We start from the raw sequence: 72,089 nt of genomic DNA, 5'->3' as shown, positions 1-72,089 counted from the left end.
GGGGTGACTTGAACCCACGCCAAGGGCGCGGCGTGGGGAAATATTAGAGTTCCTCTGACACTGGTCTATTTTACTTCATAAGCCAGATGCATATATCATCACTCTGACTGGAACTCTTACTCAGTGCTATCTTCTGTATCTGATTTTCTCATATTAGAGTACGACAATTGTAGAGAAGGGATAACTATATTTCATTATCTACTCATATAGCAACATTGGACATATACCTATTTTTGTATATTCAATCATCTTAATAGATGGTTATTATCGGCTATCAAGTATTCAATATAGATAAGAATATTTACGAAGAGATCTCTAGTTTATGATATCAGTATGCATCTTTTAAGTATGCCGCATAAATATGTGCATAATATTATACAAATTATGCGTGAAACGTACATATTAAATTACAATGTACATTTTATATTACATATTTTACATGTCGTAATACTTCAGTCATTGCAATACACTTGTACAGTAGTTGGTATTGTTATTGACTTACAATTTACGATATTGTGGTCGTGTTTTACTATTTTTTCAACGATAAAAGAACACACGGTTGAAGTGTGTGCAGCTAGAATATATGGTTAAATTATGGAGAATGCTTTTTGTTCTCCATCTTCTAATATATAAAATTCCCGTGTCACGATGTTAGTTACCGTACTCCTCCGAAACGGTTCGACCGATTCTTATGAAATTTTGTATACATATTGGATAGGTCTGAGAATAGGACAGCATCTATTTTTCATACCCCAAAGTGACAAGGGTTGCCCACACTAAAATTTATTTTTTATTTTTTGGACGAATATTTTTGTTTTTATTTTTTTAATAATGTGGCCTTAAAAATACATACAAGTAGAAATAATGTATTAATCAAAACAACGTTTGCTGGTTCAGCCAGTAATCTATATAATTACACATCAAAAAGTAGAGTAAGATAGTGAAATATTTACGAATCAATGGAAAAACAAAGGAAGTGTGTTACGGTAAAAGGTAGTCCAGGATCCCGATAATTACCTTCCGAGAACCTATAAAAAAACGTTCCTTTCTTTTACAGTAGCGAAATGCGGTTCATTTTAGATAATTTTTCGTAGTATTTTCACTTACATTTTATACCATTTAAAAGGATGATTGGGATTTGGTTCAAACACTTATCTTCACGTTATTCATGCTATCTACTACTTGAAATCCTAACCCATTTTAATATTGTTATAACTGTTATAACTTACAGCTCAGTGCTGGACTAATTTAATTTATCAAATTACATGATCAACATAACAGCACTAAATCTACCACCAAAATTATACAAAAAAAAACTAAGAAAATGGTCTACCAACTGGATTATACTGTAGGATTTAATTCCACAGATTGACAGGCTAAAAAAGATCTCAACCTTGCTACGTAAACAGTTATTTCAGAGATGCAGAAATACATGTTCAAGTACACAACAAATTACAATTCAACCCATTTTCGCCCTTGAAAACGTGACCTTGAAAGCGGTATAGGAAACAAAACGGCATATCTATTCTGAATGAAGGCGGTCCGTTGGTCGTGTTGTAACACGAACGCTAGGCCAAGGCCGTGTGACATAACGCCTTACGTGTCGCGCCGTTAGCTGCGCACGCGCACCGCTACACCACCGCGCCGCTGACGGCTGCTTTAACGACGATCCGCGCTTTTTATGCGATTGCAGTTTTCTGCTTTTATGTTTTTCCGTTTAGAATTATATTTAAGGTTGGTTTTTCTACCGTGATAAGAAACACACAACGATTGGAAAATCGGCTCTTAAATCTAAATACAATAGAGGTTTCACAAATTACATCTACTTAAAATAATAGAACGCTGATTCTGAATAGCGAAAGGTCTAATAACTAATATATTTGATAGCTTTTGGGAATATGTACGTCCTTAGTAAATTTTCGAAACGTACTTAAGTTAGATAACGATTAAAAACCTTATCTTTTTAAAGAAGCCATAAAGATACGATAATCTTAGTGTTATCTGTTAATTAACGAGTAACTATAAATAAGACTCGTTTGTAACTGTTTATGGATCTGTTTCGTAAGATTACACGGAAGTTTCTAGTTTGAATGAATCCGTAATTATGCGTCATCCAGCCATACAGATATTGGCATGCAATATTTTCCGCTATGCTAATCATTTCATCACATAAACTGTGATTGGAACATAATTATGTCACTTTTTATTATTTTATTACCTCAATTAATGTTGATTTTTTAATGTTCTTTTGTGCATATTTTTAAGGCATGTTATTCTTTTGCTGTCGGGGCTGTCAAAGTTATCGATAAATAAATAAATAAAAAACTTTCGCGTCAGTAAAAATAAAAATAATATCACATTCTAGATAACGTGATGATTCTAAATATTAATTTTTAATTACTTGCTGGTTGTGTTTTAGATGTGAATATCCAAACTTTTATCACATTCTTGGACCGAATATGCCAATGCGATTAATATTAATATTCTTCCCGTTTCTGTAATATCTTTAATTCTAATTCATAACCTTTAAAGTATTAACAGCTTTTTAATACTTTATATACCAGGAAAATTGGGTCAGTATGCAATAAACGCTTAACACATTTATACAAGATTGCTAACATAAACATAAAATGACGCAAATAGCATAAATACGTTGTATTTACCGCTTACCCCGTAAGAGGAAAACTCGGCGATTAATACCTACACTTTAACGGTAAAAATGTAAAGTAAATAATTACGTTACAAGTGTATCATTACACTGTTCCGTCAGTAGACATAAGAACTGGTAATTAGTGATGATACCGCAACATGATATAACATACTCGCACACTTTTACTATTAAAGCATTTATTTATTTCAATAATACTACCTAGTGAGGAAATACTAGGTAAATTAATAATACGCTACCCAGTACAAATACTAGGTAGTATTTATAAATATAAGATACTAGGTAGTATATTTACCTTAAAATTTCCTTGATTAAAAAACAAATGACCGGCGAATAAACTATGCTAAATATATCCGATTTAAATAAGTTTACGGTTTAATTTAAAATGATAATATATCCGCTGGAATAAATAAATATGTCGACTGTTACTAAGTTGTTTAGGTTAAGATGTATATGTAGTTAAGTTAGTAACTATTTAAATATTACAATGAAAAAGGAACTGTATTCTGGAATCTGAAGTCACAAACTTGCGAGTGTAATAGATACTCGTCCTTCCTTAATATGGGAAAATACTTTTTCCTAGAAATACAGAGTTGATAGTACTAGCCTGAAGCTATTTTACTGCAAAACTAAGATCTGATAGCAGACATTTACAGCAACCGGTAGCAAGAAAATTCAGCTTCTAGGTATAATTATAACTGGACATCTCTATTACTCGAGTGCGCAATAAAGAACATTCCAGCTATTAACATTTTATTTACATCCCACAACAACTACACAAATGTAAAACATCTTTAAAATTAAAACTCGTCTTTAGAGTAAGTAACTACGTAGTAAGGCATAAAAAAGCTGTGGGAACGAATTACTGGAGTCAGTAGCACTAGTGCTAATAAATCTTCGTTATAAACCGCAAACACACATTAGGCTGCGTTTCCACCAGAGAAGTGTGATGGAAATGTGTCGTGTGAGGATGTCCGCTGAGCTATTTCCACCAGTGATGTGTTGAAGGAGACGAGGTATATGAAATGACTCCATTGGTTCTTGTTTTCTTTACAAACATCCCTCGCTACGCATCCTCGCACATCTCTTGTGGAAACGCAGCCTTACGTTGTCGTTACGTCTCCGCGAGGTGTCGTACTGAGTCGCGACGGGATCCAACGGGACCGCCAATCAGAGATTACGCGGAAAATAGCGTATCTTCAACATCACAAATAGAGAAAAAGTACGCAAACGTATCACACATACAAATGAACAAGAAAATGTAACGTTTCATCTAACGAAAATGTTACTTCTTGGTTTAGACTGCTGTTAAACTAAAGTAAAACTCGTATATTTTTTCGTCTTTATTGTAATACGTTAAGGTTGATATTTTTTTCATTATTTTTTACTTCTGACCTTCTGTTCTTAGTCGGTACAATCAGCATCAAAAGTCCATGAACAAAACCAAATTAACAAAAGAAAAAACGCAATATGTAATGACTATTTGAGTATCCTTTTAATAGACCTATTCCGATATTTGACTGAAGACATTGCTTTTATCTACTTCACTGAACTATAAAAGTAATAAGATAGTAACTACTAGGATATAAAATAGGTTTCATACCTAAGCTCGCTAAATATCATTGTTCGAAAAGTCTGTTTATCTAATTCCATCTACTTTTGTCCTTATCTGTACTAATTCAATGCTAAGACAATTTAGCGAGTAGGAATTTGTAAACGGTATTGTTTGCCAGAATTCGCTATTATATATTCCAGTTATCTAACTGAGGATCTGTTTTACAACAATGTTAGCAGAACGGTTAGAGAGCCGCTTCCTTTTAATGTTATTGTGTCTTTCCGTGGAAATACAATTCTACATTGAGAAAGAAGAAATAATTAGCTTTGTCTGAACAAGTTTTTTAATTTTTACCGCGTACCTTTAAAAGTATTTTTTCATACACACATATATCACACCAAATACCATGTGTCATATGTTTTTACTTACTCGGTAGATTTTTTTGGTTCCTGCCAGAATACTGAATTTAAGGTTGTCTTATAAGTTTAACACATCCATTGACATCATTAGCTAGTCTCAGTCCACTTCTGGACGTATTCCTCACCCATTTAACGCCAAGTTTACTTAATTACATAAAATCTAATCATATATTTAATTCCTTTGTTCCTTCCTCATATTTATCACACCTTCGCAGTCACGAACTGACTGATCGCATTAATGTTCTCATTTCGCACCAACCTTGTAACAATGGTTTATATCATATAATCGCGTGGGCCGTGTGAGTAATGCTTATGGCTTTATTATGGTCCCTCCTTGAAGGCCTTTTAAAGTACCACTTACAGTAACCTTGCTGTAACACTTAACTACGTTAAATTACATCAAGATCGAAATGGTAATTTTGTACGTAGATTAAGTTGCCAATGTGGTTAATTTGAGTTGAGATTAATAGTACTGTTTGTGATCGGAATAAATTGCAAATGTATTAGCAACAGGTCTCGATGAAGGAGAGAATAAAGAAGTCTTAGTTCAGGTCAGAACCGGGACTCTATTTGAAGTGAGGCTGTTATATTTCATGGTATAAAGCGGTAGAAATGTTTTTCCTTTCAGGGCTGGTGGTAGGTTTCTATTAGAGTCCAGGAAGAATATTCGCATTCCTTTGGACAGAAGAAGTATAAAAGGTATTTCAGAGGACAGAGAGACTCAGTAGTAAGAAATTCTAGTAGTAAGAAAGTACGTAGTTGTATTCATCTCCGTCGAATAAACGCTTTGTCAAGACTTTATTATTTCAACTGTAAATATATGTATTATAAATATATCAATAAATTAAGCTACTGCAAACTGCATACTAAAACAGTACCTTTAGAAATTAATGTTAAGAATAAAAATTAACACACATAAGTATTATAAATCAATATATTTAGATTCTTGACAAGTCAGTAAAATGCATTCTATGTATTTATAACATTTTGACGAAACAAGAAAATTATTATCGGCATTAAACAACAGTTAGTCTTCACAACTTGTGACTCAATACAACCAATTAGAATTAATGAATGTCTTTTCGTATTTAAACGTGAGTTTCATTGAAAAACATTTACAACATTCAAATTACAGGGGATTTATCTGCTGATGTGAATATAAAATTACGTTATCAATCTAAGCTGCCGCGGTTGCTAGCTGCACGCTAGTCTAGACTAAGTCTAGAACAAACGGTACATTCGATACCATATGGTGGTTAAAAGGAGGCTTACAATTCACTATTACAGTATAAGAATATTTATCAGTATTTTGTTTTCATTCATTGAAACGAGAGACAATTACATATAAGTAACACAGCAATAACCACGCTAGAACTATTTTCGTTAATTTATTAAGTTCTTAATTCCACTATGATATGATCTATTTCTGTATCTTGAGGTGTAGCACGTGTGAAGAGATTAGCCGCGTAGAAGATGCACGAAAGTTCCTTTTACTACTGCCAAGACAGCAAGAGGAGGCTACGCCTTCATCGTGCGTTGAAATCTTTAGCTCACGACACGAAAAAAGAGAGTGTTTTGCAGCTAATTTTTTGAGAAATGTGACGGCAGGTATCGAAATAAGAGAAACTGGGTTTTTAAATAATGCAATTTGCTTTAAGCCCGATGTTGCCTATACAATGTAATAATGATACGAATAAGAATTCATCTCAAATGATATTTCCTGTAAAGATAACGTTCATTATCCGGGTGGCACTCCTAATAGCACTCGACATCCAGAATGGTGAAGCCGGTTATCCGTCCGGTCAAACCTGTAATCTTTCCGGTAAAACAAGAGCTATTCCTTTATCCGTTCTTTGAAGAGATTAGAATCTCAATTACCTTTTTATTTATTTAAAGATAAAAAGTAAAAATATTGAAGTTATTCGTTGCAGTTATACTACTTCGCATGCATTTTAATTCGTATGACGTCATCAGGTTTTTTGTTTCTCGAGTGAGTATGAGTCGTCATACGAAATTAGGTATACGTTTGTTCAATGTGACGTATTGGAATTTTTATGCATTTTTCAAACAGAATATAAAATGAAGTCAGCGTGTTTTTGAATTGTCCAAACCATTGCATTCATATGTTATAGAAAAACCAAATTAATGGAAAAAAAAACAGTTTCATCTCGCATCTACAAATCGTATAACTTTAAGTCACGCCTACGCATTGATTATTTAGTGTAACATGACACCAAGAAGTCCTAATAACTAAGGGTTTACGGTAGCCGCATCTACTGCTATGAAGACTAATGTAACCGAGATAGAAGCACTGATATAGATGAAGCAGGCCTTGTATTACAAAATCTTGGAGTAAATTGTTAGAATCGTAGAAAGGAGACACCATGCTATAGAATGTAGAGCGCCATCTCGCTTGTACCACGGCATCGGACAGGTAAAAAAATCCTAGTACAGGTGGAGATGTCTTGAGATTGCTGCAATACAGTCCATTACGCGTTGTTTTATTAACTCGCATAGTCGCTACTAACTAAACAGTTAATTTGTGACCGCTTTACTTGATGTGCATTCGCAACTAAATGTTTGCAGCGCGCAATGAATATGCATTTTCTAAGGTTATTCTAAAGTCTGTTATGTGGAGACGAGTCTAGAATATTCAGATTTATTATGTGTCATGATTACTTGATAGAACGATCTTGTCAACATGTTTCGCCGTTAGTCAGATTTTATCAAATTCGGACCGTTTCATGACTTTTAATTTAATAGTGAAGTACACAGGAAAAAATGACGTTGATTCAACTTGGACAGTAAAGATTGTGGTTTTGACCCTCGTTTGGGAAAACCTCAAATTGCTACTTAGATACACTGCAAACACTACTTACATACTAAAACAACATTATTGCTGTTTAAATGTCAATATGAAAAAGTCTAGATTACTTCATAATGAACTGAATCCAATGTCAGTTAATATTATCATGAACAGGCATGAAAATATCTATTAACGTAAGCTTTGCACATAATCTGATCTAAAGATAAAGTACTATTTGACATGCGACAGTCGTCAAAATCATGTAAACAACAAACAAATAGATAATTAAGTCTCCTCCAGGCACTTAGAACGCACTTGTGGTTTCTGAAGACGACTGGCCGAAGGTAAATGTGTAGTCATTAGCCCCGTTTAGCGCCAGAATACGACTTTGTAAACAGTTCTAGCTACCGCAAGATGTTTGTTGAGTCTACTCTGGAAATAGGCTGATCATATACACTTTATTCAGGTCTATTACCTTAGGAACTTTATTAATAGAACAACATATATTAAAAAAAAAACTTCAAAGTCTTGCTTCATTTGTTTCTTTTTCCATATTGTGTGTGTAAATTTCTTCCTTGAAATTGACCTTAACGATAGTCACTTGTCCCCAAAAGGCGTTTGTCCTTGTGGTTTCAGTCACGGTAGCAACTGGGTTGATATTTGGCGATAAGAACAGTTACTTATCGATTCGGCATTGTCTCGTCCTGGCATTCGAAGGCACCACGCCGTGCGTGCTTCGAATTTCGTTGCATCAGTCGTGAGAACCGCCAGTGAAGTAACGCGTGCAATGGTAATGAGAATCTGAACGTAGTTTGGTACGATCGACCATAACTCACGCTATTATGTTTAAATTACTGTATAAACCTTACACTTTCGACACTCACTCCATTTGAAGTTACTAAAATTTTAATCAAAGAAAAAAAAAACAATTTTCCGAGAAAAAACTTATACCGTTACAAATTAATAAATCAGTATGTTAAAATATATTCTTTATTGCTTACATAATTTAAACGAATAATGTATACAATTTCCATTCATACATAGTCTAAAATTAAAATGAGAATTAAGAATGCTAGTCTGCTCTAGATTCAGATAGCGTCAGAATACCGCCTCCAAGGTCCTGTCCTAAAAATTTACGCTATGGAATAAATGAATAAAACAAACTAACCAAGGATTATCGTACACGTGTAATGGCATCAAGAGCCGCATCCACCTCAACGTGACCATTCACGCGTCTAGAATGCTGAAGAAATCCTCCTTTAAGTCTCTGACCTATTTAATTAATCACAATAGTAATAATTAATTTATCGATGCAACAGATCCTTTAGTTATTTAGATCATTGAAGGGTTTACTGTCAGACGATTGTCGTAACTTGAAAGTCACATGCAGTCGAAACTGATGTAAGGTAGCACGGAAATTATGGAAGAATGTTTAATGTGATCATAATTTTAAGTAAAAGTAGGTATGCCCTAGTCATTAGTACTTTATAAGGGATTTTGTTTTTTATTGTACGTGGCATTGCAAATTTGGCTACTGAACTTCACACACTAGGTGTTGTACGGAAACTGCGATCAGATCCAGTACGCACCTTTGTTCCAACCTATTCACAGTTCAAACTTTTTTATGTGAATACAATACACAACCTATTGTTACAATACTATCGCTTTTGAAGGTCACTTCAAATGTTCAGTGTTATGTTAGTATTTGTAACAATGGAAAAACACAATATCACGTACGAAATAATGCCATCATTTATTTTAATTCATTCATTGACATTGGCAATGATACAATCTTATCACATAACTGTTGCAGGTTTTATGGCCACATACAGGATATGGTGCTATTTATTTTTTAGGGTTCCGCAACCAAAGTGTTAAAGAGGAAACCTAGTTAGCCAAGCCTTAATAGCAGGGTCCCACCTCCACCTTTAACTCCCGCCAAACGGTAAAAACCTTTGGTTTACGAAACAATATTATTTAGGCTCCGCTTTCTGCGCGTCTTTCTATCCATGCCGTAATAGCTAGCCAGTTCAGATGAAATGTTTCTGCTGCTGGCACAACACAAAAATAGCAACAAAGTTACAGTAAAAATAGTGATAATTGGCTGTAAAAATAATATATTTATTTATGCTACATTAATTCGATAATGACTAATTTGTTATTTTTTTTTCGTTTCATGAGGCTATTAATACGGGCCCCACAGTATCGCAAATATGAATCGCACTTGACTGGCTTTTATTTTAGTCGTGTTTCATGTAACACAACTTCCCTATTTAAATGTTGGTAAATTTAAATAAAACCTTCGGGTTCCAGTGACTTTTATCGGTATATTTGTTTTGTTGTTTCAGAAATTGTGTGTACATATAATTGAATTGCTTGGTCTTTCGTTAAGACGTCTCGTGTCGCATAAGATTGTGTGCAAAGCTCTTTATATGAACCGGAAACAGCAGAAACGACGCTCAAAATAAGAGGCTCTTTCCAAAAAATATCGTCTTCTTATTGAGGTTTGTTGAAATGTCCCAAAAAAGAGCTTTTAGATAACTATTTTTGCTTTGGAATCGAAGATTTAAAAAACAATTCTATTAAAACGAACCTTAACACGATGGCGTTTTTAAATAGCGGAGCACCTATGGTCACCGTGCATATTATGCTGACAAAAAATTCAGCTCAATCGAAAACCGGGAAGTGGATTTTTTTTTGCAAAATTTATTACAGACAAACAAAGGGACTGGCAAAACTAAATAAAATCTTGAAATAAGAGAATTCCAGTGCGTAAAATAAGCAGTTTATAATGTTATCTACATTTAAGTGTCTTCAAAACGGTAACAAGTAGCACAAAACAAAAATTTCAATTTACGAAAATCTAAAACCATAATAAAACTACCTAATAAATTCCTATTCATTTGTTAACTGACGAAAGTAAGAACCCTTCGGAGATTTATGCAAACATTCTCTAAATTACTGCAATTTCGTGCAACGTTCTTTTGTAATACGTTAACGAACGGTAGGCCCGTTTCGGTTTCAACGTATTGTCCAACTAACTCCATTTGTCCCTTTAAACAAAAGGGTGGAGGAAAAGAAATACTTTTGCTTTAACTTTCTATTTCTCTTCATAATATTTTATTGCGTCTGAACTGTTACAAATGCTGACAAAAGTGGTGCATTTGTGTTTACATTCACTAGTTAACAGAACGATGCTTTATTGTCATGTCAGAGAAATTCGTACCGGTTGAATTGTTTCAAAAATAAAAGGTTTAAAACTGTATTGGATAACAAGGTTGCTTGTTTAATGGTATTTATACTTTCCCTGTTTTTTTTTTTGTGGCCCCTAAATAATTTTATGGATAGCATACAATTACCACAATTTTTTTTGGTTCTGATATCTTCAAGAAGGGTTCTTTGTTACTTGTTATTATAAAATATCTATGCCTTCATACTGTTAGGCTAAGCCTACCCTCACTACCTAGATCTGTTAAAACAGCGCTATGGCTTCATTTGTTTTAGTGTAACAGTCAAGATTGTAGTATCATATCTCATTACTTGTTAAAGCTGAACAGAACAAGATGGCTACAATCGGAAGAGAAGAAGAATTTTCTGCAAAAAACATCACACTTACGGAAGTAACCCTATTTTTATGGAGACCAACGATTATGTTTATTAGAACTGCATTTTACTTTAAAATATAAAATTCTGCTTCATATACATAACTTTACATAATGCAATCAGTTCGTGCCTTGTATACTCGATAACTGAACGACGGGACCGCGTTGTAGTTTATAGATTACAAAAATTAGTGAAGATAAACATCTTCCAAGCCTTGTACGATACACCCACGCAGGGAAACAAGCAAAACTTAAATCTTTCGCAGACATTTCAACTTATACATGAATAGCTTCAAGATTCAAGAGGCCCAGTAGGTATCATCACGTACATAAGTCTACAAGGGAATATCTTGAAAATAGCCAGTGGTAAGTCATCTCTGTCACACCCACGGCACTCTCTATGGGTGAAAGAAGATAGGTGATAGAACCGGCTCTCACATAAGTTGGCCAAAGTGAAATGACCGCTGCTGACCATTTTGGAGGTTGCGTCATCCATCGAGGTTTGAATTCAAAGTTTTTTATTACAATACATGACACGAATAAAGAAGAGATTAGATGAAAAGCAAATTATGGGTTCTAATGGATAATGTATAAAACGTGTTTTTGAATTGGTGAAAAGATTTCTATGCAGCAATAGCAATTAGATAAATAAGAAGCAAAATATTGTTTGTTGATTCACACATGATGCACACGTATTCACTTCAGTGCAATATAATAAAAAAACTCATAAGAGTGACACCAAAGAATATCTACAATGTTAAAATATTTAATCTTGGTAGCTGACAATGGCCACATTTGAATTATTTGCCATAAAAACCGTGTTTAGCTACGAATACGTTCAAGTTCAACAGCAAACGCGCTCTAGACGCGGTTAAGGAAGGATGAAGCCGACCTACTTGTGGTTCCCTGACCTCCGCCGCAGCCTAGCACAGCGTGCGCTCTCGCTCACACTAACATCCGGACAGATGTATCCATCTCTGTCACTCCCGGAATATTTTCGCAAACGCATTTGGAAAATGGCGCAGCGCAGAAGCGCGGAGGCAAGTTGACGAGCTGCGTGACAATGAGATTTTATGGGTTAAAGCTACGACTGTTTTGTATTCGAAATGGACTCGTGTTATTTTATTTATCAAGATAACAAATACTTTGGAACGATTGAGTCATAAATTATTCAGACCAAAGAAATATGTCAAAGCTGAAAATGTTGTAACAGATTTTGCCAAGCTTGTCTGAAAAAAAGATAACCAAGGTTAAATTGTAAATAAAAATTCGCAAACAAGTTTGGATGATGTAATTTTTAAAGTCCCGTTTTTAGCTTTCATTCTAACTTGCAATCAAAATGATGAGTAAGATGATTATTATGAGGCGTTTAAATCTTTTTTACATTCTTGGTTCTGAACCCTAGACTTGGAAACAGAACTGAGATTTTTCTTGGAGACTTTAGTATACGTCTGCAGATCAGACTGTCAGATTTATTTTCAACTATACATGTGGAACAATACTGAGATGTTCATTATTTCCTTTTGCAGAACCTGACCTACCGGCCATGGAAACTGGAAAAGAAGAAGAATTTAACGGCAAGATAAGTAATTCCTCATACTCCTTTAAAGGGACAAGTGGTATAAGTGGAATTGGAAGAAGAGAGCTGAAGATCGACCTCGGTACCCGTTATGCCTTAGCTGTGGATTGAGATGAGCTGATGATGATGATGATGATGATGACGATGTGGAAAAAGGTGTGGTGTCTATAGATACAAATGGTAAACGTTCTCAGTTAAATGGACTCAACAATAGAAATGAAAAAAGTCGATGTTATAAGTAATATCATCAACAAAATGAGATCAAAATACCAATGAATTCTAGACTAATAAAACCAGTTCTAACAGCTCCGAACAACATTAGAACAGGTGTCTATAAAATATCGAGATTGAATTCCAATAAAACAGATAAATACCTTGTTAAATCACTTTTAAGGTGAATGACTCTTCTAGTTCAAGAGCTCGTGATTTGCGAATTGCCTGCTGTCTGTATTAACTAATAAGACAGCCTACATCCGGCAGTGTTTTGAATGAAATGTATTAATATCGGAAATCAATGTATAAACATTTCGATTTGAATAACAAAATCGATTAAATTGCGAGCCGAGTGTTCTCTCCTGAATATCATAGTGTCACGGTCATGTAATATTTATCGAAATGCAATTTAATTATATTTATTCTATAATAATTCGTTCCAGATTTTACTCATGTTTGCGCTTCCTTTTGAGTCTCGTAAGTAGGTACCTTCCCATTTTCTTTATACATAATATATTCCATTTTGCAATTCTAACCACATTTTACCATACTGTGGCCAAAAACTCATACGTCTGCAATATTACGTATTGTGTAACTTGAGGTCAAACTGAATGTTGCAAATTCAGTATCGGCGTTAGGATACATATATTTAAGTTTACGCAGAACAGTGTTATTTCTTTACAGCTTGCTAAGTAAATAGTATTTCAGCTATCTAAGGTTCCAAGGTTTCAAATGTTTAAGCCTGGTGTTAATTTAAAATATATATTTTTTTAATTATTTGGTCCTTGCTATTATTCTCCAAAAGCCGTTGTAAATTGGTTTTTGCGGAAATTGTACCTATACATCCAATAGTGAAGTAAAGAGAGGCAAAAAAGGAAACTACATTTTTTTCGCTTCCACATAATAAAGTCACGTCAAATAAAACCTTTTTCAATTATTTATTGTATACCATCATGTTCTGAAGATCTGCACATCATTCTTCATTACTTTACAAAAACCAGTTTCTAAAGAAGGCATAAGAAATGGCTTGCGAATTTATTCGACGTGTTTTCAATCAAACCTCTTAAGATTAAGGTGACGCAAACGTCTTACGCCTACTTCAGCCTAACCGCAAACGGGGCAAAGGCTAAAAGAACATAACTTGGCCATATAAAGAAGTACACGAGCGCACTGAATTTCATTTTCTAAAACCCGATTACACGGGCGAGGTGACGCAAGGCAGCAGAGGTCGGCCGCGACACAACACTCGAAAACGAAAGGTGTTCGAAACTGAAATCGAAGGGAGTGATCCCGTTATCCTGTGCCGGACCGCGGAGATGGAAAGCTCCCGTTAAGGCGTTAACGTCATGCGATGCAATCATGCAACAATGACTCACGCCTCATGGTGCACTCGTACCGCCCGGGTCCCACCGCTCTCTGCTAGGCACTCCTCAACTCTTAAGATAACTGTACTCCCTTACGTCACTCTCAAGGACGTTTTGACTTAGCCCACATAACATGTGGGCTGTTATTAAGTGAAATTGTAGGAACAATATCATTTTCTGACACTTACGTATTTCCGATTGTAACGGTAGTCTCGTCGTAAGTTGTTTTTGTGTTGGGATTAGTCATAGTTAGAGGGAAATTATTGTTTTGAAAGGAAAATGTACGAAAAAAATAGTTGCCAAATACTTTGTAGGCATCTCATTGTAAAATAGGTAGTTTATAATTTATTTTAAGTAAAACGTTTCTCACTTTGAATGGACATGTTGCACTTATCTTAACTGGCCGTTATTACGAATAATAAATTGACTAAAGAAGAAATAACACTTACAATACGATAAATAGTTTTTATCGAGTACTTTTGAGATAAGCGACTGGTATCTGCGGCATAATGATACTTTATTTGAAGGCTACAGTTGATGTTAAAACCAAAATCAGAAAAAAAATGAGACAGGATTAACTTGTACACTATGAATGTCATTCATTACTTGGCTCTCGTATAAAGATCAAGAAGTGCTAATAACACAATGAAAACGATGTTTGGGAGATATTATTACGCAGAAAATTTAATTAAATATCTGTATAATTAGTTTCTTCTTCACTAACAATTACCGAAGTTTACCGATAGTGTGTTGAAGAAATTCGCATAATAAGTAAACTGTTATGGGCAAAATACATGTCCTTGAATTTCAGACCTTGAATGTAATGTTTTATAGCCCCAAACGTTAACCTTAAATGACTCTCAATGAAATAACCTTAAGAATAAATTTATGACCAAAACTAGAAGAACGCTAAAACATCAAACCATAGATTGGGTAATATATGAAAACAATAAATTCCTTCATTTTATTGAAGATAAAATTCAAAGATTTATTTCGCACAGTTCCACCATTACCTGAGCACGCGTTACTCAATCGTTACTTCAAGTTAAAACGTGTATACAATAGTATGATTCACATACGCATAACACGTAAACTGTCCATTCTTGTAACATCTAAACAGCCGAATAGATTTGCGTTGTCCACACAATTCTTTCTCGACACCAATGGCATTGAGTCGTGTGTCCCACTTAAATGTAACGGTACTCGGCAAGTCCTGACCAAAACACACCGACGCAGCCGAACGCGAATATATCCGCTAATTAACCTGTTTCACACTCGGAAACTCATTACGAGGGCTTTAACCTTCATAGTTTTTCACATAATAAGTAATTAAATCGTGTAACAAACCGGCCGGCGTCTAGTCTGTTATTATATTCAAGTGCCTTGGAGGTGAACAATGAGGAGTTCTAGGTTATGCGGTGGTTGTGTGACGCGGGGTTTTAGGGTTACCTAATAAATTATCGATTCCATTTTTTTTTGTGTTCGTTAAAGCTCACAAAATTATGATTAAACGTGTTCGTTTCATTACTTACAATAAGTTTTCTGAATGTGTTCAAGTCCATCCAGTTTTGTGTCTGATGGTCGATACACAATCGAGAAAATATATAATGTTTGAGTTTAATCAGATAGATGGAAAGGTACTCGTAATACATAGCATCAATATTGATCCGTCACACAGTTTACATAAATAACTCTTTCGTTGGACATTCACCTGTCCCTAAAAGGGGCGTAATGTCCGAAACCACGTAGACCAAGGTCATTGACCAGAGACTCAGTGACGCGGTGACGTAGAATGGTTTTCCCGGCAATTTGTAGCTGTCAATAGAGGGTGAAAACTGAATATTAAGTACTTTAGATTCGAGAATGATCCGTATTAGGTGAATTACTTAGGATTATTCATTATGTTTTATCATGAGTGACATAAATTGTTTTGAAAAATAAATTTAAAAAATTTAATCATTCATTATTCGACAGTCTAGGTAAATGACTACATTACTTGAGCTACGATTAAAAACTCCTCATTCCAAAGATTAAACTTTTTAGTACTCTCTGAATGGTTATCTATTTACATAGGTATTATTCCTTCATATAAATAATAGCGTGCACTTCCGTTTAAAAAAAAAATATTTCGGATTTTGATTTCAACCTTTTGAAACGAGTCTAAGCAGATAAGCTAGTACCTAGATAAGGTTTTGTATTATTCTTATAAAGAAATACCTGACCTTAAATTATTTATACTCGTCAGATATGTAATTTGCTCATACTATTTTATCAGGCGCAACCGATCTTGGTTCGAAGTAGTCTACAGGTCTTTCTTATATGCAAAATTGGTTCCAACGTGTTGAGAAATATTTTATGACTGATTTTCTTTTGCTTAGCGCTCAGACACAATAGGCTAGAAGCAAAAAAGCTAACGCTATGTGGTGGTTTGACACCTCCTCTCAGCGCCATCTACAATTTCAGTCTAACACTAACGGATATAGCTCTGTACTAGAATGGCTTCAGTCACCTCTAACATTCTGTACAGTGTACTGCACATGTAGTATCTGTATTTAACGATAGATGTCGTTGCTATGTATCCATTTATAAGTCTGATTTGACATCACATTACACAGCGAGCCAGATTTAAAGTTGTTATTTGACCCATCAGCATCATTTATTTAATTTTGTTCGTATTTTTAGTACAGTTTCTGCTTACTGCTCTAGATCTGCTGACAATTTATTAACATTGACAATGAATTTACCTCAAATCCAAATCGTATGACCATCTCCTTGATCTCAAACAGTAAAAGTTTGTATTCAATATCAGGGTTCAGTGCGGACAATACAAAATCGACCGGGGGCCTACCATCAGATCTCAAGTAAACCTTGCATGGTTGAGGTCACCAAGCCAAACCCGCTGCGCGCGTCGTGTCGCGGGTTCGATCCCCACGTAGATCAAACATGTATAATGTTTGTGAAACCCCTCACGACACAAGGATTAAATTCCACTCAAAACGAGTTAGTAGTAGCCCCCGTACACTCCTCGAGAACTCTCGCACGAGAATATAATAAAGACATATCTCCTTATCGATACATATTTAGTAATTTTCCAGTACCAAGTAATATGCATATAGAACTGCGTTTAAATCGCACGCGTGTTATACAGGTTTTTCTAGATGGAAACGATGGAATATAAAGGCTGAGATAAACAGATTCCACGTACTACAACGTATTTGGAATTATTGGATTCTTGGTTTTATGTTTAAACAATAAAAGGTTCTTTGCTCGACAGATGAATGTCTCTTCCCTACCTTTAAACCGACTCTACCTAACAAGGCTTGTAGAGTTACGACCCTCGCGAAGAAACAGCATTTGTGTGATCCATGAATGCTTGATCTGAGTCTGGGTGTCTTTGCGTACCGTTTGTGAAAACGGAGTCAATGAATGGATGAAAAAATAAGAAAGTATGATTACAATTATAAAAACATATCTATTTAAGCTAATAGAATTTTAGTATTGAGTAAAGTACCTATTGCCTCTTTTTTAATATTCGCAGGTAAACTAATGAATGGAATGATTAAAGACTGTCGACTCTATAGACGTCGACTATATCTAAATAACTGGCAAAAAGTCGATAGTTTTACTTAGGAAAATTTATTACATATTTGTGAGACAAGGCATAAAAACAAACAAGTACTGTAGTTAATACTTAATTATAAACATTTAAACTTCAATTCTCTACCTACTTAGTTATTTAATTCCCAAACATTTAATATTTAGGAAATACCAAGTGACTTAATTACATCCTAAATTCTAGACTACATATAAATATCGGCTGACAGAACGGAACTACAAATTATATTATGTTATTTAAGTTATGTAAGTATAGATTTCGGCTCGGTATTTGGCACAAATTAGGGTTCAAGTGAAAAGCTGTTATGAAATCTTCAAGGTGAACAGCATGCAGTCATTAAATTACTTGGAACTTGTTTAATTTGTTTATGTACAATGCTACATAAGGTTTATTGACTATAGGAAAAATATGGCACAGAAATCTCCGTTAATTAATTATATTATTATCTCCAATACACCCGTAGTATCTGCTGACATAATACACTATTAATCTGTTTGTATATTAAGATCTTTCCGATCATTATTTCCCAAAACAAATCTAAGTTATTGACAAAACAGTAATTATCTTAATATATATTTGTTAACTATGCGGTTTTACGTCATCACAGCTTTAAAAAAGTCATTTAATGAGGATGTTATCCAAGATAAAGCATCGAGATTATAAGCTAAGGAACACTTTTCATTTACGTATCTATACTTACGAAAAGAAACAGTAAGACAGGAAACAAGTAGCAGATGATAGTTTACTCCATTCATTTGATTCCTAGAAGGGTATAAATAAGCAATAAACGTAACTCTTATTTACAGCGGAACTGAAATTCATTAACATCACTTTTATATCCAATTGTCCATACCTAATGATATTACAACAACATATTATGTACATCATTAAGTATAAACCTATCTATTAAATACAAACGTTTTGCAGAAGTTCAATTGACCCAGCTTTTATGATGAGCGTTTTGCAAGATGCTGGCAGGCACCCGGTAATAGAGGGGCTCCTTACACCCACTCTTCAAGAAGGAGACCAAAAGGACTCAAGCTTATCAGAATCGTAGATCATGAGTGAGCGATCGCGTGACTCTGGCTAACACCATAGAATTACAGCAGTCATCCTTAGAAAATACAGTGTAAGGGTGCAAAGGCTGTCTTGTGGCTAATAGCGATATCTTCCAGAGAACGAACCTTTGGATGGACCGGAATTATATATATGTACCTACAGAGCGACTGGTTTGTTATGGTTTTTAGTCATCAAGAGTTCGACATGTCCCCACGCCGTGGATTGAAATCATAAGCTTTTCAACCCAGAACAAAAAAGGCCCCCTTTATCATGTAAGGACAAACCCATATTAAAGACTTAATACATTTTTAATGTCAAATCAGCAATAAAGGTATATCTTTAAATACCCATTTATAATGTCTACTTAAAGGGTTTTTAATAAACCACGCGTGTCATGGAAAGATTATTAATAACAAAAGTTGTTTTGAGGCAATGACGTGGACAGTCTATAAACCAACAATCTCGAGAACTGCATTTTATTCAATTCTACTAAGTTTGACCGATTAATAGCAACGGCCTTTGTGGCTATGAGTTATTACTATCAAAGGTATATGAGTAGAGTGACGTTTGTTTTCTAGGATTGCGATAATATTAATGTAAGAGAATCTATCCGCTCTAGGTTGACCTTTTCGACAGGTTTACAAATTGTACATGATGTGACGGGAAGCAAGCTTTTGATTTGATCAAAAGTGAAGTTTGTTTTAATGCTGAAACATTTTTCACTCGATTAAAAGAATAACAATCACAATACAATTTTCATTGATTTTGATAATAAAGCTTTAAAACCATATTAGGTATTAACATCAGTGGACACATCACAAAACTGATTTTATAATTTTTTAGAAGACAACAATTTTCACACGATATTCTGATGTTTAAAATAAGATATAATATATTATACTGAATTAAAAAAAAACATTGTTTAATTGAAAATAAAAAAGCACGAAATTCGTATGATGATAACGATGTACCATCTTTTAATTAAGGAACCCTTAAATTCAGTCAGTCAAAATCGAATAACTTAAGTTAAAAAAAGCTAAAAAAGTACTATCGGATAATTCAAATCGTGGTTTAGGGACATAGATGACATATTATTACATTGTTTCATTAATTAAATGAAAATTTCATTACACTATTCAAAGAGTTCAAGAAAATTCCCAAGATAATAAAGTAATAGATTTAAGAGAGATATTTGCATAGCCGAACGTTTTCAGCATTCTTGTTAGCACTCAGACATGTCTAAATCTTTTTTATTGCGGTCCGCAGGCGTTATCCTGAAACTGTCAGGACGAAAATTGACTGTACATTAGACAAGGATTATCAAACCTTTATAATAAAAGATATACGAAGATATAGAACCTTTATAATAAGAGAAAGACACCATATTGTGGGTAAGTCCGTCTCTCAGTCCTCTTCCAGGCTGTATTTCATGAATCGCGATTGCTATACATTTGAAAGCTTAACAGGCTGCCGCTATAACAACGAATACCTACAAAAACTAGATCATTTCATCAAGGTTAAGCAACACTGGTCACGGTCATAAATTGATCACACAACCGACATGCTCATGTTTAAGTTATTAGCACTAAACCCTCGTCTCGAGTTCAATACGCACTTAACCGATTTCTTTTTTATATCGATAAAAAATCGATACATGAGGATAAACACATGTTTATATAAAGAACACATCAAAGTTATGTGTATTATGCTCTTCAATCGCCTAATAAGCCGCTAAGTAAGGTCCATGCCTTATTTGAGGACAAAGATAAATTACGGTTATAATTATCTTACTCAGAATATATATTACCAGTAAGTAATATGACGTCAATCGGAATATCACCTTTTCCTGCGTCACACGCAACGCGCACGTAGGACTACTTAATACAACTTCTTTATTTTTGATCTTATTTTTTTTATGCAAGTTCCTTTAGTACTTTGTAAATTTCTGTTCCACCAGAATTGATTGTTGTTAATTTCAGATGGTTTTTTTTTAATAAATTTTAATTTCTGTGCTTCATTTGTTTTTGCTTGACGCCCTTATTTAGATAGTTATTTTGCCGCATAATATATAGTTGTAATTATTGTTGTACTTATTATGGAGCAGAAAATCGTTATGTGTATCTTTTGAGAAAAACTTTTCTATAAGTTTAAATTGTTACTAATCATGCTTAATTGTAGAAACAAGGTATTGTATTGCAAAATGAACTTTATTTATTGTCAAACTACCTACTATTTAAGATGGCTCTAATATTTTCAATAAAACTACACCTTGAACTGGATGCCGTTAATGGAATTCTGACGACGACATCGAAACGTGGAATATTTCCCGACAAACTTCGAGCTCGTAGACCCATTGTCTTCTTTGGTGTGAAATTACAAGACGAGTTATGTCCGAAATTTATTACTTATAATTGAACTATCCGTCTTTTTGGCGTACTAAAGATAGGATTTTAACAGTATTTGTCCTTTGACCAAAATCAGGGGACCTTCAACCTTTTCAAACAGTTGTGGAAGGGCGACGCCGATTCATCCGTGTATTATGATTTCTCGCTTTCATGCCTGAAATAGTACTGCTTAAAAGCAGGTACTCAGACTTCCTAGGCTAAAAAATTCCAAAGTGTAGAAACTGAAAGTTAAAATCGTTAAAAATTACCGTTTCTAACAATTTTCATGAACGACCTTCAGAAAGTAAAAACTTCTAACATCTCGCCACGTTTCAAATAATTACATTCAAAATGAATAATAATCAAATTAGCATGACAATTTGTCATAATGTATATTTTAGTTAATTTTACGAAGACGTCAGGGTTAATTGAAGACTCACGTTTTCACATCTTCAACATAGAATGTACGGTTTTGCATTACTATTAAGAAAGTTACTTAAATATTAAGGGTCGTTTCCATGAGAGATGCGCTACGAAACATGTACTTTCTAAAACAAATTGCTTCATTTATATCGTCGTACACAAACTTCTTTTGATGAAACGGTTCTATTGGTTTAAAGAACACATTCCTAAAGTCTAGACAGCTGATTATGCACGGGAATTACCCATTTAATACTGAACTCGCGAAACACGAAATGGGAGAAGTCAAATTACTTGCAACGAAATTTTGAAATTGTTGGAATTATAACATAGTTTCACGTCTTTATTATTGTTTGTTTTTGGAGGTAACCGAAGGTTAAGTTCTTAACTCTATCACTAAGGCTCCGGTGTCTATCTGTTTGTCCGTGTGTCAACAGACTGTATCACAAGGTGCATTGCAACGCATTGCCATACACCGACACAAAAACGTGGATGACATTGCACCGACGGTTCAGGTTTAGTCAGTAAGAATCTGACACTACCCATTTCCTCACCCAAAAAAAACCACAAAATTCGAAATTTCACGAAAGTCGTAATTTTCACAGATGACTTTATTATTTTTGCCGTTATAGTACTACTTAATAAATATGTAGATCAAAGTTAAGTTAGCTAATACGGTCATAAATTACATGATTATATTTTTTTTTGTTTTTCTTAAACCTATTGCACGGAACCTTCACAGTCGTGGTTCATTTTTTTTCACATCAGAACTAAAAACTTTTATATGAAAACTAGTTTTGCCAAATTATTTTTCTTGTGGCATGTATTTTTAATGCTACATTATAAAAAAATAAAACCAAACAATTTCGTCCAAAAAATATTTTTTTTTTAGTGTGAGCAACGCTTATCACTTCGGGGTATGAAAAATAGATGTTGTTCTATTCTCAGACCTACCCAATATGTAAACAAAATTTCATAAAAATCGCTCGAACGGTTTCGGAGGAGTACGGTTACTAACACGGGAATTTTATATATTAGAAGATGTGATCCAAAAGTAAGATATTAAAAATCTGATTAATGAGTGTGTTGTCACGTATCTTATTAGCGATGCTTTAATTTTAACATAAACAAGCAAATGTTGACAACAATTAATAGACGTTGATTTTAATTGTTGATGTTCAAATTCTAAAGTGCAAAGTAGTGCTTCGTATGACCTGACAAGTAGTTTGTAACGGTTTTGCAAGTAATTATTATAAATAGGTTATTTGACTAAGGCCCGATTTTTCAATCGTCAGATAACTTTGTTTGAGGAATAAATATGACCGTTTGACATATGTATTTTCTATACAAAGGCTGTCATCAATGAATAAAAGTATCTGGCGTTTGAAAAATCAGCCCTTAGGGCTGATTTGATGATTCCCTGACGGCCATATTTATTCCTCAGATAAAAGTTATCTGACGATTAAAAAAATCGGGCCTAAGTCGTATAATATAAATCGGTTTGGTCCGTCCGACAGATTTCCAAAAAACATTGAATACGTACGTATTTTTTATTCATCACATCATTAAAAAGTAAGGAATATTAAAAGCGCTTAGATAAGTGCTTGCTAGATACGTCACTGGCTAGTAAAAAGCGTACTGGTAAGTGACGTCACACGAGATTTATCACAGTTTACTCTTAATTTTTTGTTTACAAAATAAAAAAAGTTTTTTTTTGTCAAATACCGATACTTAAATACTATTCAAAAAATGCTAAACGAAATTATATTTTTTGTAATATCGACTTTATTTGTCACGGGCTATTCACAATATACTGATACATTGACCTAACTGGTGAAATAAAACAATTGTAGACACTTTCTAAACCAGAATTAGAATTCCATATCATAGAAATATTACACAAGAGATTTTCAAATCAATTAAAATGGTAATCGAATCTTTTGAGCATCAATATTTAACTCAATTTCACATATTTGATAACAGGGTGTTGATGTTTTTCTGGAGGCTACGAATATCATTTTTGCATTTGTAGGTGGTTTTTCATTCACATCGTCGTACACAAATGTTAGGTTGAAAGATAAACCCGGGGGAACTCTCTTACACCGCGATAGGGACAAGTTCGTAAACCTAATTTGTTCCAAATCAGGAATGAGTTTGAACAGTCTTATGTAAACAGGCTCCAAGGTGATGTTATTGAATTTCAAATGCTCCGTTGTCATAACCCCCCGTTTGTACTCAATCCTGAATACAGTCGGGTACGAGACAAGGCGATTCTCGCATATGTACGATGCAGTTTTGCGGAGTGGGCTTGAAAAGTACTTTGATATCTCTATGAACCTTTCAACTTCAGATTTGAAGGCTTCACTGGTCTCATACCGTTCTGGGGAGTCTTCCACAAGTTCCGCCTTCGTTTCTTCCTTGACGGGCTGCAGGTTAGCGATGACCGACTCAGATGGGATGAGCGTCTGTAACGCTTGCAGAGGACGCCCTTTTCTATACGGCGGAGACTTTACTTTCCTCCTTTGCTTTTGACTCATTGCAATTTCAACGACGGCGAATTTATTTAGCCAATGTTACACGAAAATTTTGTTCAAGGCACGGCGACATTAATTTTGGTTTTTGATGAAATGAATGTCTGTCGTAAAACGTCAGACAATATTGGCTTCGAAAAGAGGTGTTTACATTTCAGTTTATTTATCTATGATATTTTTTGTACACCTCGCTAAAGCGCTTTGACGTGACTTTTTGTCATGAGTAACCACAGACATAATATAGTAACGCTATAAAGAAAACTTATTCATTTTTAATTTCCTATTTTATATGTGCCAGATGCTTATTTAAAAGTTTTCAATACTTAAATCTCTATACCTATTTTATTTTCATTTAGGTTCTGATTCTTATTCCAAGATTGTTCACCCTTTTTTTGTATACCTTTTTGTCAAGAAACTTATTTCAATAAAATCAAAAGAACAATAAAGTTTATCATTACATAAGTTTACAGTATAATAAGACAAGAAGATTTCGAATCTTTATCATAAGATTTTTCACCCTTTTGAAGTCCGCTAAACAAATATATTATCAGTATCGGTTGTTAACCACTCAATACATAATTTTCACTACACAATGTATTAAGTTCTCAAAAATTTTTGTTTACTTTTTGTATATTGCTGACTTAGGTATATGTTAGAAAAATATTCTAACACAAGTAACTTAAAACCACAGCTCCACCAAAGAAGATCCACACTATCTAAATTATATTTATATCTCCGCGCACAAACAGTATATATTCAATTATTTTTCCTTGAGTATATCTGGGTCTTGACTGCTATTATCAAACTAATTTGTATGTATATAAGATTCAAACCTAATTACAATACCTGTAGGCATGTTGTTCTTAGTTCCAGTGTATAGAATTTAATTTTACACGTGTCCAGTTTACCTTAGGCAAAATGTAGAGGTAATGATGATTAATTAAGTAGCTGATATTAAGATATTATTAGATCTTACTCTGATAACATGTCCGAATGCTTACGATGTGATATAGTATAAAAACCAATGCTTTGCTATTATATTGATACGTTTTTACATGACGATGTCCCGAAGAAAATTGTTTGGTATGTAGCTAATCGCTTTGGGAATTTCTTTGACTATCAGAATGGAATAAGTAGCTTGTCCTTAGAGCATTTAACCAGCATTCTGTACCCACTACTAAATATACATAAGAGAAACAATCAAAGAACCAAAAAACTTTGCATAGATATTTCCCAACTCCTTTTACTTGCTTGTTAAAATGTTAACTGGTCTCCATTGAAAAAGGGCGTTAATTTTATTACGTGTTTTTCACTCATAATTGCGTTGCGTTATATTTTTGGAGCTAGCCCGGTTCTAATATATCCTTGTCAAATCTATGGTAAACATATCCTGTAGGCAAGTTAAATGCTACATTTGTCTAGATTTTAATCAAGAAAATTTAATCCTTGGTCCTATTTCCGTGTCCGGTTTAAAATACAATGACCTCCAAGCTTCTGCCCCAAATCAGAAGGGCCATATGTTTAGTTCAGAAACTTCGTTACGTATGCGAGCCTCGTTTTAGGAGGTTGTATACATAATATGTCAGTAGCATTAAAAATAACTTAGGATACTCTTAAATTTTATGGTCCCGAAAAAAAATTATAAGAATGCTTTTTTTCTAAGGCGTCATCATCATCGATTCCGACTTTTTTTGGCAAGAAATGTACCAGATCGGTATTCAATATAAATGCAATATATCATTAAAGATGTGATTTTTGATTGACATTTGATTTCAGATTTTAAAAGCGAGTGCCCACTACGTTTTTAAGTTAGTTGTCCTGACGAGAGACTCAGAATACAGAGAAACGTGCAAGAAAATAAAGCTAGATTTTAGCTAAGAAGATGATAATATTACTGGAAATGAGCAGGTTCCAACACCAACATGTTTGATACTTATTCATAAAATAATACAATATAAATTATCACGATTTAAGACATGACATAACTGTGTGAAACTTGATGTAAATAATTCGACATTAATTTTACAACTAATTGGAAACACTCCAGCCAAAGCCTTTGGCTTTAACGGATATGACAATTTGATTCCTTGTAAATATTTGTATTATTCAACAGCTCAGTCATAAGATGTTAATTACCTAGCCCAGTATCAATCTGCAATGCTAATTCTTGGTAAAACGTCTAGTTGTATTCTTTATAGATATGAAATAAACATATATTATTTCGTTTTTGTCACTTCTTTATATTCAAATTCAAAGTGTTTTATTTTCTATATTATAAATCATCTTAATGATACAATATTTTATATTAAATAAGCTAGGATTAAATATAATATACTGTAAAAATGTGTTAAACCCAATTGAAAAAAATTTTTGCAAATTACCTAAATATTTCAAAAAATTCAAATTTTTAAACGTGCTAGATTTGAGTTTGAAACTGCACCTTTGCATACAAAATTATGCATAGAACCGCAAATCCAATACCACATGGTATTCTTCTTTTGGAGAGTATTTAATAATTGTGACTCTCATTCAAATTTTGATCAGCAGACGACAGTTTTCTTGTGTTTTTTTCTGAAGATAGTTTATAACCATGGACAAACGGTTCACATGATGGCAAAGAGGTATGTTAAAACACGAATCATCATCGGCCTATACCTTTTCCAAACTATTTTGGGGTCGGCTACCAGTCCAACCGGTTTCAGCTAAGTGCCAGTGTTTTACAAGGAGCGACTGCCTATCTGACCTCCTCAACCCAGTCACCTGGGCAACACGACACCCCTTGGTTAGACTGGCTGTCAGACTTTTCAAGCTTCTGACTACGTGTAACGACTGTCAAAGATGTAGGAATAACAGCCGGGACCCACAATTTAACGTGCCTTCCGAAACACGGAGGAATTCGCTATGAGAAAGATGGTCACCCATCTACGGACCAACCGCGTCAAGCATAGCTTAACCTGTGATCGAACCACTTATGCGGTTATAGCTTAGCCACTAGCTATGTTAAAACACGAATGCTATAGTATAAGGCTACGCATTGTAATATCAAAGCCAAGTACTTGAACAAACTAGAATTGAACACAATAAATCATTCCGCCTCTAACATATGGGCTCATAATTTACTTTCGAACCGCACTGCGGTGCGAACCTGCCTACATATTTTAACAGGTGATATTATCGATTTTGAACTCAACAAGTGAAAACTTCTGACTAATAAGTAACTATTACTTCCTTTACCAGATATACTAGATGCAGAGGTGTATTCGAATATAATGGATGTCGTCAAACATAAAATGACTAAGCACAGTGAATTTTCAATTTACTCATCTTAAATGTTGTGTGCAAAAATTGCCCAGTGGGATGTTCGGCGATAAATAAAGAAATAATGGTAGGTATTAATTTCAATCGTTACATAACAATACTTGTTAGTGCTTTATACGGAGGGCTACACGTGCAATTTCCAAATCCAATCAATATTAGTCTCTTGCGACTTACAAAATCGAAATTAAAGATTTAAAATTCAAACAATAAAGCGGAAGCTGTCATATGTATAAAATTTATTATTTAACTCTCTAAAAGTCTGTGCGTGGCTTGGATCGAACTTGAGAACTTTGAATTGACAGTCCAACGCTCCTAGTGTTCCAAGAACTCTCTCACAGCTGCCAGAGCTCTTCGAAGAGCTTAACAAAGTATATAAACTAGAAGATTCCGTTCATACAATGTACCGATTAAATCGTTAAACAGATCTTTAATACATAAACATGAGTATATGGACAAACAGTCATTAGCCACCATGAAATACCTACCAGTCCAGCCATAAATAAAGAGGTTATGCCAGTCATAACTAGATTCATGTATTCATGTTCTAGTGGTGTGATGTATTCAATTATAAAGGCTACTATGAAGAATAGTGACGTCACTGGTCACAGAAAGAGAAATACACGAACTCATACTACCTTCTCTTTCTAAAATAGTGATAATTGCCTTTTTTATAGTTCAATGACTAGATTCGTATATACTGTAGTTTAAATAAAGTAAACGTGACTTCTACGTGTACCTGCTTAATTATTTTGAAACGCTAGTAATTTATAATTCGTGGAAAAAAACTTTAGTCAAACACCTAGAGTTAAAATTAAAATTTGAAAGATGTAATTGAAAGTAATATTATTGCAGCTGGTGAAGAAGGTATTACAGAACACTACTCAGTAAAGAGTCGCTTTTCCACAATTGCATTAATACTTCGTTGGGAAGTGGTGACATTCATTGTATTGACAGTGAGTGTTCCGCCCCGTAGTGAATTTCCAATTATTGAGTTCTCAAAATGCTTAAGAGAGTACGAATAGTGCCAATGAAAAAAAAAACAATCATTAAGCATCTATATTACATACCAGAATCGGGTCCCAAGACCCGGGCATGGGTCTTTATACCCGATTAGCGGTAGTAGTGAGACTTTTACGGGATACTACTCTCTGGTAAACCCAGGTGAAAATGGTACTTTATTGATAATTTGAACTTCTGTTTTAAAAGATGAATGACCAATTACTTAATCATTTTCGTTAAGTCTTACGCAATCATTAAATGCCCTCAGTAATGGGGTTCTATTTTTGACATTTTCTTACGGAAACCCCAAAATAGAACCCAGTGAGGCTTTGCTGTTTGTTCGTCTGTTCGTCCGTTTCCCTCCACCGGGGTCATAGGTATCATGTAATTAGGGTTAAGGCACTTTTACCAATTTAAACAAAATAATTGACGCATTACTTGTGAATAATACATACATTTATTCATATAAATCTAAATATAGAGTGATTTATTTTAAAAAACATGTTTACGAGCGTATTTGACCTGCTATGTCACACTATTGCTGTTTACTTAGGTTTACCTTTAAAATCGGATGAAAAGTTTTAATAGAAATAAGATTTGGGATATTGCAAAACAAAAATAAGTTTCTAATCGTACTATTCGTTGTTTTCTGGGTATACTGCAGGCACATGATGATTTACTCCTCACTGTTGTACGACCAAATAAAGTCCAAAAAGTACCGTTCAATTTCATGTATTCCTGATTTATTGGTCCTTTAGAATGATGACATAGAAAGAATGATGAAACTCAATTCGGCGAAATAAGGACACAATAATATAAAAAGATGGGTACACATTTAAACTTTAAATTTTCTGTAGCAAAAAAATAAAATTTAACTTATTTTAAATCTTAATCTGAACTATTTCTTAAACAATACATTCGATATTAAAAACACACGATTTAGGACTCGGTAAAATTTTGTTTAATTTCAGTATTAACTAACTGTAGAGATTTAAGCTGAACTTAAATACACTTGGGAATCTACCATGAATTTCATGCACGTAAAATGTGAAATCCTAAAAAGTGTAAGGAAAATCGCTAAGTACATGAATTTTAATGAACGAATACCTTTACACTAAGTCCAGAGATGTCAGGCTGAATACAAGAACAGTATTTTCATTACAGACTTTAGGAGCCAGTTGCAAACCACCATACCGAACCGAACATACCAAACCCGATTTATTATTATAATAGCTTAAACTAGACAATATTCCGTTAAACATTTAAATCACTGTCTGGTTCATTAATTGTTAATGTCTTTCAAAACAAAAAAACGGTCAAGTGCGAGTCGCATTGAAACTCTGAGGGTTAGGTACAGATAGGATAAATAAAATCAATTTTCCATAAACTGCTATAACTGCATAAACTGCTGCCTGCTTGCTACCCTTTCAAGTTTGGGTCAGTACTAACCATTGCTGAAACTATTTTCGCTAATTTTTGTTGTATCAGCAACAGAAATACTTACATCATCTCTTCAAATACAACTGTGTATCCAGCATGGTTCATCAGATGCAGCCAGGGCCCCAATTCTGCTATTCTCAATGGCCGATGAATGAATGAAAATTGGCTTAAAATGGCACTTTTTATATTGTCTTAAGCATTTTTCCTACACAATAATTGGAAATTCAGTTCGGGACAGTACACTCAAGGTCCAAACAATGAATTTCCAATTATTGTGTTGGAAAAATGCTTAAGAGAATAGGAATATTTTCAACTTTATTCCAATTGCCATTTATTCATCGGCCATTTTAAATCGCAGAATTGGGGCCCTGGAGTGGAAGCAAGCGGATCAACAGACATACTTCCGTATATACGTTAGACGGTTAGACGAATAGAGTTCCGCTTTCACCCCTAGAATACGGATCCCTAACAGTTTTATTTTTTCCTTACGTACACGGTTGGTAGGTATCCAATATGTTTTCATTGTATGATAAAATCAGTTCAATGGAAGCAAATGAGTTAATTAAAAATATTTACGTAAATTTAAATGTTACTAATGTTTTTAATTAATCAAATACACAAATAAATAACATTAAGCAAACTGAAATTGGACTTAGCTCCTAGTATTCAAAAATTTTAACAAGTTAATTATTTTATTTCTTCATTTCGCCGTTACTGTTCCATTGCAGTGGAATTCCTGAACATTCAAAATTTCCCTTCAATTTTTCCACTCTATTCGGCCTATAGCTCCTTTTGCTTTTTTAACGATTTCCGCATTATACATTCAATTCAAATTATCCACTGTTTATTAAAAAGAATTCATCAGTCTAAAAAAGTAAAATGTTATAAATGTAATTCAATTCCATTTCCAATTATGAAAAATGATACAAAATTTTATTCATCTTTTTTTATTTTTACCAAAGCGAGCTGAATTCTAAATACAATTTAATAGGACATTCAATTTGTGGAACATTGAGAATATTAAATGAACGTTATTCAGAACTGGCGAAGAGAGTATTTCAGTTACCTCAAATGACACCGCGCGATGGTTTTCGACAGAAATCAATCATGTCTATGCAAAGTGCGTACCCGAATTAAATGTGTAATGCACGTGTTATGTCTCACGTACGAACACACGCGATACTGACACGTTTTGTGCGCTAATATTGACTTTGGTTTACGCCTAGCATTTACAAATTAGTATTTATCATCATTATCATCAGCCTTGAATTATAATCCACTGCCGGGCATAGTTCTCCTTTTCTTTATGTCTTTCTAATGTGTCTCTTGCACTTCACATCTTACTTAGCATTAACATTATCCCAATCTATTTAAACCAGCCTTAATCCCATTGCAATGCACAGGGATATTTTTTTTGTGTGATTAAACCTAAACCGCCATGTGACTACTCCCGCGGTTTGATCAACCGGCCTGGTTTCTTGGTTAGGTGGGCGAATCCAGATGAACACCCAATCCCTTGGGGTAGGGAATGGATTCAAATATTTGGAAATCCAGGTTTCTTCACGAAGTTTTCCTTTACCTTTGCTCAATAAAAAAGTAACTTTATCTTAAATAAGTTCGTTGCATAAAAATCCATAAATAGAACTGTTAGGCTACCACGGTATTAATGTCAAAATGTAATTAACAAAAACTTTGAAGATCACACATGTTGTCCCTTTCATAACGAGGTAATAGACAAGGTGACACACAACTTGACTTCTAGTATTACAATTGTAAATAGGTACTAAACTGTTGTGTAAGTAACTTCCAAATGTTCAAACCGAAGTTAAAATACCTAAGCCATTTTAAAGTAATTTTTTTTTCAAAATCTTACACAAAACCATTTGGAAACATGATGCATTATTGTTTATAACGAGACGACACGCTAAAAGCATACTCCATTAACTGTACGTCCGTCCTAATTGATCACATTTTAATTTAGCAGGGATGAAATGAAAGAGTCTGGGGCCCTCCGCTGACCCTATAAATCATGAATGATGCAATTGCGTGAGAAAGCGCTTTACGCTTTATCGAGCGCCATTTCTTTTTCTCACCTGAAAATAAGTCTTATTTAAAGTCGGTGGGATTCCATCAAGCGAGAACCATCGCAGCTTTAAATTTATTACGTAAATATTGAATATCTTCTTCTTCTTCTTCTTATATATAAAAATGAATTGCTGTTCGTTAGTTCGATTTGGCTCTTATTAGTCTTGAAATATTCGTAGCACTCCAAGGAAGGTTTAAACGGGTTTAAAATATAAAAAAAAATGAAAAAAATATTATGTCAACTCTTAGGCGGTGCGTAGTTCGCTGGGACAGCTATAATAAATAAAACCCTCTATTTGAAGTAACAATGCTTATTAAAAGCCACAACCACATTGTATTTACATATTCAGGTAAAACAGAAGTTTGCTTATGCTAATCGGTGTCAATTTCGAACAAATTAAATCTGGTAAACAAAGTAATATTTTGCAGAGCTCGCAGAAAAGCGGCGAGAAATTCTAATAAAAACGACCATTGCTGACTGTGTGCTAGTAGATAGCGCTCAGCGTTTTATATTAAAACTTTTTTGATATTTTCACGCTAGAATAGAAAAAATAATAGTTAACACGCTGTAAAACAATGGGGTGTTGTTTTGCCGCCTGCGAAAATAATGCTTCTCATGAATAGGTAAATAAAAAATCTTTTGTTAAAATATTCTGTGGGACAAAGACTTTTTTTGTTAAGTACGCACGCTTTTAAAAGGGTGGTGTTTTTTGCTATCTGTCAAATGTAGGTATGAAGATTATATTCTAACTATTTACATAATGCAATTAAGCTAATGATAACTTTAAAAATAGCGAAACGTAGACATATATTATTATGATATATTTTTACTACTTTTCGTTGGATATAAATAATCAAGTTATATTATAAAATAAAAATATTTTTATTTTATTAAATTAAAATGAAATTGGTTCTACTTTTTAGCATATTTTTCTTTAAACGTCAAACGAAAAATTGTTTAACTATTGAACTTTATCTGAACTGAGATCTTGTTAATTCAATGTTGATATTTTACGACTGCACTGTTCGACGCTGATCATTTATGTTGTAGTATAATATGGTTTTGCCCCAATTTAATGGAGATGTTAATATTTCTCGATGCAAAGACGGCTTCCCATATTGTGCAAGTAATATGACATAACTTGTAATGGCTTGTGGCACACTGCATAATGATGTAGTGAGCTAATGTTTTCGAACAATGTTCTATTCTGGTACATCTTTGAGGACTTTGGAGACAAATTAAACGGTAAACTGTTTGCTATTAGAAGAAATAAGCTATGATAGTTTAGTGTTAACCTAGTTAATGGAAGGTCTCAAGTTCGATCCCCAAGGTATACACTGACTTATAACTGTGACACGTTGTATGCGTTTTCGAAAATAAATATATCTGCTTTCGTGTTTTGGAAGGCACGTTAAATGTGGGTTGTGCTCCTGATCTCTTTCCGGTCGTCTCGGATTGCCATCATCATCATCATCAGCCTATATTCGTGAACTGCTGGACATAGGCCTCCCCAATTGCACGCCATCGAGATCTATCTTCGGCTGCTCGCATCCAGCTCTTGTCAGCCCTCCTGCATCACTGCATCACTCTACCGTGCCTGAAGACGTCCTACACTACGTTTGCCGAGACGTGGTCTCCACTCGAGAACTCGTTTTCCCCAACAATTATGGGCTCTGCGGCTAATATGACCAGCCCATTGCCACTTCAGCTCGCTGATCCTCTGGACTATGCTATCCCATCGGGCTATGAGAGCAACGTAACAAGGAGTGCACATATGTTTGTACATACGCTCGTTCACTATAATATGTCTGACGCAGTTGACTGATATCTAGCGATACAAGCCGCCGTGGCCGAAATAGGTCAAGGATTCAGTATTATATAACTATTAGGAAGTACTTATACTTGAATATGTACGTACCTCGAATACTTTCGTAACGATACTGTTTCCCTACACTACATCTAATATAAATGTGTTAAATAAAACTTTCGATTGAGGAAATTAGAACTCACCAAGTACCTTTGAGAGTAAAAGTTATTAAAATTATATATTAATAATAGAGTAAATAATAAATAAATACGAGTAATATGATAATTTTATTTTAAGTTATAATTTATTAACGAGAGCCGAATTGCTTTGTTTCCTTGTTTTCAATGTCATCGATCTAATTACATCAATTATTTCGACTCTATTTACTTATACATTCTATAAATAAATATTTGACGATTATTAACAAGCTAAGGTTTAAATTACTCGTGAGCGTTAAGCAATGAACTCATAATAGGTATTTTAATTTTCCACAATGAATTGCATAAAGTAGTTAAACTGTTAAGCGATGCTAATCAAAGTTTTAGGTATTGTTAACGATTGTACTACATAATACATATCTAGTAGACAAACATGTTTTGTCAAATACACTGCCTAAAACAATTACAAAGTTTTAATTTTGGTATTAATGTTTTCAAAAGTATATCGTCACAAATTTTTCACGAATCTTGCGTTTGCAATAGACTGATTTATGTGGTTAAATAAAGATAGTTTAAAGGAAACGTTAAATCCGCAGGTTTGATTCCCCACCAAGGCTTAATATTTTCATTCACTTTACTTTATTGAGTTTTATATCGGTATCTTGTCAATGTTAATACTAGAATTATAAAGAACTAGAAATTATAACTACGATTAATTAAAAAAACGAATTACATCATACCATTTCATAGTAAACAAAGCGTCAGTGCGGGAAATCCTAGGCAGATAATCAATTTGATTGGTATTTGTTAAGGACACAATTTAAATCCTACTATGTTACGCGCCACGTGAAAACTAAGATATATATTGCGTTGTAATTGCAACGTAGAGTCTAGCTTTATAAAAGGCATCTAGATGCATTGGGCCCACGGATTAGCAAGGACATGAAACAGGCAATTACCAACATTAATTCTATACACAGTTTGAACTTCAAAATTATCCACAGATGTTTTGGTTTCCTACAGAAATCACTGCTCACACTTTAAATTTCAAGGAAATGTTTTTGAAAGTTAAATATTTTGTAAAAGTATTCCTACATTATGCACAATAACTCACATAATTGTTCAGATATAAATCCCCGAAGACATTTGTCAAATTATACAAATTTACATAATGAAAATCGTTTTCGATTTTTTTTTATATAATTTGTACATTTTAACTGAATTTTTCAAGTTTATTTGCATAATAAAGTTTGCTATAAGTATCAGCAGCGCTGTCGAAGTTTGACGTCACGCGCTTGTATATAGAGAGTTGCGCAGGAGTTTCATAGATAGTCAGTGGTGAGACACGTTAAGTGTCGTTCGGGGATAGGACCATTGTTCGTGTCTACCCCGCTAGTGGGAGGTGATCCTATCAGAGGTAGGGAGCCATTTTATTATTTTGATCTAGTGAATATTTCTTGGAAGTTAGTTTTTGTTTTATCAAGGATCAAAACGAATCCCGTTCCCTGAAGTAAGTAGATATTTTTTGGATTTTTTTTTTTATATTTCATTCCCGTCGACTCAAAATATAATGGAGTCAAAATATAATGTTGGAATTTTTCATATGTGAATTTACCTGACAGAAATTAATAGTCTTAAAGATATGTGGCTTTTTTGTGCCGTGGTTCCTGTAAAAAATATAGCGTGATTATTTTAAAGAAAAGTGAAAAATATAATTAAATCAAAAAAATGCAGAAACTGTAAACCCTTACTTGTTGCCCAAACTTTTGTTTTTAAAATGATCCCAGTAACTTTTACCCCCTGTTCTGGAACATAATTTAAAATAACGTATATACTAGAACTATACAATTGCATCAATTGTTTCGAATTGTAAGTGCCCCTTCAACTATCAAATTCAATCATACAATTATCACAACGCCTCTCAAGTAACATCGGTACACCTCTATTTAATATAAAACCCGATCAATCTTCAATCAACATTAAAATGCAAAGGCCCTGCATATATTAGGACTTATTTGCTGAATAAACACTGACATTCAACAATCGTGTATATTTAGCATTAATTATATTAACAATCACGTCACGGTAATATTGTAGAGGCGAAAGTTTATGAGTGGCTATATATGTCTGTGTGTTTGTTTTGTCCTCACTCTTAAACGGCTGGACCGATTTTGATGAAATTGAACTAGAGATAGCTGATAGTATGGATAAAAATGAGCTCGTTTGCAGTAAAAATCGATGTTATGTCGAGTGAAGCCGTGGATAGAAGGTAGTAGTTATAATTAAATTATATCAAGGTTGTAGAATCTAGTGACGAATTTCGCTTGCTTAGGCATTTACCGACATTACCAAGGTTTTAATCTGTTATGCTTGTTCATTGATTCGGATCACGTCTGTCTTTTGTTTTGCTTAGTGTATGTAGGCGTGTGTTAAAATGTTCGCTAGCTAGACTATCCTTGTTCGAGAGATGTTTTGTAGGCCGAAGGTCATATCTCTTGGGATTTCGTTTTAAACAATTTAGAAATATAAATTTTCTTTGTACCCAAAGGGTGGAAACAGATCTCCATTACTGAAGCTCGACTGTTAGTGTGATAGTGATGGATAGATATTTGAATTTCCGCAGATTATGTATTTGTAAAAAATAGATTAACGATATGATCAAAGGTTTGTTTTTTTTCAAGCTTTCTGAACGGAACCTTTAGTATAATAATTTAGTATAATTTATTGCATGAAAGAAAATATAAAACAAAACAAATGGAAAGTTTTAAAATAATTCGATTTAAAATGTTAATTTTTGTTTTTGTCTTAAGTTTCTTTGCAACCACACCTATAGTGTGAGTTTAATTTAGCAGTCGGCGGAAGGCCCCAAATTCATTTCAAGAGTATTATCGACACGAAAAGACTAACATAATAAAATTCGTGTTATTACCGTAGTTACAATACAGTGTGAGTAGACAAGAGTCATTAAACATATTATTTCATATATAATGGCAATTTACACACACATTTATTGCCTATTCTTAGTTTTACTGCCTTTAATTAATATCCAGAATATCCATAATTCATCAGTTAATCAAAACACGTTTTCTATTCAACAAATTATAAATATTTAAAAGACAATACGTATTAGTTTAAACAAACACTTATCTATTTGTTTAATAAACTATTTGTTGAGTTTAAATTTATAATTATTTTTAGGCTTCCGTACCAAAAGGGTAAAAACGGATGAACGACTGCTCGTCTGTCTTTCACCAGGTTTTATGAATCGGGATAAAGTTGTACAGTTGAAATTTTCACAGAAAATATATGTAAGGACGAATATTTGATGGGTGACCAAATTGTTTGCAAATTGAGATTTCTCGAACCTATTTGTCCGGAACCTTAGCGTCGCGAGACCGACTCGCACTTTACCGGGTTTTTTATTTTTACCTGTAGTCAAGCACGTCTTTGAATCGCAAGTGGATTCGCATTTTAAAACAAATGAATTTATAATTACCTATTTGTTTAACAAGTAGTTTAGTACCTTCACCAAACGTGGCTTACAAATGTCGAATCGTATTTTTAATATTTATAAACAATTATAATTGATTGTGTCTTGTTTTATTAGCGGTTTGAATGCAATTTAAATAGATTCGTAATCGTTATACATTCATATTAAATAGTGTGCTGTGTAGGGCTTTGAATAATTAAACTTCGATTGCTTTATGAATATGATGCAATAAATATAATTTGTGCACAAATAGGCCAACTAATAATATACTAGAAAAAAAAACCACGTTCTTATTAAATAGCCATACTTTCCTCAACTTCCTTTCAAATTAAAGGATTTCTCAAAAAAGTTTTTATTCACTATCATTATGACATTTATTTTTGTTTTTAATTATATCCTTTCAATTAGAGGTACCTTAGAACTTGAGACCGAAATGCGAATCCATCAAAAGAGATCCTTCCACCAATTCATTGTTTTCGTTGTGGGAGCGAGACAGCGCACACGTCGTAGAGCAGCATCTCTTTCACTACCACCTTCAAAAACGCAATTGTCCATTTCAAATACACATAAAAACATACCGCATAAAACCTCTTCCCTTTTGAAATAGGATGTAAAAAGACCTTCCCTACAAATTTGAATCAGCTGATTTTATACGACCAGTGCCTATTAAATGTTGTATAAGTTAGTTATAAAATAAATTCTTGTCTACATGCGCTTACGCAAGCCTTATGGAAAAGTTTTCGAGATCGTAACTTTACTGGAACTGATTATTATATTCTAGACTTCTAAAGAATCACGTTCGAGAATAAGTGATAAACGAGAGATAGATAAATTTTAATCAGATGATGATAAATAATTATCGCTTTACCATTGAATATTTAATCTAAAATATTTTTTTTGAAAAGTAACCCTGAAATTCTGTAAAACAATTTTTCACAAATTATTTTCGTTAACATTGCTTTTCCGGAATCTTAAATTAGTATCGCGATTATCTCATATTGAATTCCTGTTTACCTCTGCACTTACTTACATAACTTGAAACTATACACCAACTGGTTATGAAGGGTATAGTACTTACGACATTTAAACTCAAAGGCCGCTTTGCAAATAAGTCCCTTGGATAATACAGAAGAATCAATCAAATACGTTTTGTCTAACTTTACAACTCGTTACGAAGTTGTAATATCTTTTCTTCTTTTTGTCTCTCTTATTCATAAATTATATTTTTTCTTTCGAATTTCAACTGACCTCAAAACTTTTTGAATATTTTATAATGACAGAAGCCGACTTGGTTTGCGAAAAATGTTATAAAAATAGGCAATCTTAGGAGTGAGATCCAAACAAATATACAAAGTCTTTGAACAGGAATCTACATATATTGGGATTTGAATGAACTAGTCTTCGTCTAAATGCCACAAAAAAATCTCAGTATTACCATCCCACTATCCTTATAATTTTACTTCTGCACTTCTGGAAAGAATTGGGATGGCTGGATTGACAGCCTCCTAAAGCCACCTGACGCACAATGGGCCGACTTGGAGCCTACGTGCGAAAAAGGGAGCCTGACCAGTAACACACAATACTTAATTATTTTCTCTTCTAAAGGTAAAAAAATCATCCGAACATGAGCTACGCAGCTGCAGAGAGCGTGGTGCCCACCAGCACGTGGGCTGCCACCAACCTGTTCTATGTACTCCTGGTACCAGCCCTGATCCTCTGGTACGCGTACTGGCGTATGTCCAGGCGGCATATGTATGAACTCGCAGCCAAGTTACACGGACCACCTGGCTTGCCTCTCCTTGGAAATGCTCTGGAATTCACTGGTGGATCTCATGGTAAGTACCTTTGATTCCATCGACGTGTGTATACAAAAACATAAAGTCATACCTTTTTTTATCAATAGTCTCCGGGATCCCAAACGTAAATGCATTTTTTTTCTCCTTATCTCAACAGATATCTTCAGAAATATCATCGAGAAGAGCATTCCTTACGACGGTGAATCTGTCGTCAAGATCTGGATTGGACCTCGTCTCCTGGTGTTCCTGTACGACCCTCGAGATGTAGAGCTGATCCTCAGCAGCCACGTCCACATTGATAAGGCTGAAGAATACAGATTCTTTGAGCCCTGGCTCGGAAATGGACTTTTGATCAGTACAGGTAAATATCCCAAAGTAAGACACAATTTTTTGGGACCAATACAGTATTTCGAACGTCAAACAGATAAACAAAACAAAAAAGGTTTCAACAGTAAACAAATTTACCAATAATTTTAACATTCCTTCTAGAAGTAAAATAAGTTCCACAGTAAGTTTCGAAAGATTCGAATGACTGCGTATTTAAATACAAATATGGTATCTACTTGAGATAGACGTCGCATTCATCATAGAATGCAACAAAGAACTCCACTTAGCCATAAACTACTCGAGAAATTAAGTACTACCGTATAAAGAAGCATCTTAGGTAGCTTCATACAATCAGAGATTATTTTATGTGCGGTTACTGATCTTCGATATTATAAGTGATTTAATCTGTGAAGTTTGTTTGCGAGTGTTTATGGATTCTAAGATATATTGGACAATAAATCTTATAGGTTAATCCACGATTTGCCATGGTGTTGTTTTATAAATGTAATCGAGTTTTTTGTGTAAAGTAAAGAGTAAAAATTTTCGTGATCTCGTCAACTGGAAGGCCACTCTTAATCTCTGGTTCAAGTGCAGTCATCACTGAGAAATAGAACTCAAACTATATATTGCGACGATTACTCATCTGCTTTCAGAATAGAGGACGCCATGACCAATGTTGGGTTTGGTACAGAATATTCTCATTTTCAATCGCTTTGTTACCAGGTCAGAAATGGAGGTCTCACCGAAAACTGATTGCCCCGACCTTCCACTTGAATGTTCTGAAGAGTTTCATCGATCTGTTCAACGCTAACTCCAGAGCTGTCGTGTCTAAACTGAAGAAGGAGGCTGGAGAGTTCGATTGTCATGACTACATGAGCGAATGCACTGTGGAAATTTTACTTGGTAAGTTTTTCAAGAATTTATTATTATTTTCATTTTCTTTTTCGCTTACGCGGGCTGGTTCCATGACGGCCAGAATAGAGAATCGTGGAAGGCTTTGGGGGAGGACTTTGCCCAGCAGTGGGACACAGTGGGCTAGATAAAACGTTTTTCAAATATAATTTACTTTAATGTAAATTAATAATTTTTTAGTCAATTTAAAGTTACACACTAATAAATTTAGAGCAGTAGAGGAATCATGGCAAATAAAATAAAGTCACACTAACGAACTTATGAATGTTTTCAATTTCTGCTAATTTAATCATTAATTAAGCATTTCAACCTTAAAAGTAGGTTCACATAACGTCCAAATGACGTCTTATGATAAATAAAAATATCTTAAGTAATTATGTCTCACAAAGCTGCAAAAACATTTAATTATTGTGTGCCTACTTGAATAATAAATGATGATAAATCAAATAAAAAAGTTGAGTAAAAATAAAAAAAATGACAGTAAATATATTCATAAATATTTATAACAACCCTATTGTATTCAAAGAGCGTTAACCTCATTGAAAACATCTGTTAAAAAATACAAATGTAACTTTTCTTCAATATGATAATCACTGAACTTTGCACTTAATTGTATTAAAAAAAGTAAATTTTATCCCATACCCAGCTACTGCTCGACATAGTGAAACAAATTAAAGAAATACAAAAATATTTAGCTAGACAAAGAACAGACGAAAACCTCTCCAGGTTTTGAAGAAGAAGGGCATATGCCCAGCAGTGGGATTTAAAACAAGCTATACATAAAAAAATAATGTTGCATATTAATCGATGTTCACCAAGCACATTCAGTATTATCTTCCTTATATTCTTTGTTCAAGATAAGAGGTTTTGCTACTACTGCAAGATCTTATCTAACAGCTGACACACAGTTTTAGAAGTGTATTTCTTAAATACGTGCAGATAGACATGCACGGACTCATTCAGTTCTATTTACCAATGGTTAACGCGTGCTTTGAATAAAACAACACTAGAATTATTTAATTACAAGATCTTACCTCAAGTATTACCGTTGATATATAATATAATGGTTAGTTTGTGTGTCTTTGACTTTCACTCATCAATCACTCGCTTAACTGTTTTTATTTACAAGAGTAAGCACTAATCAATCAGTTGACAACCTTAATTAATCCAATATATTAATTACGTTTAACTTAGCCGTGAACTTGTATTGATTTAATTTATTACACTTCCTATGTAAGAAGTCAAAAGAGGTCATTTATTTTAATTAAATAGACAATAGGTTCAAAACGACTCAGGGATACGCTGATTATTATCATAGTAACATTTAATGGAAAATACCCTGAAACTTGATTGAATGCTTTATAAGTGGAAATGGTCTTAAATCTCAAGGTGTTTACACAAAAATAAAGCAGGATAAAAAGCAATTTGTATGTAATGTCACGTAGGCGAGCAGTCCGGTGACAACACGGCGGCCCTCACATGGCGATAGACTGTGTTCTTGAAGCAAATGTCCCGAGAACCTATTAGTGTTTGCGAAATATACAGAGATTACCTTCGAGGCGATTCAACTTGCACTATCTACTTACGATTATATTCCTTTTAACAGATTACTTATAACCGCATACTATATGGATAGATCGATGAGTTAGTCTTTCTCACAAACGCTGTCAGTATGTCAAACTCGTTGGATTCATATCAGATAAAACCTCAAGAACAACCTCAATCAAGAACTAAAACCATATGAGTAGAACCACAACAGACAGCTAACATTCATAACTTGTGATGTATAGATAGTTTCGTCTCCAACATCAATTTATAACATATTGCATGATCGCATATTGCGGTTTAAAAAGTAATTTTGTGCATATACTACATAGGTTTTCAAACAACGCAAATCTGCGCTGATCACGTACAACGTAAAATCTTATTGCGTGTCATAATAATGGTTATTAGAAGGAAGTTGATATAAAGTATAATACTAAAGTATACTAAGACAGTGTAGGTTGTACCTGTAGTGTTATGGTGGCAATTATGTTGTTTGCTTGCCTTATCTTGCTCAGAATGCGGCCTAAACTTATGGCATATTAATTGTTACTAGTTTATCCTTAAGCAAAACCTCGGAAGTAGCAGGAACTCCTTTGCGTGATACATTCCTAATTATTTTAACCTTACGCACGCAAGAAAATGTTACTTTGGGTATCGTGAGAATTGGTTAATTAGTCATTTTCGAATAGCATGTTTAATGTATGCAATTAGTGTAACGCATACTATACTTAAAATAAAACTAACATACATTTGCTTAAAGGTACACAACGCAATACTAAATTATAGTGACCGACTGACTAAGTCCCCCTACCGATTGCATTGTATTTCTGCATACCTCGACAGAGTCCAATTGATATCAAAAATTGGTTCGGTCATTATATCATAGAGCCGAATTCTGTGTAGCTAGTGTTAGTGGAAGTATGATTGAATCATTGGTACGTGCGTGGTACCACTGGGTACTGATTCATAAAGGCACGTAGTACTACTAGAGTCAAGTTTGGCGACCCCCCACGTGCTCACGTGCTAATGGCCAATATTCGCCATTCCCGGCCGCAATCGTTACGCTCCTTTATTGCTATCCTTGTTGCACAATTGTTTAGAATTCAATAGAGGTCAAGAACTCTTTCTTTTTAATGGACTAAGATAATGTGTTTCCTGTCGATTTTAAATCACACGACATTAAGATTCCTTTTCTAGTTTGGTGTGGTATGAGTAATACAAGTTTGCGCAAGAGTCGTATTATGGCCAGACATCGAATGTGATCTAAATTTTGATTAGTTTTTATTTGACATTAATGTAATATTTCTCATCTTATGTTCTAGAAACGGCGATGGGTGTCAGCAAGTCGACGCAAGACCAAAGTGGATTTGAATACGCTATGGCAGTAATGAAGATGTGTGACATCCTCCATTTGAGACACACTAAGATCTGGCTCAGACCCGACCTCCTTTTCAACTTTACTGACTACGCCAAGAAACAAACTAAACTCCTTGACATCATCCACGGACTTACCAAGAAGGTAAATAATTAATATTTATAATTCAGTGAATTATACAACTTTCAAAGTAATACGATTTAATATACGCACTTGCTCTGTACTTGATGACCTATTGAACGATACCGAGAAATAGAAATCGATGCGACGATTAAGGGAACAGAGTAATCTTGCATTGAAATGAATCGCCCATAAATTTTAATTTATAGAACTGAACTTGTACTGATATGTAATGATATTTATCTCAAACAATTTCAAGGTTATCCGAAGGAAGAAGGAAGAATTCAAATCCGGCAAGAGGCCCACAATCTTGAGTGACTACACGAACCCTACTGAAGAGACAGGGAAGACCACTTCTGTCGAAGGACTTTCCTTTGGCCAGTCGGCAGGACTCAAGGACGATTTGGATGTCGATGACGCAGATGTCGGTCAGAAAAAACGTCTTGCTTTCCTTGACCTGCTCCTCGAGAGTTCACAAAGCGGTGTTGTTATTTCCGACGAGGAAATTAAAGAACAAGTTGACACTATTATGTTTGAGGTAAATATAAAACACATTAGTAAAACACCGCATTTGATCTTGTTCGTTGAATATAAAGTGACCAATTAAATATTACATTGTATTCAGGGTCACGACACAACTGCGGCTGGAAGCAGCTTCTTCTTGTCCATGATGGGTATTCACCAGGACATTCAAGACAAGGTTATTGATGAACTCGACAAGATATTCGGAGACTCGGACCGCCCCGCAACGTTCCAGGACACTCTGGAAATGAAATACCTGGAACGTTGTCTCATGGAGACCCTTAGATTGTACCCTCCTGTACCCATCATCGCACGTCAACTTAAACAAGATATTACCCTTCGTAAGTACTGCCCTTAAATTATTTTACTGTTAGAAAATAGTCCCAGAGTTATCTTTCAAGAAATGACATTGCATTTTGTTTTGCAGCTTCATGTGGTAAACAAGTGCCAGCGGGTACCACCGTAGTCGTGGCGACCTACAAGTTGCACCGTCGCCCTGATGTATACCCCAACGCCAACAAGTTTGATCCCGACAACTTCCTCCCTGAAAAATCTGCCAACCGCCATTACTACGCGTTCGTTCCATTCTCCGCTGGACCCAGGAGTTGCGTAGGTAAGTGGAATAATGTGCTTAAATAATAACGCCAGAATGAGGTCATGAGAACAGCTCGCTTTACTCTATCTTTATCTGTTCAAGGTCGCAAATACGCCATGCTGAAACTGAAGATTATTCTATCTACAATTCTGAGAAATTTCCGTGTCCACTCCGACATCAAGGAGAGTGATTTCAAACTGCAAGCTGACATCATTCTGAAGCGTGCGGAAGGTTTCAAGGTTCGACTGACGCCGCGCAACAAAACCAAAGCATGCTGAATAGTGCATTCCTAAATTTAATTATTATGTAAATATGGACGCATGGTTCTCGCATTTTTGTTGTTAATACTGTGTAGATAGCACGGAGTTAAGATATTTTATTATAATTGTCAAGAAAGATGATATATCGGTGGCAGACCTTTTACCCATGGGTAGGTGTAAATGACGGCGGTGTAATACTGCATGTTTTGCTCAATAATATTTAACTATGCAGTTAGATTCTAAGTTCTTTGTAAATAGATATTAAATTAAATTTCCTTCGTATGTTGTACGTTGAATGTGATGAACTAATAAACATTTTAATGAATAATTATCTTTATTTTATTTTAAGTAATACTAACAATAATAGAAGATAATATTATGACCTCTAAATATAAATAAAATGGTAATTTAATAATTCTAATAAATGTTTGAAATGAAATAAGTTTAGTTTAATGTTAGGTATGTTGGGATAATTTTGAATCACGGAGGAAGCTGCTGTGAAGCTTTCGAATATCTTGAATGGTAGTTGTTCTACCGAGTGCCTCGTTGGACAGTTCCCAGTGAGATATCTTATTGTCTGTCCCCTTGCACTCCAGTTGGATCCTGAAACAAAACATAAAAGGACTCCAGTATTATGAAGTTTAATCCTTGTTCACATGCACATACACCTAGACTCAGGACAAGCATGAATCACGCAAATACTTGTCCTACTTGGGGATCGTACCGGCGATTCGTTGCGCTCTTTTGGTTTGGCGTGGTGACTAACCACTGGGCTATCCAGATACACATATATTTAACTTGGAAAGTGTTTAATTATATATTTACAGTAATTAATTGTGAGGTAGGTACATACCATAAAACGTCAAGAGGAGTACGTTTGTGAATGGGGCACAAGCATGGCAGGAAGTCGTGGTGTTGCCTCTTAACCCACCAGCGCGCGTGACATAACTTCCATTCAATAGTTTTCATTTTAGCTACAGTACATGTTCCCGCTTCTCTCAAGAGATTAAAGTAAGAACCCATCAGTTCTTGACCTAAAACCAGTATTAAACGTATAAGTTTATTTTTATTTAGCATTTTCCTTGAACGCATTCAATCATCCTCATCAACCTAGTTTTTTCTCAACTATTTTGCAGTCAGCTTCCAGCCTAACCGCATGCAGTTAAGTAGCAGTGTTTGACAAGGAGCAACTGCATATCTGCCCTTCTCAACCCAGTTACCTAGGCAACACACGATACGCCTTAGTAAGATTGTTTGTCAGACTTTCAATATTCTATCTAACTGTTACGACTATCAAAAATGTATTTAAATAAGAAACACGAAAGAATTATTTATGGACCGAAGTTTAAATTGTGATCGATCAGTAGCCACAAGCTCCTCTATATTTAAACACCCTATCATTTGAAGTCACAATACTATATTGTATAATGTTGGCATTTTTACTCATAACACAATGTCTTTAAATAGGTTAGAAGGTTGAATCTGCAAAAAGCCATTTAATACATACTGGTAAAATACTTATGCTACAGAATAAGGATAATGCATTGTTTACCAGCAGATATAGCAGTCATAAGTCTAGACTGTTCCGCTTCCTCTTCATACATCAGTTTATCAGATCCAAAGTATATAGTATCAATTTCTGGATCCGTGCTATTCCTGCCATCCTTACCCTCTTTAGTTTCTTGGGCATCTAAACTTTCTATATTAGTGGCTTGCATCTAAAATATGAATCAATATTTGTAAAATATATTATTATAACTATAAACTTGTTTTTTTTTTTAACACAACACAGTGTACACCTTAATGGTGACAAGAAAGTGTAAATTTAATAGCGTCAAAGAAAAATTAAAGAAAAGCAAAGCAAGAGAAAACAGAGTTATTTCCTTACAGATTGAAAACGGAAGCCCATAAAACAAAGGAAAGCTTCAGCGAGGTGTTGCGTGCCAAGTTCGGGTCGTTCTCTTCGGAGATGTAGTTCGCCCAGCAAATGTAAGGCTCTGCCGAGCTGTCTTCTCAAGCCATGTTCCATTGCCATCGCACCCATCTCTGTCAGAAGTTTGGCCGCAGTCTCATGTTCACCCAATCTGCGAATGAATGATACATAACCATGAACCCTTCAAAATGTGTTTTGTACAACTTTAGTGTATAGAGACGGGATTGTTCAAAAAAGTAGAGAAAAACGGGGTTTTTTACTTACTCTTTTGGTTTTAAGTTAAGAATACATTATTTTGACCTTAAGAATATTTTTGGGAACATTAAGGACCTTGATTACAGATTTCTTATTTTATAACATTTTTGCGTAACTGTACTCGGGCATATTTTATTGAGAATGCCAGCAGGCTAGTGAATGCGAGTCCTTGTTAGTAAAACATCGATCAAGGTCTTACCGTTGCATAACAGCTGCTAGATGCATTCTAGTTTCGCAAAGCCCTTCCACGTTTTGAGCTCTCTCGTGTATTTTGAATGCTCTCTCAAATGTTTTCTGTGCATTGTTTAAATTGTTCATAATTAATTGACATATCCCAATTTCTACTATCGCTTCTGCGGTTTTAGCTGTTTCACCGGCTGGAAAGAGACATATTATCATTAATTAACGATCTAAGAATACTAATTTCATATGTTTTAGTGCAATGTCGGTTCTTAAATATTAGATTGTATGTACCATCCTTGGCCCTCCTTTCTGCCAACCGAGCCAGTCGTTCGGCTTTAGGTGTGTCCACTTTGCGAATCGCTCTGGCTTTATTGAGGAGCACCCTATGTAGCTGTATGGCAGTAGCTCCAAATACAGTATCAGGTGGAACATCTTCCCCCTCCTCAGACTCATATAACGGCCACTCCTGCATTAACAACAATGAGATTGCAAAACATATCGTATCATTGCATTCTAATACTGCAGTAGGATTAGACAAAAATAAAAATGAAATACTTACTTAATAGTTATTGTTAAATTTCGTGACAGACTAAAGACACCAGTAAATTAAAACGTCTGATCTACCGCTTAGCTCGTTCGTTTCAAAATAACTAACTTAAAATCTATTTCATACCTTTCCGATCGCCGAATCTCTGACCTCTGTCAAAATAAGAAAGGGTTCCTCTGGATCTGCTCCTGGAACTGAAATACATAATATTTTATTCACAATTATGCGACATAGTGTAAAACAAAACAAAAAACATTTTTATTTCAACAAGCATATTTCAATGTTGGAGTAAAATTCGAATATATACTATTTATTTTCACCTGTTCAAAATACTCACATTTATCGAGCAAGAATTTTGCAAATTGGTATTTACAGCAACCCTTTAAACGACCACCATCAATCAGGTATTGGCTCGATACGGCAATGGCCGCCTGAAAGAACTTTTCAGCCAACCACAGAATACCTTTTTCTCGATCAGCGTAATAAAGTGCCAGCTTGAGTAAATACATACATTCTTTTTTAGGCTCGTCTGCAATAATAAATAAATTTTTATATCAAGTACCTACAGAATTAGTGTAAGTGTTCAGATTTATTTGTACAGACAATTTAAAATTGTATGAGAAATATTTCTACCCTGAACTTTTCTACTAAGGATTGGTGCCATCTGCACTTATTTGCTTCATGTTTCAGCTCAAATCAAATAAAACTTGGTTAGTGAAGACTTCACCTACTTCTATCACGACTTTTTTCAGCGTACTGTAGAATCTCGCAAATGTATTCCAAATAATCTTCGCGCTTTCTTAGATCCACAACAATGCCGATATCGTCTTCATTAACTAGCTGCACGTTATCATAAATAAGATCCTGAAGATATGCTGAGGATTCAGAATAACCAGCTTCTTTCATCTCTAGAATGAGACATTCGTGTAGAGGAAATTTGCGCCTAGAAAACAGTTGAACAATTATTACGTCTGCATCCTACTTGCAAAGACATTTTGGGGTGAACACGTTTTTTATGGTGTATTCTCAGGTAAGTTAGAATGTATAACTTTTAAATAATTGTATGTTTTGATATAATCATTATACCTTCGTATACCATTAGCATCGAGAACGTCTAAAGTAAAGATAAGTTTGCTTCGGAAATTCTCCAAACTGTTTTTGGTAATACAAGCCATCAGTTTGGGCAGCTGCCGTTTTTTTGGTAAAAAGTTTTCCTTGGACATCCTGATTTTTGATTTCGCAAAATATCTTATATACAAAAAATATTTAAAATTTTATGATTGATTCATAATATATAACTTTCGATTGATTAAAATACATCATAGCCGTCAGAAATGACAAATCATTATTCAGTGTTTATTTCTTAATGTGAATTTGACAGGCGTTTTACTTTTAATTTTGTAAGGAACAGATTTAAATTTTCATTCCAATGTTTATTAAACAAATAAAGTAGATACTTGAAGTGTGATAATAACTTGTAAAATACTAGGTGGCTGTCCACGAAAATAAGGATTTGGGCCGACGCGCCGCGCCAACTTAAATCAATTGGTGCTGGTTTTTTGTAAATCAAATGTAAGCCAACCTCCCATCGGACTCAATGCATATTATATAAAATTTTCTGTTTCTGGGATTAAGTATTAGCCATTCCTTATCAAAAAAAGCAAGAATCTGATAACCTAGATCGGTACATTATAAATAAAAATAAAAAAAACAAACCAATCTATTTTGAAGTCGGTTTTAAATAAAAATGACCATAAACGATAAACGGAAAAATATTTCATTTATGTACTATTTTTACACTTTTGATTTGGGAGGGACATATATAATACGATACAATAATAAAAGGCCTTGTTAGCTTTTATGACTACCCTTGTTACGATTTATGGTAAATATATCGTAGGCTCGACCGTATTGTTACCTGAGAAAAGGTATGAGAAGTGAGGACATAATTGATTCAGTTGTTTGATGTTTGGCCTAAAGGTACCATTTGAACTATATTATTAGTTGTTTTTTTTATATTGTACATCATTGCAGGAATATAACTTACATATCTCATCGTTGGTTTTTCGTCCAAATAATTAGATGTGTGATAAGACACGGGTAGTGATCATCATAAAAGAGAGATAGAGATGCTCGGATGTTTTAATCGACTACCTAATCTAGAGCGGATTTAGTAGAAATTTTACCGCAAAAAAACTATTGACAATAAAGGAGAATTAGCGCTTTTTAGTATTCCGTACTCAAAAAGGCAGTAAAAGTGTGTGTCCGTACGTGTGTCACCCCGCTGCACCTTATTAACCGTGATAACCAGAAAGTTGAAACTCATATAGTATATGTTCAAATAATAAAGATACCATTCAAGGCAAAATGTTACCACAGCCATAGATATTATAGCTGACCTATTTTTTTTTTTTTTTTTTCATTCGCCTATTTGTAAGTAACCCTCAGTGTTTCAAGACCTACTTGAACAGCTTCCTTTTTTTTATGATGACAAGTGATAGTAATATGCAAAGATTTACCTGCTAAACTATTCTCGCCGTTTGGAGCGAGCACCTCAGCCTTCACTGGCCATACATTATAACGATATCTTTATCACGTACGAGCATTGCGTGTAGCTACGTTCATAACGTATTGCATGATTACATCTATCTTTATAAGTTATGAATGTATTATATATATCCAAGAAGTTTTTGTTGGCCTTGCGGTTCTCTGTATGGATTTTAATGCATACGGTTCAGGTTCTATTCTAATGCAGCAGGTACGAAGTTACCGTGTTTTCTTAATTATTCTAAGACACTGATAAACGGACGTAAAAAGTCGTAAGGAAAAGTGAATTTTGATACATTGAAATCTGTATCGCCCACCCGCAGTGAGCAAGCGTGGTAACCAATGCTTAGAGTAAATATCAATTATGGCAACTATAGTAGGTATTTGCTAGTATTATAATTGAGGATTGGATTAACTTACCTAAGTGACATCCAATCGTAATTTTATGAAGGTTGATCTGAAATATAATTGATTAACAGAGTAGTATTCCCATTCGCTACTGTGTGGCATCGCGAATTTTTTCAGAGAATAAAAAAAAAAGTTTTTTAGTCTATGGCAACTCACAACTAAACGTCACTGATTTAGAGCTAACCATGATTTTGTGGGTCCCATTATGCCAGGGTTCAGCTATTGATGCTGGGGTTGGGGTGGGTGATTATATTTCAGATCAACCTTCATAAAATTACGATTGGATGTCACTTAGGTAAGTTAATCCAATCCTCAATTTTATTTCATGTTGATCTGAAATATAATTGATTAACAGAGTAGTTGTTCAGAGATTGAGGCATAATGGGTACATCTTATAAGCCTGGATATGATGAATAACGGTTAAGGCTTTATAATTATTAAGATATCTATTTATAGTGGCATATTATCCTAATATTAGTATCTATATTTGTTTTTATCCATATATTCTGTCATACACATTGATTATTGATCAACTATTAATTTTCATTTTTTATAAAATTAGTCTGTAGTAATTAACAAATTTTTCTAAATGCCAAATTTGTAAGCCAAAAAGGGCAGAACATGTTGATGCATATATTGTCCTTATATTTTCACCACATCAAAAAATGTTTAATACATATATTCTGTCATACACATTGATTATTGATCAACTATTAATTTTCATTTTTTATAAAATTAGTCTGTAGTAATTAACATTTTTTTCTAAATGCCAAATTTGTAAGCCAAAAGGGCAGAACATGTTGATGCATATATTGTCCATTATATTTTCACCACATCAAAAAATGTTTAATACATATATTCTGTCATACACATTGATTATTGAACAACTATTAATTTTCATTTTTTATAAAATTAGTCTGTAGTAATTAACAATTTTTTCTAAATGCCAAATTTGTAAGCCAAAAGGGCAGAACATGTTGATGCATATATTGTCCTTATATTTTCACCACATCAAAAAATGTTTAATACATGTTTTAGGCAAATAAATACTTCTTTATCTTTGTTCTATTACTGAGATTAATGTAATATGAGTTTTTAAGTGGAACAATGAACAAATTTTATGTTATGTTACACATGTTTATGCAAATAAATATATCTTTATCAATTGTTCCACATATTGTGGAGACTGTGTCCACCAATTTTATGATTGACTATTAATTACCAATTTGTGCTCTTTTTGACATCAATGTAACTATGACTTTTTTTAAGTCATACAAATTTCCTGCACCTTGTGCAATTTGATACTTAATCATTAGCTTTTAACAATGTAACTATGGATTTTGAGTAAGACACATAGTGATATTGTGTACAGTTTGATAATTAATTATTCATTATTAACAATGTAACAATAAATTTTTAGTAACAAATTTTCTACACATTGTGTTAATTGTGTCAAACAATTTGATAATTATTTTTAATTATTTACAATGTAATTATGATTTTTTTAGTAATACAGATTTTCTTCATATTGTTTTAATTTTGCCATAAAATTAGATAATTAGTTACTAATTTTTGCTCTTTTTTAGCGCAGTAATAATAAGAGTATTTAAGGTACTGCAAATATTTCTTATTTATAAGCTATTAATAAGAAATAACAAGATGATAATGAGATATTCCATTTACTGTAAGTTGCAGTTTGTAAGTCACTCAATTATGATTAAAATTAAATAAAAATTTTTGTCACTGCAGTTGTCGGTTCCTAAGACATGAGCTATAAGGCCTTGCAAAGGTAGTAGAACCTACAACCAAACCACCTTTTTCCCTGATTAAACTCAAGAGCATTCCTGCTGCTCTTGCAGATGTACTGCTGGAGTGTGGGCAGCATACAGCTGTCAGCAGGTATAAATTTGATACCTGATTAACTGTTTTGAAGGCCAAGGGTAAAACTTTTAATATGGTAAAGTTAACTTATTTCAGGTATTGGTTGAGGCTACAAGGACCTTTAAATCTTAGAAGTTAGCCATAATTTATGATCTTAAAAGTAAAAAGTACATTATGGTTCCTTTCCTTTTTTACTGAGAGTAAGGTTGGTTATCACAATTCTCATCTTATTAATTGTCAGGGTGTGACATGGGCTATGTTATTTAGTTTAATGTATGAGAGGGCGGCTAGTACCCATTGAGCAGCTATCCAAGCTAGGAGTTAGAAGATTTTTGTGTCTTGGTTCAAATAAATAACTAAATAATTCTGTCTCTTCAGATACAGGTTTATTGTATGTTTCATTAACATAATATATGTATGTTTGTGTCTATTGTCAACAGAGTTATTCCTGTGCCATATAATTATGTTCTAGCCTATTTTGTCATCATGTTGCTTGTAACCAGTTGTTGCAAGTTCTATTTAATAACCATCTATACTTTCTTAACCAATAAGCAATATGTTTATAATATTGTGTTTTGAGGCAGCTAGCAGATGAGTTAGCTGGTTCAATACAAAATGTGGGTTCTGGCTTTCTGTAATACAGGCAAATCTCAATCTGAGTAAGCCTCTCAGAAATCCTTTGTTATCCATACCTAATTCCTCTCCCATCTTTAGAGTCAATGCTGATTTGTGGAAATTTAGGGTTTTGAAGCTAGCTCCATTCTCTAAACTTTCTATTAATGTTTCCTAATTAATAAGGGTGAAGATCAAAATAGGATCCCGGTTACTGCTTTGTTGACACAGATGGTAACATGATGGTTAATGAGCTATCTAACGTTGGCTTCTAACTGCTTCCCCTAAGAGATGCTTTTTGTCAGGGCATCTAGTCTGCTCAGTGTGTGTTGTCGGTTAAAAATCCCAAAATTGGGTGAATAAGAACTTAGTGACTTTTTGCTTTGTCATTATTAATATTCTGAAACATTTAGTAAGGTAAACAAATGTTGGGAATGCTTAAAAAACATATTCATGTCCACTAAGTATTGATGCATATACATTTAGTGTTTAGTAGCATTAATGTTATTGGGTGCCTCACTTCTTAGAGATGTGTGTGTCACATTGTTTTTATTGCTATAGATAAACTTGTGGGGCCCAAAATCTATTGATAACGAAACAAGTATGGTTTTTTCGTAGACTTACATGTGGAACTTAGCACTATTTATCTTACTTATGTATTTGCAGCCATGTTACTCTGGCTGTATAATCTTGCAATGTGTTTTAATCCAGTTAATATTATGTTCTAATTGATGTATTAAATGCAAGTCTACAATTGTTAAACACTACAATTGTTTTCGCCATTACAATGTGTCACCATTCTATTAGAAAAGATTTAGAAACTAGTTCTAGTATACATTTTCTACAATGTTCATATAGTTTCGGATTATGTAATGGGGCCCCATCTTAGGTCAGTTGACAGCATCAAGATTGCTATTGTTATGCAACAAGGCTAAGTACTTAACTTGTTCTATTATTTTTTGTGTGTGTTTGAACATAACCTCTTGGGCAGGTTCACAGAACGTTCCCAACAATCTTGCCAATTTGCTGATTGGGCAATGTTTAATATCATTGATATTTAGTATCTCTATAGGAGTTGCATTCTTGCTGTATTTCTGATGTTAACTAGTCTCTATTCATAGTAAACCTAAAGTATTTAGTGCACTAATATACTTTAATCATAGTTAACAATGAGGGAAAATCATTTAGATAAATGTGAGTGTAGCCCCTCTGTCAGCCAGACATTTATACTGATTCTAACCAATGGGTGGTCATTCAGACAACAGTTTGTTAAATTTTTAGTCTGTAAGGACTGTGGGTGCTGTATGTGGACTACATGGAATTGCAGTAAATTTATATGACATTTTCAAACTCAAAGCGGATTACTTTTTCTGAGTTTAGGTGTTATTGAACCTAAGGAATCAGTTTTATCTTAAGACAGTGCAAGACATGTGATATTGATGGTCCAAGGTTCCCATATCCACAATTTGAAAACTATAATATTTTTCTATATATATTTTTGGTTTTCAGTTAAGAACAAATCTGATCTGTCCGTTGAGTTTGGTGGTCTTAAGAATATTAAATCTTTAGACATATATATAGATAGAAATTTTTACTGTGAGTGTATATTTGTACAGCCCCTAACTCATGAGTTATTGATGGTCTGGCATATATTGTTGATTTCATTTATATGTATATTGTTTATGTAAACAATGTTATGTTCAAGTATTTTAAGGTACATTAGTGGTGGTATGTTCACAACATGAAAGACAGTTAGATATATTACATATACCTGGTTGACAATTGCCTGCTGGATGCATGGCATGGTGTACCCTCTCGGGGCCACCCTTTCTTTGTTCTGTTCAGCGAGGGTGTCACAGTTGTATCATACCACTCTTGGGTCCACCTTGCTGTGCTAGCACTTTGGTTTGATGCCGGACCACTTATGTTTTCCACAGTCCTTGCTTAGGTTTAGAGGTGGTATTCGGTTATAACTTTTGTTATACATTCTTGATAGTTGCATTGGTCTTGTTTCTATCTTGAGCCTCGAATCCACCTCGAAGAGTGTCACCATTGGTTCTTGTTGTGGACTGTGAGAACGAGTGAACATAGTATGTTCTTCATCAAAACTGTCGTATCTCGTACGAAGTTTTGATCTTCGAGCTGTCTCGCGTACAAGCTCGGTTATACTTAATGCATGTTGTTCTATCAAAGTTGCGGGCTCGCGTCCCGAACTTTGTAGTAATGCATGTTGTTTGTGTAACATCAAAGTTGCGGGCTCGCGTCCCGAACTTTGTAGTAATGCATGTTGTTTGTGTACTGTCAAAATTGCGGGCTCGCGTCCCGAACTTTGCGGTAGGGTTTATCAGAGCTACGACGTCTCGCGAAGAGCCCGATCTTCGAGCTAAAGTCTCTCGTACCCGCTCGGTTCATGCATGTCTTTAGTACTTCGCATCATCTCACATCATATTTGTGTCCTTGTTCACTGAACCTAAAATCAGAGAAAACCTCACCTGTTGGCCGCCCTCTTTGATGTTATGGGTCAGTGTTCCATCGTTTATATTCCGTAATTTGGGGGCGCCCACAATTTAACATCGAGCGTGGAGCATCGCGTACTAGCTCGGTTATATGTAATGCATGTTGTTTTGTGTACTATCAAAGTTGCGGGCTCGCGTCCCGAACTTTGCAGTAGGGTTTATCAGAGCTACGACGTCTCGCGAAGAGCCCGATCTTCGAGCTAGTCTCTCGGACCCGCTCGGTTCATGCATGTTTTTAGTATTTCGCATCATCTCACATCATATTTGCGTCCTTGTTCGCTGAACCTAAAATCAGAGAAAACCTCACCTGTTGGCCCCCCTCTTTGAGGTTATGGGTCAGTGTTCCATCGTTTATATTCCGTAATTTGGGGTTCCATCCCACGGCGATGAACCTAGGGCAAGGGCTGCGTACACGCATCCTGCATTAACTCCGCAGCGCCTTTATAGTCTCGAAGATCACTTTTAAACATCTTGGCCAGTATTTTCAAGGCTTTTGTATCACTTGGCAATACTTTTTCGACTTGAAATATGCCAAAAACTATTTAAATAACGTAATTAAAGTGTAATTAACAAAATCACCACGATGCCGTTAAGTCGCGAAAAAAGAAAGTGACGTTTAGTTGTGAGTTGCCATAGACTAAAAAACTTTTTTTTTTATTCTCTGAAAAAATTCGCGATGCCACACAGTAGCGAATGGGAATACTACTCTGTTAATCAATTATATTTCAGATCAACATGAAATAAAATAATATGGTGATGTCGTACAGAATATAGTCACTCATTAAATGCACCATCCATTAAAAATATCTCATGCACGAGGAGGTGTATGACACACCTCCTCGGCGAAAGAAGCCGGTAGTGTCAGTCTCTTACTGACTAAACCTGAACCACTGTCTCCCGCAATACATTGCAATTCATATGAACTCCTTTTTAAACTTTTATCTCTCGAATCTACTTTGTATAAAGCATGTACATCGCGTCCAAAATGTGTGGCATTACCCAGACTTCTAAAAATTATTAACTTAAGTCTTGTTTTAAAAAATAAATAAAAGGAATCCAACCTATCCCATGTTTTGTTTAATTTAATGTCATTGGTGCGTAATCATTCTTATGTAACCACGATAAAGACAGTCTACTATACCCTACTCGAAATGTTTCAGCTTAAATTGATAGCCAGACCTATGAAACCCTTGTATAATAAATACATTTGGAGACAGAATAAAAATCACAATAGTCCTTTTTGAGAACCTAAAATAACAGAATAAACTTTACCAAATCCCAGAAAAGCGTTATGCTAAATAACGTCTTCTTTATTTAGGTATAAAATCCAACCCTTTTTTCTGATATTCTACTATAATACTATAATGTAATAAGGTGATATTTTGTATAAGATTGAAGCAATAAAGGTCGACATCAATATGTTTTTTTCTGTGAAAGTAAAATCTCGCAGTTAAAGATGAAGCTTTATTGAGCTATGTCGTTAATAAAACGGTGTTCAATGCTGTTCCTTATATTAGTGACAAAGAATAAAAGATATATATATTTGAAAAACTTATACTTCCGATTTTCGTACTCGGTAATCTTTTCCATATCTCGCAGTCACTTTTACTGCAAATGGAATAACATGTTTTGAAGCAAAACATTTAGTGTTCAATTTTTCATTCCGATGCAGTTGTTTGCGTAAGCTTGCACCTATAACTAGGTCTAATAAAACTGGCTGCAAATTGGGTCAGCCAGAGGTTAATGCTCTACGTCCTGGGGGCCTCCTACCACATTCTGAAGTAAAACTAAATCAGTTGTAGAAAAGAGACAACGCTATAAGGGACGTAGTGCGCTATCAATCTCAGACGATGACTACATGCTTGGTTAAATAAGCGGTAGTATATCTGCGATTGTTTTCTAAAGGATTGAAAGTTGAATAACATAAAATACAGTGTAGTTTGAACTGAATGTGAATTTGCTAACTTGTACAAAGGAGTAATAACGATATGTGGCAAATTTAAGTTTGTTACTCGTAACTTGACAAAAGTTTTAATCGTTTTACCTTTCGATGATACACTCCGACAGTTAAACTTATGTTTATGCTTAGTTTGCGGCAATTAAGGGAACTTATCTCATACGTGCTCTCTATTCTTGTCAATGAAGACATGATATTTACAAGGCTATAATGTGCGTTAATGTACAGTACAGTATATTAGGCGCCTGTTTCACAATCACTATTTGCCGCTATCTGGCTGATAAACTGAAATTTAACGGGAACTTATGTGGCGGTGGTGAAACAGGCTCTTAGGATAATGTTTAGAGACGTCAGATTTTAACGAATCCACAACTGGATATCAACATGTTCAATTGAATTACTCTCCAAGTAAAGCGCCCTTTATAAATAGTGGAATGATATTTATATTGTAAGCTCTCCTTAATGGGTGTGTTACTTAATACCATGTTACATTGAACTATAATTACAATAAAAAACTTAATTATATATGTACGTAATTAGTTTAGGGTTTGTGGGATGCATTTAACAAACGTATTTTACAAACGATAAATAATTCATAGCAGGGTTATAATGAACAATATTCCACCGACAAGTAAATCATAAAGTAGAATGTCGACTGAAAAATATATACCTTCTTATGGACTTCAAATCAAGCAATCTAAGGGCACATACAGCTTTCATGCGCAAGTTTTGCAAACTGCTACTGCACATAATTACCCCAGGCCTAGGCATGCGCTCCCTCTTCACAGGTAGGTCTACCAACGCCATGGTTGCTATTTTTCGAACACCCGTTGCACTAAACACTCCACAAAAGACACCGCTACCGCTGTGATATCACAATTACTGGCGCAGACAATAACTAGTGACAATACTAGCTTTGCAATTGACGTATATTTTTTTTGTTTTCTTTCGCTTTTGTTTTAAGGACTTTGACGAGAAAGAAAAGAGTTATTAAGTCAATTAGTTTATTTGTGACATGTGTTTTGCAGTTTCGTGAAAATAGAGAAAAAAAAAAACAAAAAGAAACTAAAATTGTACCCAATTTGTAACCACAAAATATATCATGCTTCTAAGCAAATAATTGAAAGTATAAAATCAAATTTTGACTAGACCTAGAGCAGGTCTAGAAAAATTTACAGAGTAATTTTCAGTAAAGTACTTAACATTTTATTATGAATAGAATATATAAATGCATGGGTACTAATCTAATCTAACTACTATCTGTGCATAGATACTACGCTTCTCGCATCAATTGTCATGAATCTTAAGTGTAAAAAAATACGTAAAGATACTTTTACATTTTTGCATTTCATTTAACGTATTCTCCGAAGTCGATAAAGTCAGGTTTTTGACAAACTTACTCGTAGTTCCATCGCCTGAAGTAGCCGTCCTTTTGGCGTACTTTCTTCGATAATGCCTCTTGAATCCTGTCGTCTGGAAGGCATAGTGGCTATCTGCAAAATGAAGACGAATATGAAGATTTTATTTTTACTTGAAAAAATGGAAAAAAATTAAATCCAATAACATCCAATACCGTAAATAAAATTTATCTAAAGTTGTCTTTTAAAAAAAAAAAGAAAATTCTCATATTTTATGTTTGTCTGGAAAAAAGGATTTGCAAACAGGCCAAAACAACAGCAATAACATAAAAGACGAACTAGAGGAAGACATTGACAAAGTTCATAGTTTAAGTAACCACAAATAATATCCTGCATGCAGCATCAAAGTGCTGTTAGATCGAGGAATAATATTATTACAAAAATACATTTTTTTAACACGATTACACTGGCACTATGGTATTTAATTCCTCTGTCGCAGAAGGTTTACACCATTCACGTCACATACATGTGTTTGGTGAGAAGACCTCAACCACTTGTCTATAAGTGCCTTTACATTCAAAAGACATGTAAAGACATACTACGGGTACATATAGAAAAGGCATCTATAAAAATCTAGAGAAATGATCATATGATATCCAAGTATACAGTATTGTAAACGAAAATTGTGAGTACAAAGCCTTTGAGCCGTCAATCGGTGTCTTGTGTCAATAACAGCTGATTAGTTGCCCGGGTTACTGTACAGAGCATCTTGTCACCGCAATCCATAATAGTTATTGGAAATATTTCTGCTTGTATTACGGAACGAGGATCAAAGACATTACAACTATCGGTAGAAATGTTATGTTCTTGAATATTGACAAAACATGTAAGGAAAACATGGCGTATGTTCTAAAGAGTAAAGTAGGTACACAGGTATCTTCAGCTTCCTGCTTTCTGACGCACCATGTGACATTCGATTCAAAAGCACATTCATTGTGTACCTTATGTCAATCACTATACTGGCCACCTTTAACTATCCAAAGAGGTTTTGCTTTTGTGTTTTTTTTTATGAAACTTTTTACATTTGAAGCGTGAGGAGGTCGTGACTAAGCTATAACCGCATAAGTGATACGATCACAGGTTAAGCTATGCTTGACGCGGTTGGTCTGTAGATGGGTGACCATCTTTGTCATAACGAGTTCCTCCGTGTTTCGGAAGGCACGTTAAATTGTGGGTCCCGGCTGTTATTCCTACATCTTTGACAGTCGTTACAGGTAGTCAGAAGCTTGAAAAAGTCTGACAGCCAGTCTAACCAAGGGGTATCGTGTTGCCCAGGTAACTGGGTTAAGGAGGTCAGATAGGCAGTCGCTCCTTGTAAAACACTGGTACTTAGCTGAAACCGGTTGGACTGGTAGCCGACCCCAACATAGTTGGGAAAAGGCTAGGCCAATGAAAAATGATTTTTACATTTGAAGCGTAAATACTTATCATGTACTTATTTTGTTTTTTTGTTACCATTTCAAGTAAAATATTTTTTTTGGAAATACAGGTAAAGTCCTTGTATTAAACTAAAAAAGAATACTTCTGACCAAATCTATGCCTACATGATGCCTTCAAAAACTTTTATTTTCTAATAATATTGAGTCATTTTACCATTGCAAGCATACAGTTAATTATTTAGATACCTTTATTTACGTTAAGGTGTTATCAAGGGTCGAATGACACCAAATAGTCCGTAAACAAATGGGATATATTGGCTCGTTCATTGGTCGTGACCTTGAAATGGGGTAACTTTATCACAACGGGTGGACGGTGACACACGAACTACGTCCCACAATACAAATTACTGGCGGAGATGTTAGGCCGATGACACACTTTTTGAGGTAAGGTTAGGCTCCATTTTAGACATAGTCAGAACTTTTTTTTTCTCCGTATGGAAAACGAAACGGTTTGCTCTCTATATGGCCTTGGCTATCTAAATACGTCTTGTCTTTTTTATCACACCTCCCAAAATCGATCCAGCATTTTAGTCAAATATGAACTTACCCCGGCTAAAAAAAAAACTTTTGTATCAATTCTCACTTGTTCTGATCTAACTTTATGAGCAAGTTTTCTACATGGCATTGTGAATCAAACTGTATGTTTTCAACTTAACCTTCCCGGGGGTGGAGATCGGCGCCGAATCGTCGCGCCCGCCACGCCGACCAACCAGTGCGATCAATTCTACCCTTGTTTCTCTAATCACCACGTCATTATAATGGATTTATAGTAAACACTGATAAATCACTACAAAAACGGCGGAACTTGTCATTTATTGCGTAGATTAGCAGAATTTCTGGCTAACTTCTCGAAATTGGTTTTGTCGAATTGGAATAATAAGAGGATAGTAGTATTTTGACGCTTTATGGCATAGTTACAAAATTATTAATAATATAAAAAATACATCCTAGGGATAAAATTTATTTATAGAAATAAACATTAATACAATTTTAAATGTCTTTTTATTTCTCTAAACACATCACCAGGTCCTTCAAGATGGCGTTTGGATGTCTTTGTTTATCATTTCCGTTTGGTCTTCTGTTGTTGCTCTTTATTTGCTATTGTTCTTTGTTTTGCGATCCTATGGAGGTTGGGGCTCAGTGTTGTCTTTCGGTGTCTCCGCCTTCTTAGCTAGTATACTTGCTGCCTCTCTGTCCGATGCATCCGGGTTGCTCGTAGCTGCTCCATCGGTACCCTCCGTCGTATCGTCTTCTGGTTTAATTTTGTTCTTCTTTGCATTCTTAATAGCCGCCAACATTTCTGCAATAGTATATCCATGGTAAAGTTGGTTTCACATTTAATCATTCGAGAGTAAGTTGATTTTTGCTAAGCTATTAATAAGGTCAATATCTCAATAGGTACTATATACTAAATTGCTTTAGTGAAAAATTAAGAGCAAGTCAGCCATAAATCGGAATAAGATTTTAACTGCTCTAACGCAGTTAGCGCAATCATCTCGCAAGAGAACAGAAATAATTACACCTGTAAAACATTTAGGATTGGTATAAACGAGACACTAAGGAGAATTAATAACCTAGCTGGGTATTTTAATCTATAAAGAATTGCTTCTCAGATTTTTAAACGAATTGCTATAAATTCATCCAAGATATTCTAGGACGGATTCGTTGTCCACTTGTTTGTATATGCTTACGTCGATTTTTATTTCAAATTATTTAATCTATACACCTGCCAAAAAATACTTAAAAACCGATTTTTTTTTGAGTACGTACCTGAAAACTTTATATAAATAAGTTGTAAAGGAATTTTGGTTCTAGACTTGCCCTGAATATTCATATGCTCTAATTATCCAATAAATTCTTTCTAAGCCAAGAGTGAGATTAAAACACATTTGCATTAACATAATAAGGAGCAATGTTCTCTCAAGATATCTCCGTAGGAACGCGTATTTGTGATTACGCGTAAATGAATGCACTGTAGAGGAACATAAAATCTTTAATTTTGTCAAGTCATTGTACGAACGGAGGAAGAGCTTTCAACAGATGTAGATGTGCGGATTACTGTTATTACAGTGAGAATGTTTTCACATGCGTGTATTCTACAAAGATTATGTAATGGACACGAAAATGTTTTGATCTTATTTTTCTTCTTTAGTTCTCGATCGACCTAACTACTACTAGCATGTTATGATTAATCCTTTTTTCTTTCGTGCCACCCGTTACCCTCTTGACTACACTTTGGCCGGGAAAAACCTTCAAAAGGCCTTAAAAAGCCTTCCGGGACTCCATAAAACTAGCAAATTTGGGATTATTACCTCACTAATACATCTCGGCATCTTTATTTTATCTCTTTAAACAACAATCAAATAATCCTCTGTAAAACGCTTGATTCATGCTCTGCTCTAGAAACACTGTAAATGTTCATGGTACACGGACATCTCCTAAGAATTTGGCTACCGACAACAACTTTAATGCATTAGAATTGGCATTAAAGAGTCTTTAGAACACTAAGCCTAAGCTAGTCGTGCTTGGGAGATATCAACATTAATTTAGTCTCCATCTGTGACGATATAAGTCAAGGGCACCTTATTTACTTCTACCGCAGTTGACACCATAAAAAACTTGTTAGTTCCTTTCTGAGGAAGGTGCTTCTTTAGATGTCTTACCTCGACGGAACTTAGCTGAGAGCGGCATGTGTTGTGTACCTTCTAATTTACCCAGTCATCGTTTCCATTTTCACGTGATTTTCACCAACAGCCGTTGTTTTGACAATCATGCATACATTGATTGTATTACATGTCATTGTATCAAGGAGTTACATTCAAAGACGTTAGTTTTTAAGTAATAGAAGATAGAAAAACTTTTTGCACAATATTAATGATACTTACGGCCGCTTTCTATATTCGATCCCGAATCTAAGATTCCGATCAATCCAGATTTTACTCAATCCCTCGATTGAGCTTGAATCTGCATTTCATTAATCGATCTCGTCTCGAAATCCATCCAAAAAAAACGGATAGATCGCCCTGCTAAACGTTTTGTTTTACGCATGTGCAGAAAAAGTACTTCAGCGATTATTAATGAGTAAAATGGTGACTTTTTTCTTAAAGCTTATCTATTTTATGTATAATCGCTAGAAAGTGCACAAAATACAAAAATAAATGATTGGGAAGTCGTAGCGGTAAAATTCTGTAATTCTACCTCAAGATTAGAAAAAGCATAAACGACAATAAACTTTTATTGATCAGTAACGGAACGTCAGTCAATCGAAAAGTTGTCAGTCAGTTTGACATTAACATAATATATTTTAAAATCGCAAGTTTATTTGTTGTTTGTGTTTACGATGTCTCAATTATAGAATAGAATACAGCGGCAATATTCGAGCGCGTTCAGAATAAGTTCACGCGCCATCTGTCCAAGAAACTGTATGGGGTGTATCCGTTCTACCTACTCATGGATCCCACTCTGTTTGTTCTGAGCATGGTTGGCAATGATCAACTGTATATGAGACGGGAGTTTGCGCTGGTGAAGGTGATTCGTGGAGTGGACAATCACCCGGAAGTATTGCAGCGCTTGAGCGTGTGTACCGGACCCCTTCGTGTGGCGGCGGCGAAGCCCGCACCTACAGCGAGAACAAATTTGCTCGCCAAAGCACCTCTTACAAGAGCTCTCCACACCACCAACTTCTTCAAAATCAGACTGACGTGTTTATGTGTTTTTAATAATGTAATGTGTTGCAATTTTTGTTTAGTTTAAGTTCTAAGTTGTCGCATTAGGGTAAACCCTGTAATGATACTTCATGGTTTTAAATAAATAAATGAAAACGAGAATATTATAATCGTTATCTATTGATTCCAGTATAATATACAGATATTGGTAAAAGTGTACTTAGTACACAAAAACTATAATACCGAAAGCAAAAAAGTTTAAGCATCAGCTTATGCTTAGCAATCCAAAAGAATTACTGAGTGCTGGTCTTCAGCTTAAATCCTTGACCCCCGTTTACAAGTAAAGTACAGAAAAAAAAAACAGCCACTCGATACATCACAATCACAATTACAAATTTTGAGGACAGAGTTTGTTCTTCGTCACTGTTACTACTATCCCAGTCCGATAGCTGAGCTAATACTTCAAGATCGCTATTACTATCACTTGAAAATATTTCCATTTTCACAGATTTCTCAGTACAATCCGTAAAAAATTGGGGATCGCAATTATAGATCAAAAACGCCAAAAATCGATTTGTCAAAACCAGAGATCGGTTATAGAAAACGTATAACTGTCACTTTCGTACAAATACCAATCTAAAATCTCGATCCGCCCTCCCAAAGATAGATTGAAGAAAAAGATCGAGAAAACGATCCATGGATCGGTTATAGAAACACTAAAAGTTGGAAATGGATTCAAATGTCAATCTCGATCCGTAAATTAGGGATTGAGATCGAATATAGAAAGCGGCCGTTAGAGAATAACGACCAAGATCCAGGTGTTTACTTTATTTCAAGAAACTAAATGGTTTAAGCGCCGGTAATTGGATCTCTGTCACTGTCAAATTGCCTCAGTCAACATTATTCAGCATTATACGGATAGCTTACATAATTCAATAACAAATTACTTGAGAATATTTCAGACCGACGCTATCTTTTTATGTTAGAAGCTTCATTTTGTTGAGGGAGAAAATATCAAAATTCTTATAATATATTTGCGGTCCGCCCGCATAATAATTTTGTAGTTGTGCGGGACAGATAGTAAACAACGGTATTTTTGTTACTAAAGCGTAAAAGGCGATACATTTCCTCTTTTGCAAAAAAAAGAACAATGCAAGCAGACTGTTGTAAGTCCTAAAGTGCGGAATCTCGTTTCAATATCTACAATAGTTTTACTTGTTTTAGTAGTAGTAATAGTTTGCAGTTAGGCTCACAAATTATTCCCGTATACAAAACTACTCCCAGTCCGATGGAAACATTTCATACAATTTCCAACCAAGCGCACATATTTTAGCAAACCAAAGCTTAACAACCCACACACCATTTCGAAAATATTTACACAAAGTTGATTTATTACATGCACGAGTGTGAAAGTAATGCTCATAATTATACTGATAAATGCAAATTGTTGTTACCTCTATGTGTTTATATGATAACATCACAATTTGTTAGGTAGAATTTTCAACGATCCACGCAATGCAATTTATCTTCATTACCATTCTAAATCGTTTGGGGACATCAATCTTTTCTGTGTATATTTTACATAAACTGTGATGAGAGGGGATGTCCCGTATGCCTCATTAATAGCGCTGTCGTGTTGGATGCTTGATGCATTATTATTTTGACGGCTTATGAAGCTTTCAGGTATATCTTTCCTTAGGCTTTCCAGGTAGATTAATGTTGTTCGAAACATCTAGCTAATAAAATAAAATAAAATTTAATCGGACGGACGAAGGGACGTTCTGATTGACAGACGGAGAGACAGCGAAGCCTTAGTAACAGGACTCCACGTTTACTTATAATATCCGAGGGCACGGCAGTGCCCCAGCCAAGTCTCGAGCAAATTTGCAAAATAACGAATTTATATAATGAAGTAAAAATAAGACGAGGAAATAAAAATAACCGTTATCTTGGAATATCGTTATTTTATTCCTAAATCTTTCGGTACTTAATGTGAATAAAGGTATACAATGAGAATAACTAACATTAACAACATTAAGTTTGTAAAACTATTATTCTCTGTATAATGATGAATCAGAACAAATATACCTGAATATAACCTGATAACAACTCTAGTATGTAGTAACTGCAACTACATGTAATCATTTATTGCGAGTATGTTAGTCGTGTCAAACTAATACACTTCTAGCAATATAAATCTGCCAGAGATGTCCTTATATCCCTCGATCCCGGCGGCGACAGGCGAAGATAACTCACTCTTTCCTCGCTTCATGTGCTTTTTATTTAAGAGGAAATTCTATCATAATAGTTTCGATGAAAGGATCAAAGGATTTGGTATATATATCCTGCAGAATTTGTTGAAGGCGACAAGTTAATGATTTAACGTGACATTTACTGTGTAAAGTTTTATTCGATTTAAACATATTTAAATTATATTTTGACTCTGGATAAGAAAGGACTAAGACAATGTTACGTCGTATCTAATGTTAAAAAAACGAATAGCTGTTGTCAGCGGCTGCAATCGCTCGAAGATGATCCCACGAGATCATAAAATCGGGATAAAATCCTGTGTTAGTCCAGGTTATGAACAAACATCCATCCATATTTCAAGCTTTAGCGTTTATTTTGCTAATGTAAATAATCGAACACTTTATAATAATTGCCACTAAATTATTTTCAACTTCATGAGCACACACAAATACTTTAAAGCAAAACACATTTATTACCAAACTATAATGTCAAAAATATTAGGTCAAAGCCATAAACCGACATACAATACTCTATATATTAAGATTTGTGGCCAAGTATGGCGTTGATGACAGAGGCGAGCATGCCGTGCCGACAGCCATTGATATACCACAACTGCATTGCGAAACAGTACTCGGCGTGGCTCGGTAAGTCGGTAGTGTTTCACTGTGCTCCACTTTAGACTACAGACGTCTGATGGACAAAGAAAAGAGCACGTCGCCGTCGTACTTTTAGTATACGATATTAAACTATGTTGATATTATAAAGGAGGTAGTCGGAACAGCAAAAATGTCGTAAAGTGTGTACTATGCATTTCATGTAAAAAAAAAACCGAAGAAATAATTTTCGGATTTGGAAATAACTTGTAACGACTGATTTCAAAAAAGGATTTCTGAATTCGCTTGCTTATGTTTTTATCCATGTTTGTTACCTCAAACTTCGAACTTCGGCTTTGATAAACTGATTTTGTTGATTATTTTTCATTTAACTAAAATTAGTTGTCAATTGGATTTCATTAATTTAGTTTAGTAGTTATTATTTGAAGTGAGCTACATGTTTTGTTGTTGAAACAATATTGAAACAATTTATTTCCGAAATGCAGTAAATGTATCACTAATGCCTAATATATTGTTATTTAGTAGGGAATCATTTTGAGATTAAAATAATACCAGAATACTACTATTTAGTTCCAATTAACAAAGAAACATCATTACTAACGGGACTAATCGTATTCTAGGATGTAAAAAAGAAAACCACATACTACTAAGGATTAGTCTTTTATCGCATAGCTAATGGTGCAAACATTCGCCCATTAGGAGGCTCATTTGTAGCTTAATGCACTACATTAGACTCAGAACAGCAGCTGTCGAAACTATCTCGCTTGTGCTGCACTGTTAATGTAAGGCGACTAATTAAATAGAGTGTTAATTTACCTCGACTAACATAAAGGCGTTTTAATTTACCTTGAGAAACATGTCACTGTAAGCTGTACCAACGCGTATAGCGTGGAATTAATATTTTATTTTTCTAAAAAAACCTAGCCTTAGTCCTTAGCCTAGTCCTTATTAAAGTCTAGTCACGATTGATCCAGAAATTTCAAATATTAGTCTTAACAAACAGATAGTCTGATTGATCCAGTTAATTAAAAAAAAATAAAAAATGTTGTTTTGGTCTATGTATTGAATATTCATGTATCATGTCTTAGTTTTGGGATGATTCACAATACACAATAAAACAAAAACCACAGGATGAGAATAAATTAATCAAAAATGTACTGACTTGATATAGTTATAGTCACCCTATTTATGGTTATGGCTAAATATTGGACTATTTAGCCATAAAATTCGGATTAGTTAAAGTAATTTATTTATGTAGGACAAATAGTTATAACGTTGCCCTCAATTTGCACCAAGTATGTTTGCTTGCAGCAGATCTTGGTCAACCCCTCTGATTAATCAGAACTGATGATATAGTGTGTGATCATTTTGTCCACGTACATATATCACAAGAAATGTAACAGTTATCAGTTTTATTACTAGCACCATCAGTTCCTATCACCTATAAAATTCCAAATTACAAGGTGACAGAACTTGCAAATCAGTTCTTCACGAAGTAATAAAGTTAAATAATGTATTACATTTTACGCAAGAGATACATTTTATGAATGCACGAAACTTGTGGAAGCAATTTCGAGGTTATTTTCAGTGCTAAAGACACGGAACATGTTCATTAGCCCTAAATATAGATACGAATGTTAAAAATAGGTTATCAGCTTTTGACCTTTACAGTCCTTTAAAAAACTGGGGAAGTGTATGCATTGACGTCATAACGGCAGCTTACAAGATCGACAGTTTTATTTTCAACCAAAGAAACCTGATTTAAAACGTAAATTCTTTAATTGTTTATTTTTAAACACAGTTCAGTCATAAAAAGTTATAAATAAATAACTGGTCAAATGCGAGTCGGACAACATTGAAAGTACACATAGGCTAAAATAACAAATCGATTGGTTAACAATTGTCACCGAATATAAACCTACCCTAAACAGTAGCAACTTCTACTGGCTGTAGCTAGATTTCCCTGATTCCTGAGTAATATACATACATATAAAGCCGGTTATAGAGCCGGTTCCGTTTTTACCCTCCGGGCACAAAAACCTAAAAGCTTCACCCTCAACTGTAAAAGATACATCAGGTTATTCCTATAAAGTAGATACAATTTACCATTTTTTTTCTAAAACAATTGCCAGCTAGATTGTGGCAGATTTATGCCCCAACTAACCAATATCAAGGCGTAACAAGATCCCATGAGATCGCATACAGGTTGATAAGGCTCTCGCTTGCCTTATTTCACTCCTGCAATTTGACAAGCAGAAATATATTCATTTCCATAGATATGACGATATTATCATTTATATGGATTCATAGGAATATATTGGAAGCTTTTTCACAAAATTGGGTACGCGAAGATACGGAACGTTAAGCGTCAATGTCTGGGGAAGTTAGGACGGAAGACTGACTCAGATGTTAGCAGGAAGGCAGTCATAAATTGTTTACGATAAAACTTTTCTGTGATTTACACGGTATGTAATAGACGTGTGCGAATACAGCATTTGTATGAAAGGAACTCCAGAGACGGTCAAATAGTTTGTTGTAACTTGTAATTTTTGGTTTGACTCAAACGAGTTTGACTTACTTTTAGTTCGAAGGATTTGTCTAGCATTGACGTTTTTGAATATCGTTTGATGAAATCTTTTGCACTAGTTTGATACTTTGGTTTGAAAATCCTTCAAACCAAACTGTTTATGACAAGAGACAAACATATTTGAACGTCTCCAGAAGTACATTCTGTCGAGAAGGTTTATTCTCTTGTTTTATTTCATAAGTTTCAATATAATAAGATATACACACACAAACACAGTGCAAACACAATAAGTACAGCTTTTATTTCAACAGTTTTGTATTTCACAGTAATACTCCCATTTCGCTACTTGAAACTTGCAGTTAATGTCGTGCTGTTTAAAGAGCTTTAGTGAATCGAGAGGTAAACTGATACTAAAAGAGCTAGTATTGAAGTAAAAGCAGAGTCTCAAAATGCTTTTTTATTATGGTTCGCGACGAGTTTTTAAACCAATTATTTGATTTATTCCTATCTATTTAGTTTTTATTATTCATACGGTGTGTTTAAGATAAAACTTTAATTTAAAAATCATCATTTTAACGTTTCGTTTGTTTTTAGGACAAGCGTCGTGGAACATACAAACAACAAGGACTCAAAGACTTGTCTTGGACTTGAAATGCGGGGATCGAAACTTCAACACGTCGCTCATAAGGGAATGGTGATATCAAACTATCGTCAACCTCAGGTTGTCTGTCCATATTTTACATATTTTACGAGCCTAATTTACGAGCAAAATTTGAAACCCCTTTTTATAGTGGTTTCTTAGGTTTACGCGAATATTAGACATTGAAATGAAACTACTTTTACGGATTTTATCGCGGTTTAATTTTAGATTTTAGTTCCCGACGTTTCGAAACCTTTGCAGGTATCATGGTCACGGGCAGACTGAGATGGCGTTCGTCTTGACAGGAGATGTTGCTCGTTCTACCTTCATATTTTAATTAATTATTTGTGGTCCGACCTACGCAGTATGAGCTCACTGTGTCTTGATGTCTTGCAGCGCTGCTCTTGGGTTTGGCCTTGAGTTTATTTATTATTGGATCCCAAGTAGGTGATATCTTCCAGCCATCTTCTCTATTGAAATTAGGGTGTTTTTTAATCTCAATAGCCTCGCGAAACATCCTAGGTAGGAATTTGGATTCTTTAGCGAGGATCTGTGGTTGGTCAAATCTAATATAATGGCTGGAACCTTCAGCATGTTCGGCGACTGCAGACTTCGTTGAGCGGCGGTGTTTCACGTCAGCTATGTGTTCTTTAACGCGGGTCCCTATGCTTCGTTTGGTTTGACCGATGTAAGAGAGGCCGCAGTCACAATCTAGTTTGTATACTCCTGCATCTTGTAGAGGTATGTGACACTTGACGGATGGTAAGGACTGGCTAATCTTCTTGGGCGGCTTGAAGTATGTTTTAATTGAAGCTACACAAAGATACACAAACCAAACGCCCCGCTACGTCCTATTGTAAGCCAAATCGACACACCAACCTACAGATTGGCTCAGCACGTCGCGAAAACACTCTCACCACTCAGAGGCAACACTACAGCGTTTGTGAAGGATTCATACCACTTTGTCAATGAGATTAAACATCTACATCTTCATGACAATGAAGTAATGGTTAGTTTCGACGTACAGTCCTTGTTTACATGCCTACCAGTTAAGGATTGTATTGAAATTGTTTCCAAGAAGCTAGCAGAGAACAACCTACCTCTAGAATATGCAGAACTTCTTGAGCACTGCCTCACATCTGGCTACCTACTGTGGAACAATAAATTCTATGTACAAGTAGATGGTGTAGCGATGGGCTCGCCTGTATCCCCTGTAGTCGCCGATATATTCATGGAAGACTTCGAGGAGACAGCCTTAAAAACAGCTCCTTTCACTCCCAGGTTTTACAAACGGTACGTAGATGATACTTTCACAGTTTTACCATCTAGTCAAGTAAATGCATTTTTAAAACATCTCAACTCCATTAATAACAAAATTCAATTCACTATGGAGTTGGAGGATAATAAATCTCTTGCCTTCTTAGACATATTGGTTAAAAGAAATCCTGATCAGACCATAAGTCACACCGTGTATCGAAAGAAGACCCATACAGATAGGTACTTAAACGGTGAATCTCACCACCACCCTAAACAGTTAGCTACCGTGGGAAAATCTTTGCTTCAGAGAGCACACGGACTCTGTGATGACAGACACCTTGCCGCTGAGCTTCAACACGTCAAGCAAGTACTGCGAGACAACAAGCTCCAAGTTCCACGGCCCCGTCACAGAAACCGAGTGAAGCCAGCCACTGTTGATCGTTTGCCTGCTGTACTACCATACGTCAGAGGAGT

At 34.7% G+C, this 72,089-nt stretch overlaps 3 protein-coding genes and 1 long non-coding RNA gene across 6 annotated transcripts; 1 reads left to right on the top strand and 3 right to left on the bottom strand.

The window, feature by feature from the left end:
• Positions 1-23,494: 23,494 nt before the first annotated feature.
• Positions 23,495-24,427, bottom strand: LOC113501142. Its single transcript, XM_026882173.1, has one exon. The coding sequence runs from the start codon at positions 24,220-24,222 to the stop codon at positions 23,605-23,607; it is 618 nt and encodes a 205-aa protein (XP_026737974.1). The 5' UTR covers positions 24,223-24,427; the 3' UTR covers positions 23,495-23,604.
• Positions 24,428-35,345: 10,918 nt separating this feature from the next.
• LOC113508442 (cytochrome P450 4g15) lies at positions 35,346-45,294 on the top strand. 3 transcript variants are annotated; one of them, XM_026891497.1, is made up of 9 exons: positions 35,346-35,441; positions 39,120-39,349; positions 39,468-39,671; positions 40,361-40,540; positions 43,417-43,613; positions 43,849-44,127; positions 44,215-44,452; positions 44,539-44,724; positions 44,809-44,984. In XM_026891497.1, exons 2-9 carry the CDS (start codon positions 39,139-39,141, stop codon positions 44,982-44,984), a joined length of 1,671 nt encoding a protein of 556 aa, XP_026747298.1. In that variant the 5' UTR covers positions 35,346-35,441; positions 39,120-39,138. The 3 variants fall into 3 exon arrangements, with proteins under 3 accessions (XP_026747298.1, XP_026747299.1, XP_026747300.1); XM_026891498.1 differs by lacking the exon at positions 35,346-35,441 and adding an exon at positions 35,458-35,534; XM_026891499.1 differs by lacking the exon at positions 35,346-35,441 and having other exon boundaries at positions 39,139-39,349; positions 44,809-45,294.
• A 65-nt stretch (positions 45,295-45,359) lies between these two features.
• On the bottom strand, positions 45,360-49,251 carry LOC113508443. The gene is made up of 10 exons (XM_026891500.1): positions 48,971-49,251; positions 48,616-48,827; positions 48,222-48,413; positions 48,011-48,078; positions 47,629-47,803; positions 47,354-47,531; positions 46,855-47,050; positions 46,519-46,684; positions 45,820-46,000; positions 45,360-45,569 (listed from the first exon to the last, which is right to left on the bottom strand). Exons 1-10 carry the CDS (start codon positions 49,105-49,107, stop codon positions 45,422-45,424), a joined length of 1,653 nt encoding a protein of 550 aa, XP_026747301.1. The 5' UTR covers positions 49,108-49,251; the 3' UTR covers positions 45,360-45,421.
• A 12,356-nt stretch (positions 49,252-61,607) lies between these two features.
• On the bottom strand, positions 61,608-63,540 carry LOC113501134. Its single transcript, XR_003401266.1, has 2 exons — positions 63,326-63,540; positions 61,608-61,962 (listed from the first exon to the last, which is right to left on the bottom strand). It is a non-coding gene; the product is annotated as an uncharacterized LOC113501134 (long non-coding RNA).
• Between the last annotated feature and the right edge of the window lie 8,549 nt (positions 63,541-72,089).

This window comes from Trichoplusia ni, chromosome 2, assembly GCF_003590095.1.
Source record: "Trichoplusia ni isolate ovarian cell line Hi5 chromosome 2, tn1, whole genome shotgun sequence".
Classification (NCBI taxonomy): domain Eukaryota; kingdom Metazoa; phylum Arthropoda; class Insecta; order Lepidoptera; family Noctuidae; genus Trichoplusia; species Trichoplusia ni.
This window is presented reverse-complemented; position numbering and strand designations above follow the sequence as displayed.

What these genes read in the sequence shown, in the direction of transcription:
- LOC113501142 (XM_026882173.1), bottom strand. Translation starts at nt 24,222, where the DNA reads ATGAGTCAAAAGCAAAGGAGGAAAGTAAAGTCTCCGCCGTATAGAAAA.
- LOC113508442 (XM_026891499.1), top strand. Translation starts at nt 39,139, where the DNA reads ATGAGCTACGCAGCTGCAGAGAGCGTGGTGCCCACCAGCACGTGGGCT. An exon ending in ATTCACTGGTGGATCTCATG is followed by an intron (nt 39,350 to 39,467) that starts GTAAGTACCTTT and finishes TTATCTCAACAG; the next exon opens with ATATCTTCAGAAATATCATC. An exon ending in TAAACAAGATATTACCCTTC is followed by an intron (nt 44,453 to 44,538) that starts GTAAGTACTGCC and finishes TTTGTTTTGCAG; the next exon opens with CTTCATGTGGTAAACAAGTG.
- LOC113508443 (XM_026891500.1), bottom strand. Translation starts at nt 49,107, where the DNA reads ATGTCCAAGGAAAACTTTTTACCAAAAAAACGGCAGCTGCCCAAACTG. An exon ending in AGAAAGGAGGGCCAAGGATG is followed by an intron (nt 47,532 to 47,628) that starts GTACATACAATC and finishes GTCTCTTTCCAG; the next exon opens with CCGGTGAAACAGCTAAAACC. An exon ending in TATGACTGCTATATCTGCTG is followed by an intron (nt 46,001 to 46,518) that starts GTAAACAATGCA and finishes TACTGGTTTTAG; the next exon opens with GTCAAGAACTGATGGGTTCT.